Source organism: Pinus tabuliformis, chromosome 5_2 (genome assembly GCF_031772625.1).
Source record: "Pinus tabuliformis cultivar Carrire ecotype Pingquan chromosome 5_2, CPIR1, whole genome shotgun sequence".
NCBI classification, from domain to species: domain Eukaryota; kingdom Viridiplantae; phylum Streptophyta; class Pinopsida; order Pinales; family Pinaceae; genus Pinus; species Pinus tabuliformis.
Window position 1 is genome coordinate 663,066,925 of NC_142306.1, and position 72,089 is coordinate 663,139,013.

Below are 72,089 nucleotides of genomic sequence, written 5' to 3' on the forward strand. Positions count from 1 at the left end.
GAAAGTTGCTCTTGAACATGACACTTCCACTCCGTGTCCGAGTCGGGTTGGGTTGTTTCATTCACCGGTCACATCACCATGGTCACGCCATACCATCCACATTTGGGGTTAATGCTAGCAATCCATCACATCAGTGTCGCCGATATGTTCAAGAGAAGTCATTCAGAGAATTCACCTGTGTCTCACCCACTACCATACATTATACTCCATTCTTTCATGACCGCCACCCTGAACCTTATATCACCAGATCGTTTTCACCTCCATTAAAATCATTTGCTCCGTTCCGTGTCATTGATGTGGGATTAATTAAGGCCCTCCTGTGACAGATCACTTCTTGTCGACATCTGTTCATTATCCAAGAAGTTGATCTAGGAACACCCCATTCAGTACTTTGAAGCTTGCATGCCTCAATGGCAAGTTTCTCACTTCCGGCGACAGGTTTACATCAATGGCCTTCGATCGAAAGATTTTGCGTGGTGTTCGATGCCAAGTCCTTTATTCACACCATGTGAATTGTACTACAGTACCTTGAGGGTCATTATCATTATCGGTGATTTCTCTCGCGCTTGTTAACAGTTTACATCATTGACTGGTAATCAAGCGATGTCTTTCCATGTTCGACTTCAGAACATTTCTCACATGGTTCGACTTGTACTTCGAGTGAAGATCGGACGAGATTGAAGACCCCGGATCTAGTTTCATCCATCCGGGTTGCGATATATATTCAGTGAAATAAAGACATTAAATTTACATCATTGCTACACAGATAATCATCCACTCAAAAGGATGATGGCTCTATCAGAATCATCAGTCTACACTCAGACGATTGTCTGTCCTATGTACATGAAAATGAATTTATAAAGCTGAGCATGGGAATTCCCGCCTCAGCTAGATCATGAAAATAGTATGAAGATAATGTATTGTATTGTATCTTATTACAGGTCTCCTCCCAGCATTGAAAGAACTTCGGATCCTTATAATAAAGCATTTCACCCGACACCAAAAGATTAACGGCCTCATACTTTAGGGGGCAACTGTTATAGACATTTTTGGGCCCTACAACCCCAAGCATGAAATTTCCATAAACCAAGGGCTCCTAAGTCCCTAAAAGTGTTGTTCTAACCCCTAAAGGAACAAGGTCAACAGATTACATCTTCTCCCAGATGTTCTCCATGAGAAATTGCTCAGAATTGGTCAAAACAGGATCATTGCAGCTGCTCCACTGGCTAAGTGCATTGCATCTCACCCAAATACACTGTGAGGGTGCGTTGTATTTCAAAAGTACCTTCTGTGGGGTGCGATGGGCAAGAAATGACAAATGGCAGTGTCATTCTACGAGGTGGAGAGGCAATGGAAGCTTCCAGAATCTTCCCCTGTGACACTTGCCTCACTGAATTCGACCAAGGATGAGTAAGAAGACATCAGTCTCCAAGTGGAAGCAAGAACTATCAGAGAGAAGACACTAATCAAATCACAAGCTAACTCATCCCCCTTACAAATATCTATATATGGATCCCTCATCCCAGAGATCCAGAGGCTGGAATTTTGCATATTGTAAGGAATTGTTGTTGGTTTCTTGAGACAAACATCAGATTGTTGGGTGATCTAAGCTTTGTTTGAGGTGAAGAGGGGCTTCTTTGCTGGGAGGTTGATGCTGGGTAAGAACAACTGGTTATAACTCCTCCTGGCTCTTTTCTTGTTTATCAATAAAAGCTATTTGAGTTTTCCTCCATGCTTTTGTATCATTGATGCTTGTTACATGTGTATGGTCAATTTACATCTGATCCTAGATTGTTTATGCTTATAGATCCATGTCTTTGTATAGTGCTATGCTTCTGTGATCTTACAGGTACTTTGTGAAGCTGGGCATGCAAGGGAGCAGGTAGCTGAGGACTATCAAAGAAGAGAGGGATTGAATCAAGAGATTAGCGCAAGACAGAGGTTTGTCTTTCTGTTCCTCTCTATCTATAATTCATAAAGGAAAAACAAAAGTAGCTTTTCTCTGTTTGTTTCTAAGGCAGCTGTCACACCTTAGTGGGATAGAGCAGTTCTATATAGACACTTTTCCCTGTAACAATGATGCCGCTATGATTTGAGAAATTGGAACTACGAATAGTAGATAAATATGATGGACGTGATGACCCACACATGAACCTCGCCAAATGGACAAGGACTATGGAGAAGAACCTTAGCCTGAATGGGTACACTTATTCTACCATACCCTAGATGTCATACCCATGAATTGGTATACCGAGATGGAACTCCAACATGGTACGGGTGAATGGGATGTCTTGCGCAAGGGTTTTTTTTAACAATCACATTTGAAGACCGATGGTCGGATACTGTTGACGATGCGTTGCAAGCCGTGAAAGCCACCATCTTCAAAATACCACAGGAACCATGGGAAGTAGTTCAACCATCATGGGCAACCTAGTTAAGTCGTGCCCTAGAATGTTATAACGTAGAAGTAGAGGAGGATGATGACGACCCCCAAAATATTAATATTCCAGAAACTGAAGGATGTCGCGAAGTTCGAGGACCATCAATTGAGGACCCCGACATCACTGCACCGCTAAAAACAAAGCAGGTAAACATTGGTACAGATGCGGAGGTGAAGTACACGACGCTTGGGGATTATTGGGACGATGCTACAGTAGATAAGGTCACCGAGTTACTTTGCGAATATCATGATTTGTTCCCGACCAAAATCACGGACTTAAAGGGGATCATTGGCGACTTAGGGATGATGAATATCACTCTGAAACTAGACTTGAAGCCAATTAAGCAGCGACCTTACCATTTGAATCCAAAGTATAAAGAAAGGGTCTGCAAAGAGTTAGACAAAATGCTTGCAGCCGGAATTATTGAAGCATTGGAAGAATCCGACTGGGTGAGTCCTATTTTAGTGCAGGAGAAAATATTAAAGGGAGAAATTAGAATCTGCGTGGACCTCAGAAAGCTTAACGACGCTTGTGTTCACAATCCATTCCCGACACCATTTACAGATGAAGTATTGGAGAATGTTGGCGGACAGGAAGCTTACTCATTCACGGATGGCTTCTCAAGGTACCATCAGATCAAGATCGCACTGGAAGATAGGAGCAAGACAACCTTCACAACCGAATGGGGCTGCTTTCAATACACTGTTATGCCCTTTAGACTCAAGAACGCGCCAACCATATTTTCATGCGAAGTGGTGGCCACATTCAAGGAATACATCCAAAAGTTCTTGGAGGTCTATCTGGATGATTGGACTATATTTGGGTTATTTAAACACCATATAGCGAGCTTACGGTTGATGTTGGATACTTGCCGACGACACCAGATTTCTTTGAATCTTAAAAAGTGCACTTTCCTCATCCCCTTTGGAAATCTACTTGGAAATGTGGTCTGCAAACAGGCCTGATGGTGGACCCTGCCAAGATTGTCGTTATTCTCAATCTGGAAGTGCCACAAAGTGTCAAATAATTACGCGCCATGTTGGGGCACACTGGTTACTATAGAAAGTTTATTAAGAGTTACGCACAAATCACAGCACCAATGGAACAGTTATTGAAAAAGGACGCTACATATTGTTGGAATGATGATTGTAAGAAAAGTTTGGATGTTCTCAAGGAAAAAATGGCATCCGCTCCCATCTTGGTCTTCCCAAAATGGGACATCGAATTTCATGTACATGTTGATGCATCGTGTATTGCGCTCGGTGTTGTACTCACGCGGGAAGGCGCGGAAGGCGTGGATCACCCGATCGCATTTGCTAGTCAGCGGTTGTCCAAAGCAGAAAAGAACTATTCTACTACTGAGCATGAAGGATTAGCAATGGTATACACGCTCCAGAAATACTACCACTATCTACTTGGTGGGCACTTCAAGATGTATATCGATCACTCCATGTTGAAATACCTGGTGAACAAGCCTGTGATGGGGGGGCGCATATGCAAATGGCTGTTACTATTTCAAGAATATGACTTTGAGGTCATCGTGAAGCTAGGACACCTAAATGCAAGACCAGATCACATATCATGAATTGAGACTGGCGAGGAGCCAACAAATTTGGAGGAAGGACTACGTGATGCATAGCTCTTTGCAGTGCGTGTCACAGATGACCACATCGAAGATATAATCCATTTCTTAACCACAGGGACTGTGCCGCAAGGATATTCAGTCCAACAAAAGAAGAAATTAGTGGTACGCACGATGGATTTTTCTGTCATCACGGGGCAGCTCTACAAAATGGGGAACGATGAGATATTGCGAAGATATGTACCTGAATTTGAACGAGGACAAATCCTCATGAAAGAACATGGGGGGGTTGCAAGAGGACACTATGTAGGACAGGTGACAGCATAGAATATTCTTCATGCCGAGCTATGGTGGCCAACCCTACATCAAGATTCGAAAGCATATTGTCGGGCCTGCGACATATGTCAATGGACTGGGAAACCATCACAAAGGGATGGGATGCCACTCAATCCACAAATGACGCTACAACCATTCGAGAAATGGGAAATAGACTTTGTGGGGCCAATCAAAGCTTAGGGGAAGATGGGTGCATGCTACATCATCATCGCGACAGAGTACTTGACTTGATGGGCGGAAGCACAACCGGTTAAGGACTGCACGACTGCCACATGTATGAAATTTTTGTTCGAAAATGTAATTGACATGATCTGGATGCCCGAAAATTTTAATGAGTGATCATGGAACACACTTCCTAAATGAAACTATCATCACACTCACCGAGGAGTTCCAGGTGTATCATCAGCAAAGTATGTCATACCATCCACAAGCTAATGGGATAGTATAAGCATTCAACAAGATTCTGAAGATTGCGCTGAACAAAGTATGTAATGTGCAGCAAAATGACTGGGACTTGCGCATACTTGGTATATTATGGGCATACAGAACCACGTGCAAGAAACTAACTGGTCAGACACCTTTCAGGTTAGTCTATGGCACGAAAGCAGTCATGCCAATGGAATACATCGTACCCAGTTTGCGGATAGCAGTGATGACAGGCATGTAAAACCGTGAAGCCTTGGAAGAGAGGCTCGCGCAATTGGAAGAACTTGAGGAAGAACGGCTTCTCATGGGATTCCATCAACAGGTATAGAAACAACGTGAGAAAGCTTGGCACAACTGCCATATCAAGTTGCACACATTCAAGGTAACGATTTAGTGTTGCTGTATGACAGCAAGTTCAAAAAATTTCCTAGAGAATTCAGAATGCATTGGTTGGGACCATATTTGGTAAAGGAGGTCACAGACAGAGGTGCAGTCTAGTGAGTCAAATTTCATGGAGAGCCCTTCCCGGGAAGAGTAAATGGCAGTTGCCTGAAGCCCTACATGGGTGGGTCAGCTGTCTAACTAACCAATCGAAGCACAGTCTTTGCGACCCGACAAGTTGAACAGAGGTGCGGGACTATAAACACAGGTACTAGAAACTGACATCAAAGTAGAGAATGAAGTCAGCCACAGATGATTCTGAAGTAGAAAGGGAGCAGATCCAGACAACGATAGCATGGAACAATGTAAACTTTGAAACGGGAACTATAAACTCAAAACAGGAACTCTGGCCAAAAAAACCTGAAAAAACATCAAAAACAGTGCTAAAAATGAAAAGTGTGTATACTGGAACGATGATTTTATTTTTTAGGGGTCAATTTTGAACATGTTTTGAAAATGGCAGTGACTACGAAATTTACTACGAAATTTTCGTGCAAAATATTTCTTCAAAATGAAAAAGTGATATACTCGAACGATGATTTCTTTTTTTAGGTTTAATTTTCAAAAATTTTAAAAAATGCTAGTAAAACCAAATTTTTATGTGCCAAACAAAGTTGTTTATGAGGAAAAAAACACATTAATGTTTTTGGTAGAATATCATTTTTCTTTCCTAAGTATAAATTCAACATGTTTTCAACCATTACATGCCATGGTTATTTCACCTAAACATAGATGGACAAATTTATCATATCACATCAAGCACATTTTCCTGATTATCCTTATTTTAATTTTGAGCATGACAAATTCATAGGAGGCCAGGATTTCACCAAAAATAGGATCTGGAGTCAGATTACAGTGAATCTCCTCTAATGAACCTCGCTAAACTGATCACCCTCTCCATAAAATATGTTCACAAAAAGTTCACAAGGAATCCCAGAAGCAAGTTTCATTTTTTCTAAAGCAACTCAGTTACACCTCAAGAACCTTGTTACTCCCTCATAAATGTGTTCCCGAGAAATTAAGGTAGCATAACTTCATTTTCTATCAATAAATCCCAAATCTAGATGCCAGAGGATTTTCTCTCAAGAATGAAATAATTGGAAAAAAACAAGCAAGTTCCTAGAAGATAACTCTAGTGTCAATCACAATCCTAATAATGCATCATCAATGAAATCATACCCCACATGTAGGGAGAATACGATGAGCTACCTACGACCACTTGATTTACTTTGATTAGAATATCTAAGGCCACAATAATAATCTATTTTAATTTCTTTCCAAACCTTTAAAAGAAGGTCACTGTCACTGTCATCTTATGAACCACTATAATAACTTTGATGGCGTTTTAAATATAGTTATATGGTATTTTGTGTTTGTCTTATTTTGTTGCAGGTGACTCATGAGGAGCACATGGACGCTAATACCACAATGGGAAACACAACCAAAATGAGCAAACTAAGTTTGGACCTCCATTAACATCAATTACCACTGAGAAAGGATTACATTTATAAAATTCACTGTGAATATCTTAACAATATCATAAAAACATCTCCCTTGGCAACAATTCTAAAAAGTCAATTAGGTCAAGAATTTACACCCAATATAAGGAGACACCCCTATTAATATGGTTATTCAATGCGTTGCTTCCCTCACTTTTATCAATTAGATGTTACCCATCCTCAATCTAAATAAAAGAAAAGGGAGAAATAAAATAAATGAAAAGCACCCCAATGGGGGAAGTAACAAGGGATATAAAAACCTTTTATGGGGCTATGAACATCTAGTTGGTAGTAAATGCTTATTATTTCATTGTGGTGATTACATTGTAGACATAGAAACTCATTAATGTTGGAAGAATACTTTTAGAAATCCTAGAGTCATATTTAAGGAGTCTATTACCTCGAGATCTATACAAACCCATTGGATCAAAAACCAAACCTAAAGTGAAAGTAACAAAATTTATTTTTTAAAAAGTAAATGACCTTTACGGATAAATTAATATAATAAAGAAGTATTTCTTAATCCTCGATAAAAAGTTTTCAATGTTAAACTAATATATCTAATCTCTTGTGAATTCCTAATAAAATTAACTGAAAATATATTATTGTATCATAACTATAACCTTATTGTTAAAGCATTTCAAATATTTTAGACTCGTCTATTTTCTTTCCATGAATTCACTAGAAATAACACTTGGATTTTGCTTTTAAAAACTACTCCTATTTCCATTCCTTTATGCTTAACATGGTCATTTTAAATGTCTTCTTAATCAAGGTGAAAACCATAATCTCAATCAATTTTCATGTAAATATCTTAGATAAAAATGAATTGACTAGAAAACACACTTGAATGATCTAATGGAAAACGAGTAAGAATGGTCTGTTATTCATAGATGTATTATGTTACGCCGGTCTCTTTAGTCAAACACCATTAGTCAAACAAAGTATTACGTTACAAAGCATTGTAGAGTGAGTTGTTGAGATAGACTTTTAAGTGCGGTTCTTACAAAAATGTAAGAGTAAATATGCATGCATTTAGAAAGTCGTTGACATGGATTCTAAAGTATGTCTATGTCGTAAATACAAGAAATGTATTTGGTTGTCTTCATTAGTCCTGTATTTTCTACAGCACGCAAATATAATCAAACTTTTTTTTTCTTCCATTTTTTACTAAAGATTGTTATTGTAGTTTAGTGAACTACCTCTTTCAAGTTATTTGATTGTCATATAGTGTTAATCGCTCAGTTTGATACATATTTAAGCAGGAAGTCATGTATACCGGTGTGAAATTGGCAGTTGTGGTGAAATTAATTGGCCGTACTAGATCAAGAGGTCATGTTACACAGGTCCGAGTAAAATTTTTGGATGATCAGAATCGACTGATCATGAGGAATGTAAAAGGACCTTTCAGAGAGGGTGATGTCCTTACTTTGCTAGAATCTGAAAGGGAAGCAAGGAGATTGCACTAATTATGTTGTTTAGATTATAACATTGGACTTAAAGTGAGACGGGAATAACTTATATTGTTATGTGTTCTGTTTCTGCATTATTTTGTACTGTAGTGTTTGCTATTGTTTTCGATGCAAAGGGATCAATGAGTGAGGCTATAAATGATCTGTGATATGTAATCTAGAATATTACAATTAAAGTATGAAGCCTGTCATACTTGATGGGGAATCGAAACAGTAACTGTTTATTTTTGCATCTGGAATGAAATTCAAATTACTGTACTCAAGATTTTCTATGAAAAAAACCAGTGAAAATTAGCAATCCAAATCATATACAAATAAAATTCAAATATGTATCCAAACTCACAGCATGAAATTATATTTTCCATCGTGTCAAATTATTCTACGTCTCATTATTGTAATGTACAGAGTGACCTACAAGAAAATTGCTATGCAGAGAAGCTATTTTGCATCGATCTATAAGAAACAACTGATAAAAGCGTGCATGGAGTTGGAAAACAACTTTTCGTGGGAGGAGCTATGAGACAACATCTCAAATTTCATAATCGAGCTATCATCACCATTTCCATTAACGTATTATTGTTTGGGGCTATTTTCATTGATGCTGGGGCGATTTTGAGAATCGCCGGGTCGCAGGGTGATTCTCAGAATCGCCCCACCAATTTTCCTCTAGGTACTATGATAATTCTCACTCTCACACACAAACGGTAAAAGTACTCGCTCTCAACACGCCCGATACACACATCTCCGGCTATTCGGTGGAGTTCGCACAGATATCGGAGCTTTCAACGTGAGCAATCGTCTTCGAGGAAGTCATGGATAATGGTGTGAAATTGGCAGTTGTGGTGAAAGTAATTGGCCGTACTGGATCATGTATCCTCCACCTGGGAGTGAAACACAAAGCTTGGGAATGATGTTGTTATATCCTTTAGATATGGAAGAGTCACGTTTTTTAACGGAGAAGGATGCTGCAGAACTAGACTCATCCACTCATCCTTGTCGATCTTCCCATCATGTTTTGTATCCGCCTCCTCGAATGTCTTATCAATAATACTTTCAACTACATCATCTGAAAGATTCATGCCAGATTCTGCAAGGGTAGCTACGACCATTTGGGGTGATTCTGAGAATCGCCCCGCCACAGCCCCGCCACCACAACTGGTGGCGGGGCAGTGGCGGGGCGATTCTCAGAATCGCCCCAAATGGTCGTAGACACGAGTCTCGTTATTTCTCTCCAAATAACCCAACGGCTATTTCTCCATCGCAAGACGCCTAGTTGACGATTTTGGTCAAAATGACCGCTATTTCTAAATCTAGCAACGGTTCTGAAGCCAGCGTCCGACGATAGGCCAAAAGATAACCCTTGAAATGGGGTCATTGACCTCCCGAGTCAATCCTCACAAAGTGTACCGTTGGTACTTGAGCCCCACTTCCTTCGAACATTGATATATATATAGAAAACGGAATTAATTTTAGAAGGACATTGAATCTTAATATGGAGAGCCCCAGCAAAGAAGAACCTTTGGGGGTGGCTAGCACAGTCTTTCCCGTGATAGAAGAATTTATCTCGCGGAATAGAGATAAAGAATACAAATGAGGAAGAAAAAGAAAGTCTTCTGTAGATTATCCAAATCCAAGTTCCGCCTTCACTCCTGAATGGAGAGAATCTTCCACTCGCTTTGCTGAAAAAATTCCAATGGAGCTTCTCATACAAGAGTTTACTCGCTATTACAATGTTCCGATTTCTGAAGGCACATTTGAGAAAGATTGTAAGGCCATTGTTGAAAAATGAAATGGGAAAGATGGTCAACTCATTCAGCTTCCATCTGAAATAATGGGGAACATTCTTTTCAGAGTCACATTGAGTGATGTGATAACCTCTCGATCTATATGCGACGATTGGGCTTCATTTTATGCTTCCCAACAATTCCAGTCTAGGTATCTACAAAGTGAGAAGTTCCTTTTGGTTAATAATAATAATTTAGCTATATGGGCTTTTAGCATTGCCTCAAGCCGCTGGCTTCTGTTGAAGATCCCTTGTGATTGGAAGAGTTGGGCATGAAGACTCTAGGCACGAAAGCTGCTTGTGACGGTCTAGTTTTGGTAGCCCGGTCAAATTTCAATTTATTTGTAGTCAATCCCCTAACAGTCCAATTCAAAAGTTTGCCAAGAATTTTTCCACATACTGAAGAACGTGATAGATTCCTTGAGTCTTTCATTGTTTATGGAACAACCGATATGGAAGTTTCTCCATTGATAGGTAATTATGTAGTTTATTTGTTTAGTAATTATGATGATGGAGGTGAAAGTTTTGTGTACCTTGCTCGATATTTTTCCACCACAACGCTCTGGACAATACAACAAGTTGGGCTCTATGGTTTTCCTCTCTCCTCCACGAGTTTTCCATCTGCATTACAGAGCTTTCGTCGTGAAAATATTGTTAGTTACGTTTCCTCTATTCCCTCTATATTGCAAATACTTCACTATATATGTGACTACCACCACAATGCCAACCAGAACGCTTGGGTTCATGGAATGTTGCTTTGACTCATGTCTACGACCATTTGGGGCGATTCTGAGAATCACCCCGCCACCGCCCCGCCACTAGTTGGGTTCACGGAATGTTGCTTTGACTCGTGTCTATGACCATTTGGGGCGATTCTGAGAATCGCCCCGCCACTGCCCCGCCACCAGTTGTGGTGGCGGGGCGGTGGCGAGGCGATTCTCAGAATCGCCCCAAATGGTCATAGCTACCCTTGCAAAATCTGGCATGAACCTTTCAGATGATGTAGTTGAAAGTATCATTAATAAGACATTCAAGGAGGCAGATACAAAACATGATTGGAAGATCGACAAGGATGAGTGGAGGAGTCTCGTTCTGCGGCATCCTTCTCTGTTAAAAAACATGACTCTTCCATATCTAAAGGATATCACAACATCGTTCCCAAGCTTTGTGTTTCACTCCCAGGTGGAGGATACATGATTATACTCCAGTGGTCATCTGGTAGCTGTAAATGCACAAAAATGTAGCATGCAGTGGTGTGCAGGGGTGTTCATTATCATTGCATATTTATGGCTAAAGGTGCAAGAAAGTTCTGCAAATTCTCAATAATTGTTCTCAGTTCATCCTTACAGAAGCAACTTGCAGAAAACACGTTGACTTTACATTTTAGCTTTTTCTTGTGTAAAACAGATTGGATGCCCAGTAAGCACTGTTTGGGGCGATTCTGAGAATCACCGGGTGGTGGGGCGATTCTGAGAATCACCCCGCCACCGCCCCGCCACCAGTTGTGGTGGCGGGGCGGTGGTGGGGCGATTCTCAGAATCGCCCCAAATGGTCGTAGCTACCCTTGCAGAATCTAGCATGAACCTTTCAGATGATGTAGTTGAAAGTATCATTGATAAGACATTCGAGGAGGCGGATACAAAACATGATGGGGAGATCGACAAGGATGAGTGGAGGAGTCTTGTTCTCCAGCATCCTTCTTTGTTAAAAAACATGACTCTTCCATATCTAAAGGATATCACAACATCGTTCCCAAGCTTTGTGTTTCACTCCTAGGTGGCGGATACATGATCCAGTACGGCCAATTACTTGCACCACAACTGCCAATTTCACACCATTATCCATGACTTCCTCGAAGACGATTGCTCGCGTTGAAAGCTCTGATATCTGTGCGAACTCCACTGAATAGCCGGAGATGTGTGTATCCGGCATGTTGAGAGCGAGTACTTTTACTGTTTGTGTGTGACAGTGAGAATTATCATAATACCTAGAGGAAAATTGGTGGGGTGATTCTGAGAATTGTCGGGTGGCAGGGAGATTCTCATAATCGCCCATGTGCTCACGCCTACATGTGAGCGTGAGAATTATCATAATACACAGAGGAAAATTGGCAAATTGGTGGGGCGATTCTGAGAATCACCATGCCACTCGGCGATTCTCAGAATCACCCCAGCATGAATGAAAATCGCCCCAAACAATAATATGTTAATGGAAATGGTGATGATAGCTCGATTTGAAATTTGAGATGTTGTCTCATAGCTTCTCCCACGAAAAGTTGTTTTCCAACTCCATGCATGCTTTTATCAGTTGTTTCTTATAGATCGATGCAAAATAACTTCTCTGCATAGCAATTGACTTGGAGGTCACTCTGTACATTACAATAACGAGAGGTAGAATAATATGACACGATGGAAAAGATAATGTCATGCTGTGAGTTTGGATACATATTTTAATTTTATTTGTATATGATTTGGATTACTAATTTTCAATTTTTTTTTTTCACAGAAAATCGTCAGTACAGTAATTTGAATTTCATTCCAGATGCAAAAATAAACAGTTACTGTTTCGATTCCCCATCAAGTATGACAGGCTTCATACTTTAATTGTAAAATTCTGGATTACATATCACAGATCATTTATAGCCTCACTCATTGATCCCTTTGCATCGAAAACAATAGCAAACACTACACTACAAAATAATGCAGAAACAGAACACATAACAATATAAGTTATTCCCATCTCACTTTAAGTCCAATGTTATAATCTAAACAACATAATTAGTGCAATCTCCTTGCTTCCCTTTCAGATTCTAGCAAAGTAAGGACATCACCCTCTCTGACAGGTCCTTTTACATTCCTCATGATCAGTCGATTCTGATCATCCAAAAATTTTACTCGGACCTGTGTAACTTGACCTCTTGATCCAGTACGGCCAATTACTTTCACCACAACTGCCAATTTCACACCGGTATCCATGACTTCCTGCTTAGATATGTATCAAACTGAGCGATTAATGCTATATGACAATCAAAATAACTTGAAAGAGGTAGTTCACTAAACTACAATAACAATCTTCAGTAAAAAATGGAAGAAAAAAAAAGGTTTGATTAAATTTGCGTGCTGTAGAAAATAGGGGACTAATGAAGACAACCAAATACATTTCTTGTATTTACGACATAGACATACTTTAGAATCCATGTCAACGACTTTCTAAATGCATGCATACTTACTCTTACATTTTTGTAACAACCGCACTTAAAAGTATATCTCAACAACTCACTCTACAATGCTTTGTAACGTAATACTTTGTTTGACTAATGGTGTTTGACTAAAGAGACCAGCGTAACATAATACATCTCTGAATAACAAACCATTCTTACTCGTTTTCCATTAGACCATTCAAGTGTGTTTTCTAGTCAATTCATCTTTATCTAAGATATTTACATGAAAATTGATTGAGATTATGGTTTTCACCTTGATTAAGAAGACTTTTAAAATGACCATGTTAAGCATAAACGAATGGAAATAGGAGTAGTTTTTAAAAGCAAAATCCAAGTGTTCTTTCTAGTGAATTCATGGAAAGACAATAGATGAGTCTAAAATATTTGAAATGCTTTAACAACAAGGTTATAGTTATGGTACAATAATATATTTTTAGTTAATTTTATTAGGAATTCACAAGAGATTAGATATATTAGTTTAACATTGAAAGCTTTTTATCGAGGATTAAGAAATACTTCTTTATTATATTAATTTATCCATAAAGGTCGTTTACTTTTTAAAAAATAATTTTTTTTACTTTCACTTTAGGTTTGATTTTTGATCCAATGGGTTTGTATAGATCTCGAGGTAATAGACTCCTTAAATATGACTCTAGGATTTCTAAAAGTATTCTTCCAATATTAATGAGTTTCTATGTCTACAATGTAATCACCACAATGAAATAATAAACATTTACTACCAACTAGATGTTCATAGCCCCATAAAAGGTTTTTATATCCTTCGTTACTTCCCCCATTGGGGTGCTTTTCATTTATTTTATTTCTCCCTTCTCTTTTATTTAGATAAAAAAAAAGAAAAAGAAAAAAGAAAAAAAAAAGAAAAAGAAAAAACAAGAAGTTAAAATTAAAATAAAATACAAGGAAATGTGAAGAAAACGACCACTTAAAAAATGATCAAATTTACAAAATAATTATTTACCTTTTATACATTAGAAAATTTAAAGCCAAAAAATAGGTCTTTAAAAAAACGTGTGATGCAGAATACTCACTTTTTAAAATTAGGATGAAAATCACTACCATTCTAAAACGTAATGTACATAAAACTATCCTTCCCATGACATTCCTTCCAAAAACTATGCTCTAAAAAAAACATGTTCGTTCTACATCACCCCTTTTCAAAATCAGGTCACTTTTTTGCTATCTCTACGAAACGGGTAACAATATCAGTTCCCGTTTCAAAGTTTACATTGTTATGGGGAGTTGTAGACCTTCACGACACACAGGCACAGTTGGATGGACTTCACGCAAGGATCGGCACATTGGCTGAGTGACTTAGAACGAGTCATGATGATTGTGTTAGGGGCCTGTTGGGCAGTGGATCCCCCCATAGCAGGTTTTTGGGGCTTAAAGTTGAGTTTTGTTCAATGTAATGTAAAGATCCTACAAAATGCGAGTGCATAGTGCGAGAGTCTAGGGTTTTCCACCCTAAAACATTGTAATTTAATGTAGAATGTGTCATCCTACCGATGGTTCGCAGACCATGGGAATGTATAAATAGAGTGAGGCTCTAAGTGTACAAGTCAGTTTTAGTCTTGATCTTAAGTCATATATGGGTTTTGAATTAGAATTCGCTCTGAGTCTGTAAGTCCGAGTCTTGGGTTGTATGAATAGGAAGAGGCTCTATAGCTATGTGCTTAGAGGCCTGGTAGAGTCCGCAGCTGTGTGAGCGGATCCTTGCAGCTGAGTGCGCATGGGGGAGTTGGGAGTGTACTCAAATAGAAGATTAATAAATGATAAGTTGATTCTGAAATATTGTGCATATGCTTGTAGATCTGTGTGTTTATGCTTCTATTGTATCTTTGCATCTCTTTACAGTTTATGATTGCGCGCAATTGTTATAAATGTTGAATGATTGATGAGAATATTGGGCCCACATAATTAAGTTAAGATCTATAATAATAACACTGTAAGGATAAAGGATCTAGACAGAGCCTCTTCGCGCTCTTTACAGAGCTGCGCGAAGGTCAGATGGCTACAGGGAGCAGTCCAAGGGCGCAGGATCGCTTCGCGAACTTCCCAGACTTCATCAAGACATCCCTAGGGTGCAGAAACTAGTTCCAGCACCTTCCCATACTACCTCGGGTGAGACTTCAATCCACGCTCCGTGGACTGTTGCTGAAAGGGCCGGTAGTTTCAAGATTTGTTGGGCTAAATCACTTCTGAACCTGAGTCAGGCCCCAACAAGCCAACACTTAGCCAAACATTACTCCATACAAATCCAATTCCATAATTTGCATAAACACCATACTTACTTTATTATTACAATTTGTTCCTACCACTTACATTTCATTTTTATTCTATAATTTATTATTAATATATTTTTGCTTATTTTAGTAACCTGCCAACTACACCAAGCTTCACAGATATTTCATACCATATTGTGGTTTGTACAAAGGGTGTCTATATATCTGTTGTTTCCATTGACTTGAGCATGTATCTAGAGGCTTGTCGTTTGTACAAAGGGTGACTTTATATATGTTGTTTCTGTTAATCGACTAGATATCTATGGGTTTTATATTGTATACTTATGTTTCGATATAAGTTCAACCACGTATCAAAGCATAACAAAGTTCTCCATTTTAAGTTTCATTTTTTTGTGACAACCAGTATTTATTATGCTATTGATCCATTAATGTACGGGGTTGTATATGTCTATCGTTGGATTTAAGCAAGTACATTATTTAGCAGTGGACATATATAGTCTACATTAATGGGTGAGGTAGAGTCCTAATGCAGGAGAGACAGGTGGTATGTTACAAATCAAGGAAACTAAATGAACACGAGGAGAACTATGTGATGCATGATCTTGAGTTGGCAATGATCATTCATGCATTGAATATGTGGAGGCACTATCTTCTTGGCAGGAGGTTTGTATTAATCAGTGATCATAGTGTGTTATAGACATTTTTGTGCCTTACAAATCCAAGCATGAAATGTCCATAAACCAAGGGCTCCTAAGTCCCTAAAAGTGTTGTTCTAACCCCTAAAGGAACAAGGTCAACAGATTACAGCTTCTCCCAGAAGTTCTCCACCAGAAACTGCTCAGAATTGGTCAAAATAGGATCATTTCAGCTGCTCCACTGGCTAAGTGCGTTGCATTGCACCTAAATACACTATGAGGGTGCGTTTCATTTCAAAACTCCCTTCTATAGGGTGTGATGGGTGAGAAATGACAAATGGTAGTGTCATTCCGCGAGGTGGAGAGGCAATGGAAGCTTCCAGAATCTTCTCCTGTGACACTTGCCTCACTAAATTCGACCAAGGATGAGTAAGAGGCCCTCAGTCTCCAAGTGGAAGCAAGAACTGACAGAGAGAAGAAACTAATCAAATCACAAGCTGACTCATCCTCCTTACACATATCTATATATGGATCCCTCATCCCAGAGATCCAGAGGCTGGAGTTTTGCGTATTGTAAGGAATTGTTGTTGGTTTCTAGAGACAAACATCAGATTGTTGGGTGATTTATGCTTTGTTTGAGGTGAAGAGGGGCTTCTTTGCTGGGAGGTTGATGCTGGGTCGGAACCACTGGTTGTAACTCCTCCTGGATCTTTTCTTGTTTATCAATAAAAACTATTTGAGTTTTCCTCCATGCTTTTGTATCATTGATGCTTGTCACATTTGTGTGGTTAACTTAAATCTGATCCTAAGTTATTTATGAATATAGATCCATGTCTTTGTATAGTGCTCTTCTTCTGTGATCTTACAGGTATTCTGTGAAGCTGGGCATGAAAGGGAGCAGGTAGCTGGAGACTATCAAAGAAGAGAGGGATTGGATAAAAGGATTAGCGCAAGACACAGGTTGGTTCTTTCTATTCCTCTCGATCTATAATTCATAAAGGAAATACAAAAGTAATTTTTCTCTGTTTGTTTCTAAGGCAGTTGTCACACCTTAGTGGGATAGAGCAGTTCTAAATAGACACTTTTCCCTGTAACAAAATGGCGACTCCACTCGGGAATGTCTAATTAGTTTGTTTGTGTGTCATTCTTTGTTGTTTGTTTCATAAACTTATAAGTAGCTCTCGAACTGCATTTGCCATAACAAATGCAAAGTAGATAACTGCTGTTTCAATCCATTCACTGGATCTGTTTATGATTTAAACAGCTAATTCACAGACTATCTGATTTCCCTTGTGATAGCTCTTAGATCCTCCTTAGATCTACCCCTAATTTTTGCATTACTGATTGTTTTTTACTCGGCCAAAAACCAAGGACTGAACTGCAAACTGTGACCCAGAACCCAGACAGAGTCTCGTTTCTAGCCCAGCGCAGGTACTGTTCAGAGATCCTGAATTTCAGCGCACTTCCCGAAGGGGCAACCTGCGCTGCATTTCAGATTCTCTGTGTTACAGGTGCGCTGATCAGACTAGCTATGTGCAGCTGTGGTTCCTGTGCTTCATTCTTTCTAGTTCTATCCCTGAATTTTGCTGCCTGTGATCAGTATATGTCTATTTGAAGCCTCTTTTCCTTGCTGTTATTCCGCCTCCTTTGTACAAAATAACTGTAGATGTTTTTGTGTGTTTGTTGAGTCGTTTACAGTTTTCCATTGCAAAAGTAGAATAGTCGTACTATCGTCCTTTGATTTGAATCTGTCGTAAGTATCGATTTCGATCATAGGAGAAAGTTTGATTGCTGTTGATGGTTGATTATACTGTTACTATTGCTTTTGGTCTGAATTTGTGATTTTCTAGTATTAAGAACAAGTGTTCATTTCAAAATCGTAAGGTGTCGTAATCATCTCTGTTTTTTGATCTCGAAAAAGAGCTTGTTTATATTTGTCGCTTGAAAAGAAATTCATATTTGTACATCAACTTTCTTTTTAGCATCAATACTAATAAAGTTGAAAACAAATACATGCATGTGCATTTGCATATAGACAGTCTGTTTGGCTTGATTTAGGAAAGTGCATTTACGGTGTGCTCTTTTCTCTTTGTGAAAAGATTGTGTCTTTCTTTTCCCCTAGTAGCTAGGATTTTCATTGCACAAAAGAGATAAAAGTTTGTTTATCATCTTTAGATTGCATTTTAGGAATTACATCTACATCTCGTGGTGAACCTGAAAGGCAAACTTCATAAACAAGATGAACTTAAAATAAATTCAATGAATCTAACAACGCTTTGGAACTTAATGCACAACATTTAGAGGTCTAGGCTAGAGACGTATTCCGGCGTCGTAAAGCCTGGTAACTATTGTCCTCACTGATGGTTGGGTGATTCCTCCACTTTGAGACGATAAGTGCCAGTATGGACTTGTGCTCCCACGTACCGTCGAGTATATTTTGGGAGACCCCTATAGGCTTAAATCCTTTATCCTTAGGAAGCCGTGTCTGCTGCCCTATTGATCGCAATGCACTGAACACAACATTCGGGAAGAAAGACTGCCGTACCGTAAAAAGTATTCTGTAGTTTTGCGATTGGTTTGGTACTCCCTCTACCTAGATCTCCAGAGTAGTCCCTTTCGTTCCTTTTCAGACTCCTTAACGGAAAAGGTCCATCTGAGCACTTGTCACTTCAGGCTCATTAAAAATCGAAGGCGACTAGAGTCATCTTTTGTTTTTTCTCGACTCTTAAAAACTGAAAAAAAAGTTGTGTCAAAGCATCTAAAAATTTATTTTAAACGGAATATTCATTACCCCTTTCCTACGTTGATCTTGGGTTGAGAAAATGGAGTCCACCAACCAAGGAATTCCCCTTGGAGGAAATCCTAGTCCCTTCTCCTCTTGGGGAGATGTTGGTGCACCCCATATGGCCACATTGTCGCTTCCAGGACTGACAATTGGTTTGCCTATATGGCTCTTCTCAACCTCTGTCGTTCAGAACACCACTATTCCTGAACAATCGAATCGGCAATTATACGAGTCCAGAGTTACCCACCAACCTTCTACTTCCTCTAATTCTTCCTCTCCTCCTTCCTCTTCGCTTGATGGGGCTGGTAAAGCCAAAAGTCAAGTTCCTAAGGAGAAGAAGGAAAAGAAGAAGAAAGAGAAGAAGAAGAAAAGCCAAAAGCGAATGGGGGCAAATGAGTGTCGTCTAACGAAAATCCACACATTGCACTGACCAGGCCTAAATCACCATGTGTCATTTGCAAAGGAGACCATTTTCACAGAGATTGTCCCTGCATCCCTCGGATCTTAAGGGACTGGTCTCCTCATTTGCATAACCCGGTGTTGTCAACCTCTAAAGATCATGTTGAAAACACACCGTCAACTAGTGAAAGTGAAGCCCCAGGACAAAAAGGAAAATATAGATTTCTTTGTAAACTGTGTGAAGGCGATCATGCCGTCCACCGTTTCCCCTTCTTAGACGAAGCTAAAAGAGTTTTGGATGATCGTCTGGTTTCACCGTTACGACTTCCTCCTGGATATAAAAAACTCTTGCCGAGTCCGTCGCTAGTCGAAAATCCGGCTGACCCGCTCAGGTGGTCGGCCGAAGCATCTGTCATTGAAGATGAACCATCTGAATACATACCAGACGAAAGTCAAAAGGTGGAGGCGGCAATTGACCCGGTCTTGCCTTCAGAGGTTCCATCTTCAAATGATACAATCATTGAAGAGAACAAGGATGACACCGTCCAAATTCTTTTCATAAGCACAGACTCCAACAAACATGGGGGAAATTTACCCATTCCTTTACCGCAGGAAGGAAGTTCGTCAGAGTCGTACCCGGCCGTCTATCCGGTCCCACCTCCAAGCAACCTAGTTGTCTCCTTCGACTGGAATCAACTAGGCAGACCCCGTTTACCAGGTAGTGTACCATTCCGAATTTTTGTTCAGATATATAGAATGGTTATGGCTGGTACCATCATAGATGAGGGGGCTTCTGTGAGTATCCTTTCCTCAACTGCTTGGAAAGCGATTGGTTCACCACCGCTTTTGCCTGAGATGAGAAATCTGACAGGCTTTGATAAAGGAACCAGTCGACCGTTAGGGATCCTTCCTGATGTGCCCATAACATTGAGAGGGAAAACTGTTCACATGAATGTAATGGTAGTTCAAGGACCCCTGGATTACAATCTACTCCTTGGACGAGACTATATTTATTGCATGAGAGCCATTGTCTCATCACTCTTTAGAGTGATGTGTTTTCCGCATGAAGGAAGAGTGGTCAAGCTCGTGGACCAGCTTTCATTTCCCGGATCACGCATAGCAAATAGTCATATAACATCCCTGAATGGTCTTTTCACGCAAGAAATGTCTCAATCTCCAGTTCGTCCTCCCGATGAGCGCGAGTGATTCGGAGGGATATGACTGAAACTCAGGGGGCATGCACCCTGGTCTGCTTCGGCAGGAAAACTTCAGATATAGGGTAGGTTTCCGCGGGAGAATATGACTAGTTTGTACCCCCGTCCGTGATTGGAAGAGGGGTTATTCTAGAACAAGATTCTCTTGTCAAAGTTATGTGAGTTGGCGGGCATCGCCGCTCACCTTTGTTTATTTCGGTAGACATCGCCAGAGAAGTGTTTTGTTTACGCTGTGAATAGAGAAATCTTTGGGTAACCTGTAAGAGGTAGGCCTCTCTCGGTAAAAAAAATGTTTTAACGGACTAAGGAAGGGGTAACCTTGAAACTCGTTTTATACCTGGGGGCATGCAAACCTTTTGGAATGCAAGCAAAGAGCGACTATTTATTTTTTTAAAATTTTTAGGACCTCTCCCCCTTTAAACTCGTAGGATTGGTCGTTTCCTAACTTGCATAAAGAAAGGATGTGGGGAAAATCTCTAAAAATAGTCGTTTCTATATGAGACATTCTTATCACAAGACTGGATTAATCGAGCAGTTTTAGCACATAGTTCAAGCTCGTTAAAAAATAAACATAAGACATGAGCAAATGTTTCCACCCGCATTTAAGCTCATTAAAAAATGAACTATTCCCCGTTAAATAACCATCGTGAATGTAGTACTTCAGCGGTTGGTCATGTTTGCACCGTCACCTCCACTTTTCATTGGCCGATCATTCACCTCCATTTGATTGTTTACCCATTTTGAGGAACAGCTGCGAAGAGTGATCTCACTAGCCATCCTTGTGACACTGCCGTGATTGGAAAATTCCAAACCTTACCTGGAATCAGCTGCTACCCGTTTTATCACTTGTTCCTCAAAAGACGAGTCTCCTTTAAGCTCTTTTCAACTGACTCCTAAAATATGAAAACATTGCCGAGCCATTGGCCTCTCTAGCTCATTAAAGGGACAGGAAGTGCTATCCCTCCTCTAGATTTTAATATTTTTGGACCTGAGGGATTTACACAAAAAGATCGAGCGCTTGTTTTGTTCGGCTCGTTAAAACTATCAAAAATTCATCCCTTCTGTATTGTTTTATACTTTTTCGGCCTTAAGGGATTAGATGACGAAAAAGGAATTTTGGAGTTACCTTTACGTTCCTTTTCAGACTCTCTAAAATTGAAAAGGACCGAGTTATCTTTGTCGTTAAACTCGTTAAAAAGATTAATAGCGACAAACTTGTCTTTAGACTTTCACTATCCCTAGGCTCGTTAAAACATAGCGATGGGTTTGCCCGAAGGGCAAATTATAGAACAAGCATATGTTATCCTCCTCAATCTTGACAAAAATAAAGAGGTACTGGTCAGTAATGACTGGAGAAAAATTGGGAAGAAAACTCAAAGAAACTTTGTTGGTAGCAAGTCGCTCTTGAACATGACACTTCCACTCCGTGTCCGAGTCGGGTTGGGTTGTTTCATTCACTGGTCACATCACCATGGTCACGCCATACCATACACATTTGGGGTTAATGCTACCAATCCATCACACAAGTGTCGCCGATATGTTCAAGAGAAGTCATCCAAAGAAGTCACCTGTGTCTCACCCACTACCATACATTATACTCCATTCTTTCATGACCGCCACCCTGAACCTTATATCATCAAATCGTTTTCACCTCCATCAAAATCATTTGCTCCGTTCCGTGTCATTGATGTGGGATTCATTAAGGCCCTCCTGTGACGGGTCACTTCTTGTCGACATCAGCTCATTATCCAAGAAGTTGATCTAGGAACACCCCATTCAGTACTTTGAAGCTTACATGCCTCAATGGCAAGTTTCTCACTTCCGGCGATAGGATTACATCAATGGCCTTCGACCGAAAGATTTTGCGTGGTGTTCGACGCCAAGTCCTTTATTCACACCACGTGAATTGTACTGCAGTACCTTGAGGATCATTATCATTATTGGTGATTCCTCTCGCGCTTGTTAACAGTTTACATCATTGACTGGTAATCAAGCGATGTCTTTCCATGTTCGACTTCAAAACATTTCTCACATGGATCAACTTGTACTTCGAGTGAAGATCGGACAAGATTGAACACCATGGATCTAGTTTCATCCATCCAGGCTGCGATATATATTCAGGGAAATAAAGACATCAAATGTACAGCATTGCAACACAGATAATCATCCTACCAAAAGGATGATGGCTCTATCAGAATCATCAGTCTACACTCAGACGATTGTCTGTCCTATGTACATAAAAATGAATTTATAAAGCTGAGCATGGGAATTCCCGCCTCAGCTAGATCATGAAAATAGTATGAAGATAATGTATTGTATTTTATCTTATTACAGGTCTCCTCCCAGCATTGAAAGAACTTCGGATCCTCATAATAAAGCATTTCACCCGACACCAAAAGGTTAATGGCCTCATACTTTAGGGGGCAACTGTTATAGACAATTTTGTGCCTTACAACTCCAAGCATGAAATGTCCATAAACCAAGGGCTCCTAAGTCCCTAAAAGTGTTGTTCTAACCCCTAAAGGAACAAGGTCAACAGATTACAGCTTCTCCCAGAAGTTCTCCACCAGAAACTGCTCAGAATTGGTCAAAACAGGATCATTTCAGCTGCTCCACTGGCTAAGTGCGTTGCATTGCACCTAAATACACTGTGAGGGTGCGTTGCATTTCAAAACTCCCTTCTGTAGGGTGCGATGGGCGAGAAATGAAAATGGCAGTGTCATTCCGCGAGGTGGAGAGGCAATGGAAGCTTCCAGAATCTTCTCCTGTGACACTTGCCTCACTGAATTCGACCAAGGATGAGTAAGAGGTCCTCAGTCTCCAAGTGGAAGCAAGAACTGACAGAGAGAAGACACTAATCAAATCACAAGCTGACTCATCCTCCTTACACATATCTATATATGGATCCCTCATCCCAGAGATCCAGAGGCTGGAATTTTGCATATTGTAAGAAATTGTTGTTGGTTTCTAGAGACAAACATCAGATTGTTGGGTGATTTATGCTTTGTTTGAGGTGAAGAGGGGCTTCTTTGCTGGGAGGTTGATGCTGGGTCGGAACCACTAGTTGTAACTCCTCCTGGATCTTTTCTTGTTTATCAATAAAAACTATTTTAGTTTTCCTCCATGCTTTTGTATCATTGATGCTTGTCACATTTGTATGGTTAACTTAAATCTGATCCTAAGTTATTTATGAATATAGATCCATGTCTTTGTATAGTGCTCTTCTTCTGTGATCTTACAGGTATTCTGTGAAGCTGGGCATGCAAGGGAGCAGGTAGCTGGAGACTATCAAAGAAGAGAGGGATTGGATAAAAGGATTAGCGCAAGACACAGGTTGGTTCTTTCTATTCCTCTCGGTCTATAATTCATAAAGGAAATACAAAAGTAGTTTTTCTCTATTTGTTTCTAAGGCAGCTGTCACACCTTAGTGGGATAGAGCAGTTCTAAATAGACACTTTTCCCTGTAACATAGTGGATTGAGATACTTATTTGCCAATCAAAGCTGAATGCTAGGCAAGCTAGATGGTTGGCCACAATCAGTGAGTTTGACTTCGACATCAGGTACATTAAAGGAAAGGAAAAATCGAGTTGTAGATACCCTTAGTAGAAGAGTGTAGGCGAATCATATAGAATCTGTGAATTCATATGGGACAGATTTATAGGATCAGATCCTAGAGGCATGACATCAGGATGATAGGTATAGGGAGCTTAGGCACAGGTTACAGTAGTAGAGTGTAGGTGATCACGATCTGGAATGTCATCTCATAGTCAATGGTTTGGTCAGATTTAGGGACTGGATCTATGTGTCAGACAACAGTGAGCTCAATAAGCTTATCTTGAGGGAATTACATGATAAGTCATATTCAGGTCACACAGGCTATCAGAAGACATTGACAGAAACGAGCAAATTCTACTAGTGGTCGAATCTGAAGAAAGAGGTAGCTGTGTTCATCGTTAGATGTTTGGATTGTCAACGGGTAAAAGTAGAGTGCAAGCATCCAGGTGGTTTACTATAGTTGATTCCAATTACATAGTGGAAATGGGAGGTCATTTCTATGTATTTCATCACAGTTTTATCGAGGACATCTAGACAACATGATTATATTATGGTTGTAGTGGACAGGTTGACAAAGGTAGCACACTTCATTCCAATGAAGTGTATGTATTCAGCTATTGATATAACATATGTCTTCATCAAAGATATAGATGATCCAGGTGGATATTTGTGGCCACCTACCAAGTCCACTTGGATCCCCACCATTGTTTCTTTCAGCTTTTTAGTTTCCTTAATTATAGCACAATTTACTATTTTTAGCAGTTTTTTGGGTCCTAAACTCCCAGAGCCATTTTGAGGCCCTAAGAGACTTTTTTGGGAGAACTGGGAGAAACATGGTTCCATGCACCGATGTTTCTCTTCCCAAAGTTTTAGTTCTTGGATATATCTTTCTAACGAGATACTGTGCACGTCAAACAGAGATCGTATGCCAAAGTTACGACCTCGGGAAGTTGATGTACCAATTTATCCAAACGGGGCCCACATTTTGGTGTTTCATCTTCTAGGGTTAGGTTTTTGGATGTTTAGGGTTTTCCATTGTTTCTCGACAATAAATAAGCCTTCGAGCCTCATTGTAACACAATTCAGAGGCATGTAGTCGCCACATCTCTTCTCAGAGATAAGCTACCATCGCCTTATTGTTTATTTCCATTGTTGTTTGTAAGCATATTTCAATATTTTACATTAATGAAATGAAGTATTATTTCCACTGCATCTTTGTGTTTATGGTTATTTCTATAATTTTTTGTGTTCCTGTTTAAGTCTGGATCAGTGGTATCAGAGGGGTTTGCTTTTTCTCTGTTTTTCTTTGCATGTACCCAACGAGGTTGAGATATAAGGAGTTAGGGCTTGAACTAGTCGAACCTTTGCAAGAACAACCTCGCAAATCTCGATGGCCTCTCATGGCGGATGAAAAGAAAGATGAGGGGGAAGGAGATCCTATCAAAATTTTGCTGGAAGAAGCCCTTCAGTGACAAAGGAATGCGATGATGGACAACTTTTCCCAGATCCTTCAGTGGCTACCCAGGGGCGACGCATCGGCTTCCAATAGCTACTCTGGAAACGCCACACCATTTAAGTTACAAGTTAATTTTGAAATCCCCATATTCGAGGGTTAGATAGGTGCATATGCCATCAATAAATGGTTAAATCTGCTAGAGGGTTATTTTTCTTTTCATGATTTTTCCAGTCGGGAAAAGATTATTTTCACTCTTCTCAAAGTAGCCCCTCACATCAAGGACTGGTGAGAAACCTACTGCGAGCAGAAGGATGAAAGTATAGGCTCACTATTTTTATCTGCACCCACTTGGGATTCATTCTGGGATGCCATCAAGTAGCAGTACTACCCTGTCGAAAGCTATGAGGTTCAATACATAAAGTGGACCATACTGCAGCAGGGAAGGGACCAAGACATGCTGAATTTTACCAATGTTTTCCATACCCTTCACACAAAGTTGGTTATCAAGGACTCAGAGTAGCATTTGGTACTTAAATAGCATGGCTGCCTACACAAGTACATCCAGGAAGAAATAGAATTCCTGAACATCCCCTCGCTCGACACGGCATGCCGATATGCCATCAAGGTTGAGCAAAAGTTTAAATAGAAGAAGCAAGACTTTGGATCTATGAATCCAAAGCAAGGAAAAGGTGCCCCCAAACTGCAGAACAGAGGACAAAGCCAAGGTGGGCAACCCAAGACAACTTGCCAAAGCTGCAAGAAAGGAAAATCGTCATGAAGCCAAAAAAGGACACAAGAAAGTGGTGTGAGTTCCATAAGAGCTCCACTCACAACACAAGTGAGTGTCAGGCCAAGCAGTCACTCGTGGTCGAGCTAAAGGTTTTAGAATCAGATGCATGTTCCGACTCTGAGTGAGAACCTAGCAAGGGGAATGACAAAGGGAAGCAGATTATCAATGCAGAGCCCAATGCACCATTGCCACCATGAAGATCCAGAAGGAGGAACCCAAAGATCCAGAGGAGGAGGAGCATCTCTTCCACTCCTAGATGTGGGTAAAGGGATCCCTGCTATAGTTCATTTTTGATAGCGAGAGCCAAAAGAACCTCATTTCAACAAAGGTCATGAAGTGGCTAGGCTTACCGACCACAACACATCCATAACCGTACACCATCGGATGGCTTCACCAAGGACGGGATCTTTGCGTCAGCCAGTAGTGTTGCCTTCCATACAACATCAAGCCCTTCACAGATGAGGTATTGTGTGACATTGCATCCCCTTGAAGTTTGTGATGTATTATTAGGATAACCATAGTTGTGGAAGCGACATGTTGTGTATGAATCAAGGCCCCGTGCTATTATTGTTACTTTGGGAAATAAGTTGTACAGGATACCAGAGGTAGCACCACCTACCGCCATCTCTTTGATTACTACAAAACAATGTAGTAAGCTCATTTTCAAAACCGGGAAATTTGTTTTCCTGATGATATGCCCTCAAGGAAAGAAGAAGATGGTGGCTAAGACCTCTAGACAAGGCACCTCCGCACGACAGCTATAGATGGACAAGGTCGTGGAGGAGTACGAGGACATATTCACCTCCCCCACAGGGATTCCTCTGTGTTGTCAGGTCAAGCACTCCATCGATCTAACCCCAGGTGCGTCGCTACCCAATGGACCAATATATCAGTGCTCCATTCTGGAGAATGATGAAATCAAGAGGCAGATTCAGGAGCTGCTGCAAAAAGGTCACATCCGTCCAAGTTCATTGCCCTGTGGGAGCCTGATTATTTTGGTAAAGAAGTAGGATGGGACTTGGTGACTCTGTATTGACTATCGGGTGCTGAACAAGATCACTATCCATAATAGGTACTCGATCCCATGGATTGTTCACCTCTTGGACCAACTGAAGGGAGAAAAATATTTCAACAAGATTGTTTTGAAGTCAGGATATCACCAGGTACCAATCGAACCCTCCGATGTGTTGAATACTGCCTTCAAAGCCAAGGAGGGTCTTTTCAAATGGTTGGTTATGCCTTTCGGATTGACGAATGCTCCTGCAACCTTCATGAGGTTAATGGATGACATCTTGTGTCCATTCACCAGCTCATTTGTAGTGGTATACTTGGATGACATCTTGATCTTCAGCCAGAGATGGGAAGAGCACCTCCACCACATCCGACAGGTTCTCCAAACACTACGGCAACATAAGTTATGTGCCAATTTGGAGAAATGCACTTTTGGCATGACCCAGGTTTAGTATCTAGGATACATTATTTATGAATAGGGGGTGCATGTGGATCCAAGTCATTTAAGATTGGCCATCTCCAACCACTCTGACAGAGCTCCGCAACTTTCTAGGTCTTGCCAACTTCTACTGTAGGTTTGTGTTGGAATTTTCTCATATCACTTGGCCCTTGAGTCAAGTCACCAAGTGAGGAGCGAAAGCAAAATTCTTTTGGTCTTAATCTCAATAGAAGGCATTCACAGATTTGAAATATCGCCTTTGCATGGCACCAGTTCTCGCATTACTAGACTTGCAACAACCATTTGAGGTCGAGACAGATGCCTCTAACTACGCTATTGGGGCAATCCTTACTCAACATAGGCATCCAGTGGCATATCACAGTGAGACACTTTCAGAAACAGTTTGGAAGTATCCCACTTATGACAAAGAGATGTATTCCATTGTGCAAGCCTGCCAACAATGGAAGAATTACATTTTGGGGAAGGAAACGATCATCCACATAGACCACCAACCCTTGCAATTCATACAGACCCAAGGGAAATTGCAGAATCATCGCCATCAAAAGTGGTCCACATACCTGCAACAGTTCCATTTGAATAACAAGTATAAGAAGGGTAGCACCAATAATGTTGCAGATTTCCTCAGTCAACCACTGATCATGGCGTTAACCATTGTGCTAAACTCTTGTGGGAACGAGACTTTTGATTGGCCACTTCTCTACAAAAGCGACCTAGAATTCAGCCACACATACCAGACACTCTTGGAGGGTCAGCATGTTCTAGATTTTCACCTCCAGGATGTATTTTTATGCTACTTGGGTCACCTTTTTGTTCTTTCAAGAAAGTGTGCCAAGATGATTTTGGAAGCACACTACAGTCAGGTTGCTGGACATTTCGGGGTCGATAAAATGGTGGCAGTACTTCAAAAGTATTTATATTGGCTGAATCTTTGACAGGATGTTGGGAAGTACATCAAATCATGGACTGCCTGTGCCATTGCTAAACCGGCCATCAAGAAGTTAAGGCCTCTATACCCTGCTGCCTACCCCTAGTCAACCTCGGGAATCCCTCTCCATGGATTACATGTCAGGCCTTCCTTCCACTAACCATGGAAACAACTGTGTTTTTGTGGTCATCGACAGGTTCTCGAAGATGGGAATTATGGCTACCTACAAGAAGAATATCACAGCAGAAGCCACTATTAAACTCTTCTTTGAACAAGTGTGGGTACACTTTGGGATCCCACAATCTATCATCTTAGATCAGGATAGCAGGTTCCTCAGTAAATTTTGGTCCAGTCTCTGGTTGATGCTCGACACCAAACTCACAAAGTCCACAGCCTTCCATCCTCAAACTGATGGTTAGACAGAGGTTGTCAACGGGATGATCGTACACATTATGTGCATGTACAACTCAAAGCATCCATGCACATGGGACGAGATCCTCCCCTATGTTTAGCATAGCTACAACTGGGCTCTCCACAGCTTGATTGGACACAGCCCTTTCCAGGTGGGCTTGGGATTCCAATGAGTATGTCCCATTGATGTGTCCATGCCATTTGCAGCTACTCGTGCTGATTCGGCTCATGTCCAATCCGAAACAGATAAGGAAAATAGCTTCATTGAGCACATCCAACATATTCACCAGTAGGTCCATGACATTCTAGAGAAATAAAATGCCAAGTACAAGTAGCAACATGATCAACATCGAGTGTCACATAAGTTTTAGGTGGGTGATAAAGTCTGGCTGCATTTGCAAAAGGGACGCCTTACTGGAGCCTATTGGAAACTCAGACCACTTCGATATGGTCCTTACACCATTACCAAGGTTGTGGGAGACAATGCATTTGAGATCAGCATTCCCCCATTCCTTGGCCCACACCCAGTGTTCAATGTGGACGGCCTTCGGCCATACTGTCCACCATTACTAGACACATCCGACATTGAAAAACAGCTCACACCCACAGAGTTAAATCCAGATTGTATGGAACAAGATGCAACTGATCGGATCATGGACACACAAATCAAGCATAGTCGCTAGCAGAATATCAAATTGTATCGAGTTGTCAAAGTAGGCCAACTCCTTCACCAAGGCAAGTGGCTCACCAGGGACCAAGTTCAGCAAAATTTTCCTCATTTCATGGAGGAACTCAATATAATGGGGACCATTGCTTCCTAAGTGGGGAGGAATGATCCAGGTGGATATTTGTGACCACCTGCCAAGTCCACTTGGATCCCCACCATTTTTTCTTTCAACTTTTCAGTTTCCTTAATTGTAGCACTGTTTTCGAGAAAAGTGTCTATTCAGAATGACCCTATCCCACAGGGTTGTGACAGAGACCTCAGAAACAAACAAGGAAAACTACTCTTGTATTCTTCTTTATGAACTATAAACAAAGATGATTAAGATGAACCGACCTGTGTCTTGCGCTAGTTGTTCGATCCAATCTATCCTCTCTTTGCCAGCTTCCACCGATCTGCTCCCTCACTTGCCCAGTGTCACCAAGTTCCTGCAAGTTCACAGAAGAGAGAAACTACACAAAGACATAGATTTATGTTCATAAAAAGCTTAGGATCAGATTTAAACTAAACATACAAATATAACACACATCAGATATACAAGCATGTAGGAGAAACTCAAGTAGTTTTATTGATAAAACAAGAAGATCCAGGAGGAGTTACAACCGATGAGTCCTCATCCAGCATCAGCCTCCCAGCATAGAATCCCTTCTTCACCTCCAACAAAGCATAAATCACCCAATACTCTGATATCAATTATAAAACCAACAGCAATTCTCTGCAATGTACAAAATTCCAGCCCCCCGGATCTCTTGGTGAGGGATCCATATATAGATGTATGCAAAGAGGATGAGTCAGCTCATGAATTGATTAGTGGCTTCTCTCTGTCAATTCTTGCTTCCACTTGGACACTGAGAACCTCTTACTCATCACTGGTCGAATTCAGTGAGGCAAGTGTCATTGGAGAAGATTCTGGAAGCTTCCATTGTCTCTCCACCTCGTTGAATGACTCTGCCACTTGTCGTTTCCTGCTCAACGCACCCTGGTAGTGCATTCAAGTGCGTTGCAACGCACCTAGCCAGTGTACTTGGGTGCTTTGCAACGCAGCCAGCTATTGGAGCACTTGAAATGATCCTGTTTTGACTAGTTTTGAGCAGTTTCTGGTGGAGAACTTCTAGGAGAAGTTGTAATTTGTTGACCTTGTTTCTTTAGGAGCTGGAACAAAATCCTTAGGGACTTAGGATCCCTTTGTTTATGGACATTTCATGCTTATAGCTGTAAGGCACAAAAATGTCTATAAAGTTGCCCCCTAAAGTATGAGGCCGTTTATCGGGTGAAATGCTTTATTAGGAGGATCTGAAGTTCTTCTAATGCTGGAGAGGAGACCTATAATGAGATACAATACAATACATTATTTTCATACTGTTTTCATAATCTAGCTAAGGTGGGCATTCCCATGCTCAGCTTTATAAATTCATTTTCATGTACATAGGACAGACAATCGTCTGATGGTAGACTGATGATTCTGGTGAAGTCATCATCCTTTTGGTAGGATGATTATCTGTGCCGCAATGCTGTACATTTCAATGTCTTTATTTTTTCCTAAATATATATCGCAGCCCGGATGGATGAAACTAGATCCGGGGTCTTCAATCTTGTCCGATCTTCACTCTAAGTACAAGTCGATCCATGTGAGAAATGTTTTGAAGTCGAACATGGAAAGACATCGCTTGATTACCAGTCAATGATGTAAACTATTAACAAGCGCGAGAGGAATCACCGATAATGATAATGACCCTCAAGATACTGTAGTACAATTCACGTGGTGTGAATAAAGGACTTGGCGTCGAACACCACGCAAAATCTTTCGGTCAAAGGTCATTGATGTATACCTGTCGCCGGAAGTGAGAAACTTGCCATTGAGGCATGCAAGCTTCAAAGTACTGAAGGGGTGTTCCTAGATCAACTTCTTGGATAATGAGCTGATGTTGACAAGAAGCGATCCGCCAAAGGAGGGCCTTAATGAATCCCACATCAATGACACGGAACGGAGCAAATGATTTTGATGGAGGTGAAAACGATCTGGTAACATACGGTTCAGGGTGGCGGTCATGAAAGAGTGAAGTATAATGTATGGTAGTGGATGGGACACGGGTGACTTCTCTGGATGACTTCTCTTAAACATGTCGGCGACACTTATGTGATGGATCGGTAGCATTTACCCCAACTGTGGATGGTATGGCGTGACCATGGTGATGTGACCGGTGAATGAAACAACCCAACCCGACTCTGGCACGGAGTGGAAGTGTCATGTTCAAGAGCGACTTGCTACCAATAAAGTTTCTTTGAGTTTTCTTCCCAATCTTTCCCCAGTCATTTCTGACCAGTACCTCTTTATTTTTGTCAAGCTTGAGGAGGATAACATATGCTTGTTCTATAATTTTCCCTTCGGGCAAACCCATCGCTATGTTTTAACGAGCCTAGTGATAGTGAAACTCGTTCTCGTCTAAAGACAAGTTTGTCGCTATTAATCTTTTTAACGAGCCTAACGACAAAGATAACTCGGTCCTTTTCCTTTTTAGGGAGTCTGAAAAGGTACGTAAAGATAAATCTGGAATTCCTTTTTCGTCATCTAATCCTTAAGTCAAAAAAGTATAAAACAATACAGAAGGGATGAATTTTCGATAGTTTTAACGAGCCGAACAAAACAAGCGCTCGATCTTTTTGTGCAATAATCCCTCAGGTCCAAAAAGATTAAAATCTAGAGGAGGGATAGCACTTCCTGTCACTTTAACGAGCTGGAAGGCCAAAACTCGGCAATCTTTTCATATTTTACGAGTCAGATGAAAAGAGCTTAAAGAAGACTCGTCTTTTGAGGAACGAGTGATAAGACGGGTAGCAGCTGATTCCAGGTAAGGTTTGGAATTTTCCAATCATGGCAGTGTCACAAGGATGGCTAGTGAAATCACTCTTCGCAGCTGTTCCTAAAAATGGGTAAACAATCAAATGGAGGTGAATGATCGGCCAAATGAAAAGTGGAGGTGACGGTGCAAACACGACCAAGGATTTAATGGCTGAAAATGCTTCATTCACGGTGGTTATTTACCGGAGGATAGTTCATTTTTTAACGAGCTTAAACGCGGGTGAAACATTTGCTCGATCTTATGTTTATTTTTTAACGAGCTTGAACTATGCGCTAAAACTGCTCGATTAATCCAGTCATATGATAAGAATGTCTCATATAAAAACGGCAACTTTTAGATTTTTGCCCCACATCCTTTCTTTATGCAAGTTAGGAAACGACTAATCCAAAAAACAGATAAATAATCGCTCTTTGCTTGCACTCCAAAAGGTTTGCATGCCCCCAGGTATAAAACAGAGTTTCAAAGTTACCCCTCAATTTGCAGACAAAACATTTGTTCTATCAGGAGAGGCCTACCTCTTATAGGTTACCCAAAGATTGTTCTATCCGCGGTGCAAACAAAACACTTCTTCGGCGATGCCTACTGAAATAGGCAAAGGTGAGTGGCGAGATCAACCAACTCTCATAACTTTGACAAAAGAATCTTATTCTAGAACAACCCATCTTCCAATCACGGACGGGGTACGGGCTAGTCATATTCTCTCGCGGAAACCTACTCTATACCCGAAGTTTTCCTGCCGAAGCAGGCCAGGACGCATGCCCCCTGGGTTTCAGTCATATCCCTCTGAATTACTCGCGCTCATCGGGAGGACGGACTGGGACTTGTGACATTTCTTGCATGAAGAGACCATTTAGGGATGGTATATGACTATTTGCTATGCGTGATCCGGGAAATGAAAGTTGGTCCACGAGCTTGACCACTCTTCCTTCGTGCGGAAAACACATTACTCTAAAGAGTGAGGAGACGATGGCTCCCATGCAATAAATATAGTCTCGTCCAAGGAGTATGTTATAATCCAAGGGTCCTTGAACGACCATGACGTTCAGGCGAACTGTCTTCCCTCTCAATGTTATGGGCACATCGGGGAGGATCCCTAAAGGTCGACTGGTTCCTTTATCAAAGCCTGTCAGATTTCTCATTTCAGGCAACAGCGATGGTGAACCAAGAGCTTTCCAAGCAATAGAGGAAAGGATACTCACAGACGCCCCTTCATCTATGATGGTGCCAGCCATGATCATTCTGTATATTTGAACGATAATTCGGAATGGTATGCTTGCTGGCAAACGGGATCTGCCTAGTTGATTCCAGTCGAAGGATACAACTAGGTTGCTTGGAGGTGGGACCGAGTAGACGGCCGGGTATGGCTCTGACGAACTTCCTTACTGCGATAAAGGAATGGGTGGATTACCCCCGTGTTCGTCGGAGTCTGTGTTGATGAAGAGAATTTGGACGGTGTCATCCTTATCCTCTTCAGTGACTGTATCATTCGAAGATAAAACCTCTGAAGGCAAGACCGGGTCAACTGCCGCCTCGACCTTTTGACTTTCGTCTAGTATGTATTCAGTTGGTTTATCTTCAATGATAGACGCTTCAGCCGACCACTTGAGCGGGCCAGCTGGGTTCTCAACTAGCGACGGACTTGGCAAGAGTTTTTTGTATCTAGGAGGAAGTCGTAACGGTGAAACCGGACGATCATCCAAAACTCTTTTAGCCTCGTCTAAGAAGGGACAACGGTGGAGGGCATGGCCGCCTTCGCACAGCCTACAGGGAAATCTAGCTTTCCCTTTTTGTCCCGGGGCTTCACTTTCACTAGTTGACGGTGCACTTTCAACATGATCTCCAGAGGTTGATGACACTGGATTATGCAAACGAGGAGACCAGTCCCTTAGTATCCAGGGGATGCAAGGAAAATCTCTGTGAAAGTGGTCTCCTCTACAAATGACACATGGCGATTTAGGCCTGGTCGGTGCTGTGTGTGGATTCTCATTAGATGACTCTTGTTTTCCCTTATTTGCCTTTGGCTCCTTCTTCTTTTTCTCTTTCTTCTTCTTTTCCTTCTTCTCCTTAGGAACTTGGCCTTTAGCTTTACCAGTTCCGTCAAGCGAGAAGGAAGGAGGAGAGGAAGAATTAGAGGAAGTAGAAGGCTGGTGGGAAACTCTGGACTCGTCTAATTGCTGATTCGATTGTTCAGGAATAGTGGTGTTCTGAACGACATTGGTTGAGAAGAGCCAAACTGGCAAGCCAATTGTCAGTCCTGGAAGCGACAATGTGGCCATATGGGGCGCACCAACATCTCCCCAAGAGGAGAAGGGACTAGGATTTCTACCAAGGGGAATTCCTTGGTTGGTAGGCTCCATTTTCTCAACCTAAAGATCAACGCAGGAAAAAGTGTATGAATATTCCGTTTAAAATAAATTTTAACACGCTTTGACACAACTTTGTTTTTTCAGTTTTAAAGAGTCGAGAAAAAACAAAAGATGACTCTAGTCTCCTTAGATTTTTAATGAGCCTGAAGTGACAAGTGCTCAGATGGACCTTTTCCATTAAGGAGTTTGAAAAGGAACGAAAGGGACTGCTCTGGAGGTCTAGGTAGAGGGAGTGCCAAACCAATCGCAAAACCGCAGAATACTTTTTAGGGTATGGGCGGTCAATCTTCCTGAATGTTGTGTTTAGTGCATTGCGATCAGTAGGGCGGCCGACACGGCTTCCTATGGATAAAGGTTTTATGCCTATAGGGGTCTCCCAATATATACTCGACGGTACGTGGGAGCACAAGTCCGTACTTGTTATAGACATTTTTGTGCCTTACAGTATTGAGCATGAAATGTCCATAATCTAAGGGATCCAAAGTCCCTAAACATGTTGTTCCTACCCCTAGAGGAACAAGGCTAAAAAACCACAGCAATTCACAGAAGCTCTCCACCAGAAACTGCTCAAAAACAAGTCAATTCAAGATCAATTCAAGAGCTCCACTAGCTGTCTGCGCTGAAATGCAAACCCTGAACTGGCTACCTGCACTGCAACGCAGGTAGAAGCACTACCAGGGTGTGCTGAGCGGGAATTGACAAATGGCAAGTTCATTCAACAAGGTGTCAAGACCGTGGAAGCTTCCAGAATCTTCCTCAATGACACTTGCCTCAGTGAATTCGACTAGTGATGAGTAAGAGGTTCTAAATCTCCAAGTGGAAGCAAGAACCTCCAAGTGGAAACAAGAACTGACAGAGGGAGAGGACACTAGTCAGACTCAAGCTGACTCATCCTCTCTCCAAACATCTATATATGGATCTCTCCTCCATGAGATCTAGAGGCTGGAATTTTGTTATTGCAAAGAATTGCTATTGGTTTGAGATTGGAATCATTGGGTGCTTAATGCTTTGAAGGAAGGTGAAGATAGGAATTTCATTTGCTGGGAAGGAGATGCTGGATTGGAGCCTTCTTGGTTGTATCTCTTCCTGAACCTTGTTATTCATCAATAAAGCTATCCTGGTTTCTCCTATATACTGATGTATCTTTGATGTATGATTGCATTAGTATGTTTAGTTTATTTCTAATCCTGAACTAGTTATGAATATGAATCTATGTCTTTGTGTAGTGTTCTCTTCTTGTGATCTTGCAGGGACCTGTTGAAGCTGGGCGAGCGAGAAGGCAAGTAGTTGAGAACTCTCAAAGAGAAGAGAAACCGGATCGAGGGACAAATGGAAGACATCGGTTAGTCCATCCATCTCTCTTCATTCTTAATTCATAAAGGAAGAATACTAGAATAGTTGTTTCTATTTGTTGCTAAGGCACTGTCACACCTTAGGTGGATAGGATCGTCCTGCATAGGCATTTTTCCCCACAACAAATTGGCGACTCCACTGGGCAAAATCTGTTTAGTCATTTTATTTGTGTCTCTATCATTGTTTGTTTCATAGACTCAACAGCAACAATCGAACTGCATCTGCTTTTCTCAGATGCAAAGTAGACAGCTGCTGCTTTGATCCAATCACTAGATTTGTCTATGATCTGAACAATGGACTCACAAATGATTTGATGATCCTTTGTGATAGATCTTAGCCCTCCCTCAAAGCATCCCTTTGATTGTACCTTGCTTGTTGCTTTTATTTGGCCTGAAATCGTAGATTAATCAGCAAACTGTGACCCAGAACCCAGTGAGAAACTCTCGTTTCTCCTTCAGCGCAGACCCTGTGAAGAGGTTCTGCATTTCAACGCAGGTCCCGTGAAGGCCACCTGCGCTGAATGTCAAAACCCCTGTGTTGAGGTTGCGCTAATCCAGTTAGGCCTTGTGCAGCTGGGGTTCTCTGCTCTGTTTTGCCTTGTTTTGATCTCTGATTTTTGCAGCCTGTAACCAGCATAGGTACCAGTCTGATAACTCCTTTTCTTTGCTTAAATTCCGCCTCCTTTTGTACAAAAAGACTGTGAGTGTTTTTATGTGTTTGTGGCGTCATTTGTAGTTTTCCTTTGCAAGAGTGAAATAATCATCCTGTAGCCCTTGATTCAGATCTGTTGATTGTGATCTTAGGAGAGAGTTCATTGGTTGTTTAACAGTTGATTATACATTTACTTTTGCTTTTGGTTTGAGTTTGTCTCTTTTAAGTGTCGAAACAAGTGTTCATTTCGAAAGTCATAAAGTGTTGTATTCTCTTCTACCCTTGTTGATTTCGAAAAAGTAAACTTGTTTGTATTTGTCATTTAAAAGCGAATTCAAAGTTGTACAAAAAGCTTTCTTTTTAGGCATCAATATTAAGAAAGCGGAAAACAAACACCTGCATTGTGCATTTGCATCTTGATAGTTTGCATGTTTGATTTAGGAAAAGTGCATTAGAGTGTGCTGATTGCTCTTTGAGAAAAGATGGTGTCTTTCTTTTCCCTTTGTAGCTAGGATTTTCATAAGTTGAAAAGATATAAAGCTTGCTTATCATCTTTAGACTACATTTAGGAATTGTATCATACATCTCGTGGTGATCCAGAAAGGCAAACTTCTAAAAAGATCAACCTAAAATAAATCGAATGAACTTAACAACGCTTTGCAACATAACGCACAACATAGAGGTCTAGGCTAGAGACGTGTTCCGGCGTCGTAAAGCCTAGTGACTATCGATCTCGTTGATGGTGGGTGATTCCTCCTAAGGGACGATAGCGCCAGTACGGATTGTGCTCCCACGTACCGTCGCGTATATATTGGGAGACCCCTATAGGAATATAACCTTTATCCATAGGAAGCCGTGTCGGCCGCCCTACTGATTGCAATGCACTGAACACAGCATTCAGGAAGATCGACCGCCTGTACCCTAAAAAGTATTCTCCGGTTTTGCGAAAAGTTTGGCACACCCTCTGCCTAGAACTCCAGAGCAGTTCCTTTTGGCCTTTTTCGAACTCTATAACGGAAAAAGTCCATCCGAGCATTTGTCACTTCGGGCTCGTTAAAACATCGAAGGAGACTAGAGTCATCTTTAGCTTTTTCTCGACTCTTTAAAAGTGAAAAAGCAAGTTGTGTCTAAAGCGTCTAAAAAATTCATTCAATTCGGAAACACACTTCCCCTTTTGTATTTTGGTTGATCGAGTAATCCGCAATCGTGGAAGAAAGTCAATTGAAACCCCGTCGTTCACGGAGACTTACGATTCAACCTTCTTTGTCTCCAGAATCGAAAACAGTATGGACAAAGCGAACTCGTTTAACCGGTTCGAAATCTCCTATCAAAGTTAGAACAAGTGTTCCAACAACATCTGAGATTCCGGTTACTCCAAACATTTCTGGAAACCCTGCTTTTATAGAAGAAGTTCAACAGCCATAGAGGGACAGTGACACTGATCCTAGTCTGAGAGCAAGTACTTGCATTACTGAACCAGTTCCGTCTGCGACCGGTTCAGAGAGTCTTGCTCCTCAAACAACTGTCACTGTCGAATCAACCCCTTCTTCGGCACCAGAAATATTTTACGGACCTAACGGTCTTCCTCTTCCACCTAGTTTGATTGCGATAGAGGAAATTGTAGAAGATCCGCAAGCAAGTACTCCAACACATTTTGGAGTCGGGGTCACTCTATTTCCTTCTACATCAGAAGTTAGTCTATCACCAGTGGAAGTTCCTCTAGAATCGCTAGGCAATCTATTGGATAGACTCAAAATGTCTGAACAATCGTCAACATTTAGGACTGTGTCGAATGACACAGCGACAGCAGAACTTCCTGCCGTCACTCCGACAATGTTTGCCGGCATACCATCTGTCCCAACTAGCTCACAACCGCTAGAAGGAGTCCACCCAGGGACTATTTCGACAGTGTGGTCAGTTCCAGTTTGTTCCTCCGGAATAATATCCGGCAACTCTTATGTTGAGACTCGACAGATTGATCCATTTGGATGTCAATTTGGGCCATCCAGTCCCCAAGGGCAATCAATCCCCTTGAGTTCCAGATTGCCACCGTATGGGGGGCAGTATGCCCTTTCATTACCCCCTCCGGGAGGATATCCATACGGGAGTTCTCAACAGTATTCAGGTTATACTGGAGTTACGACAAGTGGTTGGGTACCTATGCTACCCCAACAACCAAGAGTTGTGTATTCTATGCAACAATGTGTACCTATGTCGAATATCCCGACAACACCAGCTATTGTAACAATGTCGCAAGTTCAAACGATGCCTGTTGTATGTCAGCCTCAGATTTCTCAGGTTATAATGCAACAGCCCCTTGACCCTGTGACTCAACCACAATCGCCAACTGATGGAGCGACACAGGTCCAAATGGGTACAATTACCCCACATCTTGGTCCGGCGGTTAGTATAGCACAATAGAACATGGCTTCACAACCATGGCTGGTGCAATACCAACAACCACAATTCCAGCAAGTGTACCAAGGTTCTGAGCAGCAGATCTTTGCAAACAGTGGACAACCGTACTTTCAAAACGGTCAAAATCAACCACTTAACAGTGGTCAAGTCCACCAACCGTATCAGTCATACCAGCATCAATTACATTATGCTGGTATGCAAAGGCCAACTGCTCAGGTAATTCCATCGTACCCTGGGTATGCTTCACCTAACCTGAATCAACAGTTACCATTCGTGGCAACTTTAGAGTTACCCGATTTACACCGGTTAACAAACGATCCAATTGTTTATGCCCCTTGGTGGCCAGCGATTCCTCACAAACTTCCATCGGACATTCCTAAATTTAATGGAAATCCAGGCGAAGACCCATCGAATCACGTGATGACATTTCATCTGTGGTGTTCATCAAACACCCTAAATGATGATTCGATAAGGCTTCGCCTTTTTCAGAGGACGTTAACGGGTCCAGCGGCAAAATGGTATATTGAATTACCTAGAGCCTCATTCGACAATTTCAGCTCCCTAGCCACGACTTTCTTAACCCATTTTCAATTACCGATAAGGTATGAAACGGGAACGGAAATCTTAACCAACTTCAAACAGACGACGGCCACTCATATATCCGATCATATACATGAGTGGCGTCGTCATCGTAGGATGGTAAAAACGTACGTTCCCGATCAACTATTAGCTGAATGGTTCATCAAGTCGTTACTTCCTGCCATAACGGAAGATGTGGCCAAGGGGGCAGTCGTAACGGAGGAGCAAGTTATTGCTCGTGCACAATATCTAGACTTAGTCTACACTCAGTCTGGCACGCTCTACGACAAAATACCTGATGCCCCTAGACCGGAATTCTCAATTCCTCCTCCTCCTAAATCAAATAGTGACTCTCATGCCGGCGATGGTGTGATTGGCACGACAAACGCGAAATCGACAAGGGCTTCGTCTAAGAAAGCCCGTAAGACTTCAGATCAAAATGCAAAAGATGAAATTCTTGCTTCGGAAGTAAATGCTGTATCAACAGATAAAGGCAAAGAAACCAATCAACCAGGAAGCAAGAAGAAGCAAAACAAAGGGAAGAAGAAGAAACAGGGTGAGTCATCTCCTGAAAAAACCTCTTCAAACCCTCCTGGGAAAGGGAAACCAAAAAATCCATGGTTTATATGTGATGAGGATCATTGGACAGCCAATTGTCCATACAGAGCTGAGCTTAAAAGGTTCTTCAAAAGTTCGCAAACCTCAGCTGTGTTGACTGATCTATTCCCAAATCCAGGTACAAATCTGGTTGATAGTGGAAATGCTTCCCCGTCGCAAGTGCTAATGTTGTCGATCTCCAAGCAACAAAATGATGCTTTGATTTCGACAAGGAACAAAGATTACGGGAATCCGCAGCTGTCGAACGACAAAGGTAAAGATCAACCAAGTAGTTCGACAACAACTTCGACAGAAGTTGTACCACCCATCATTCCTGAATTAACAATAAAACCGCCAAAGGGAGTAGTACACAAGTCGACATTTAATCCTCGCGCCAGAGTGGCGTAGCATTATAACATAGTGGAAGATTTGGCCCAATCGCCATCCGCTATGTCAACTCTTGAAGTACTACAGAATTGTCCGTCCCAAAGGCAGGCTTTGTTATCGGCCATTGGTGGGGTTGATCCTAAGGATTCCAATCTTGTATCCTTTGACCACAAAGGATACGATCCTCAGTTACCAGCTCAACTAGCTTTCCTTATTCAAGTGAAATCCCTCAACAAAACTGTTCACCGAATGATTATTGATGAGGGGGCATCCACATGTATTATGTCGATGAGTTGCTGGAAAACTTTAGGATCTCCAACCTTGTCGCGATCTTCGACGACATTGAAAGCATTCGACGGAAGGACTTATACCCCGTACGGTATCCTAAATAACTTGAAGTTGAACTAGAGGGAAAAACCGTAGAAATAGATGTTGAAGTCATCGATGGGAATCTTGATTACAACATCCTACTGGGAAGACCGTGGATATATGCCATGGCAGCTATAGTGTCGACCTATTTTAGAAAGATCGCATTCCCTTTTCAAGGAGGGATTACGATCGTCGACCAACAAAACTTCCTCCCTAATGGTTCACAAGTTACAGGAAGCATTCCCATGATCCATGGAAGCAACCATTCGCTTCAAAATATCAGAGTAGGCCTACTGAAAGACCCCACATTAATGGGAACTTTCGCACTTCCACCTCCAATCTATGTAGGAGAAATAGCGTTGGTAGGAGCCTGCAACATGATATCTTCCACAAAGATCTCAGAAGACGATATCAACATGGATCATGCAATGGTTTTGCCCCTAAGCCCAATAGAAATATTGTAGCAATCAATGTTTCAGGCATGGGAGGCGAACCCAAATCAACGCTCATCAAGCGTTTGGGTAGATAGGTCTAGAGAATATGGTACCCCATTAGATCCTTGGTTGAGAGTGCATGGAACCGCCGAAGGAATCCTACAATCAATGTTGATTGAGGGGGCACCATGGAATGATTGCCACCATCGTTCCCTTCTTCCAGATTATGAAGAAGATACTCAACATGACCTTTATCACCCTTCAATTTTTGAATTCCTATCAAATACTGTAAATACGGTAGATTCCGAGCGAAACTTATCCAATATTGAAGAGACTATAGCCATAAATATCTCGACTAAAACAAATGTTGTAGAGAATATTTATGTCGGCAAAGGTTGTTCTCCTTCAGAACTGGAAATATATAACGCTCTTTTTCGCGAGTTCAGAGATGTCTTTGCTTGGTCATATGATGAAATGCCAGGCATTGACTCGAGTATCGTTGAACACGAAATTAAGATGTATCCTGATGTCAAACCAGTAAGACAACGGCTTCGGCAGGTGCACCCCAAGAAAGCCGCTGCCATTAAGACAGAAGTTGAAAAACTTCTCCATGCTGGTTTCATCTACCCGGTTCCTCTAACCGATTGGGTATCGAATATTGTCCCTGTTATGAAGAAACAAGGGACAATTAGAGTGTGTGTCGATTATAGGGATGTAAACCAAGCTTGTCCGAAAGACAACTACCCTACACCCTTCATCGACCAGATAATTGATGAATGCGCCGGATGTGAAATCTTTTCATTTATGGATGGATTCTCCGGGTATAATCAAATAAATATCCGCCCACAGGACCAGTCAAAGACTGCATTCATTTGTCCGTGGGGCACATTCGCTTATCGAAAATTACCCTTTGGTTTAAAGAACGCAGGGGCGACGTTTCAGAGGGCAATGAATTATGCCTTCCATGACATCAAGAACATCGTTCAACCATACCTCGACGACCTTCCGGCTCATTCGCGAAAGCGGACTGATCATCCGCAGCATTTAAGAGCGATATTTCTACGTTGCCGACACTACAAGATAAGACTCAATCCGCACAAATGTGTGTTTTGCATCAGTTCTGGTCGTTTACTTGGCTTTGTAGTCTCCAAGGATGGGATTCGTCTCGACCCTTGCAAGGTTCAGGCAATCATTAATTTGCCTCCACCTTCAAATTTGCTTCAGATTCAGAAACTCCAAGGGAAAGCAAACTTTCTGAGGAGGTTCATTCCAAATTACGCAGAACTTGCTAAAGGTTATACTCGTCTTTTGAAAAAGGATGTACCTTTTGTCTGGGATCAGGTGGCGCAAGCTTCCTTTGATGCTCTGAAAGATTCTCTAGTAAAAGCATCATTAATGTATGCCCCGGACTATCAAAGAGATTTTAACTTGTATCTGGCTGGAGCAGATACGACCATTGCGATGGTTTTAGTTCAAGAAGTCGATGGAATTGAACATCCTATATATTATTTAAGTAAAAACTTAAACGATACAGAAAGTAAATATTCTTATGTTGAAAAACTAGCGCTTGCAGCTATTCAAGCGATTCAAAGATTTCGACATTATGTCCTCTTTCGGAAAACTACCATTTTATCAGATTGCAACCCCATGACTTATATATTGTCGCGACAGTTGCTGGGGGGAAAATATTCAAAATGGATAGCGATTCTTGAAGAGTTTGATCTGGAATTTGTAAAATCCAAATCAAAGAAAGCTCTAGTTTTCGCAGAATTATTGTGCGATCTCCCATCGTCGTCCAACGATGAAACATCAGAAGAATCAATCGTGGATGAGAATTTGTTTCTGATATCTACAAGCAATGAGTGGTATGGAGATATAATAATTTATCTCCAAACCCAAAAATTTAGGCCTAACACCTCTCACTCTGAACAGAAACGTATACGATACCAAGCAAAAGACTACATGATCGTCGGTGATACGTTTTACCGTCGTGGTATCGATACAGTGCTGAGAAGGTGTCTCACCCATGAGGAGGCCGAAAAAGCCCTGAATGAGTGTCATTCAGGCGTGTGTGGGGGGCATCAATCTGGATATGCAACAGCACAAAAAATATTACGAGCATGATACTTCTGGCCAACCATGTTCAAAGATTGCATAACCGCAGTCAGAAGTTGCCATGCTTGTCAAATTTTTGATAGAAAAACCAGAAGACCACCCGCACCTTTATAGCCAATAGTTGCTGTTGGGCCTTTCACCAAATGGGGCATCGATTTCATGACATGTAACCCCACCTCGACCGGGGGACATGGGTATATTATAGTCGCCGTTGACTATTTTACCAAATGGGCCGAGGCGATGCCTACATTAGATAACACTGGTGAAACAACTGCCCTTTTCTTTTTCAATCATGTAGTCGCCAGGTTCGGCGTACCACAGGCTATAGTTACAGATCATGGATCGCATTTTCCCAATCACATGATGGTTGAATTAGCTGCCAAGCTAGGGCTATCTCACGACAGCTCTACCCCGTATTATCCGCAAGCCAACGGACAAGTTGAAGCAATCAACAAGGTCCTGAAGCGTATTTTGCAAAGGATGATCGGAGTTCACAAAAGAAGGTGGCACCTGATCCTGTACTCAGCCTTGTGGGCTTACCGAACATCAGTAAGAAATGCGACCGGGTTCACACCTTTCCAACTGGTATATGGCCTGGAAGCAGTCTTACCAGTCCAGTGCGAAATTTCATCTCTTAAACTCGCAATCGATCTCCTCCCCGGAACTTCAGAAGAAGAGGCCTGTTTCTTGGAATTAATCCAATTGGATGAAACCCGTCGTGATGCCGCTTTGGCTAACGAAGCCCATAAGAAATGAGTCAAGGCGCAGTTCGACAAAAATGTCAAACCCCGTGTCTTCTCAGAAGGTGACTTGGTCTTGCTTTACGACCAAGAATCTGATAAGTTGGGAGCAGGTAAATTAAATTCTTTATGGATGGGCCCCTATATTGTTAAATGGGTGTTAGCAAAAGGAGCCTATGAGTTGATGGATTATGACGGAATTCCACTGGCGCAACCTCGCAATGGGTTGTACCTTAAGCGTTACTATGCTTAAATAGTAACCAATGTGCTTTTGTTGTATTTTGTTTTCGCTAAAGTGGTTGTTTTGGTCGAGTAATCCTTCTTTTTACATTTATTGCAGATGTCGAACCTTTTGGAGACATGTGTTGGATATGCTGACGGAGCGAGTCGTAGTTCGCGGAACCTGTCCTCCACAGCCTGGGCCATTTTTGATCCAAGCGGCGAGTTAGTAAGTTTCAGAGGTGTATGTATTGGGCAATCAACGAATAACATCGCTGAGTATAGCACGTTGATAGAACTACTCTCTGATGCCATCATCCATGGTATATGCCGACTAATCCTCAGGCTAGACTCACAACTCGTAATACTACAACTCAATGGTATATATTCCGTCCGCAATCCAGCTATTTATCGTATGTTTCTAAGGGTTAAGACTTTGGAAAGACAGTTTGATTTAATTCAATACCAGCATATTTCCAGAAACTTAAACACATTAACCGACTCATTAGCAAACTATGTGTTAGATAGACATTTGCGACATTTATAAAAAGAGATGCATCATCAATGTTGTACAAGTGGACCATATAACTCAACTAGAATAAACCCCGAAAATCATATATATATATATATATATATATATATATATATATATATATATATATAAGTTGTTTATCGTTTACATATAATGTTCTGTAACCAAGACAAAATTGGTCGCATGACCCAAAAACTCAAAAATGCTAGGGGGCACCCTAGCCTAGTGATGCTCATGATAGCACGTCATGGCCTGTGCAATCATGCGTAAGAGACGAGTCCATCGTCTAGGCACACCAGTAGTATGTTGCTGCAACTGTAGAGGTAACTCGTCGATCCTCACATCCGGAATGCCGAGAGTAAGGCTCTCAACCTGCTCCTGCACAGCTGTAAGGGTCTTGGCCACGTCAAGGTCGCGAAGAATAACCCTCCCAGCAGTCTCCCCTGCTGGGGCAGCGACTGGCGCTCTCGGGCGAACTGCTGGACGAACAGGACCAACATCTGCATGCACACATGAGTTTGATTAAAGTCTTGATAGAATAAAGCACAAGGACATTATAAATAAAAACAGTAAACAGTGATATGGTCGAAGATTTTACCAATAGCGCCCCACTGTTCGCCATCCGGCAGTACCAAATCCGGATCGCCTCGGAAATCCATGCCAACATATGGATACTCGGAGTAGACCATCTCCTAACGCTCGAACCACCTGAAGAAGGTATCAGTGAAAGAAATCTGAGATTGACCAGCATGCCTAGACATGTGATCAACCCATCTCTGCATGCGTGGCTCGGGAGGAGAAGGCAAGTCGAGTGCAATGTACTGAGGCTGCATCAGTGGTATCTTCTCCAAAGCAAAGGCGGTCAAAATAGAACCAAACCCAAAGTTCTTCAGCTTTCCGTCCTTTACCTTGGTTAACTAACTTTTCATCTGAAGAAGTACTGCATCACACCAGTTGAATATTTTCGGTTGGAGACACTCCAAGGCGTGCTGCACATAGGATCTGTTGGCAACGTGAAGAGATGCACTACTGGCCATCCTACCAATAGTATACAGAATGGACCTGAGAGACCTGTCAGCAATCTCACGGATAACGATCTTGCCATCTCTGCTCGGCTGAGATCCTTCCCTGCAATACTGGCGGACATAATCTCTCACGGAGTCATTCCCTCGGGTCGAACCTAACAAAGAAATGGGGGCACCCCGCCTTGACAACCCAGTCAAGAAGTAAATGTCTACTATGGTCAAGGGGATGGATTTGCCCCTAATCTGGAATACTTGGTTGATAGGATCCCAAGCATCGAGCAAATACTGCAGTAGGGAGATCTGCGCTCTCATACTAGAGATACAGAAGAACTTCAGCAGACCACAGTTCCGCAGCGCGTTCACCGTGACAGGATCATGTAAAGCAATCATGTCCTCTTCTTCATGTTCTCGTTCTCGCCATGTAAGGGTCATTTTGCTCCAATATCTCTGAAAAACAAACATGAGATGAGTTAGATCCTGGATTTGATGAGAAACTGGCAAAATTTTCATCAAAAACTGTGCAACAAAACTGTTTTTCTAAGCCCAGCGCAACTAGCCAGTGTTCCACCTGCGTTGAAGGTCAAACTGCCTTCATGCAGCTTGACATTCAGCACAGGTTTCGAGTGAACCAGCTGCGCTGATGGCAGAGCGACCCAACAAAACCCCAAGGGCTCAGGAGAACAGGAAAACAAGCACAGAATGCAGAAAAGAAACCATGAAATGAAAGAGCTCAAGTTTAGCTCCTACCTGGTCCAGACGGCGCCGAAAATCGTCCGCAGAATCTCCCGGAATCAGCTGATGAAAATCAAGGGGGAAGAGGCACCTCCAAAGCTCCAACAAACCAAGTTCAAATGAAATGGTAAAATGAGAGGTAAAAACACTTTTTAATTGCTTTTTACATAGTTCAAAGCGAAATATTAGGGTTTTAATCTCATTTTCAAGCAAATGTTATTCATTTCTAACTAGTTTGATGCAGCAATTAAGGATACAGTACTTTCTTTGAAAAGGGCAAAGCTAGTTATGGTAAAAAATCAAAATTTGACCATATATTCGAGCAGTTTTAGCACACAGTTCATGCTCATTAAAAAATAAACGCAAGATCCGAGCAGTTTTAGCACATAGTTCATGCTCGTTAAAAAATAAACATAAGATCAAGCAAATGTTTCAATCCGCATTTAAGCTCGTTAAAAAATGAACTACCTGGTAAATAACCACTGTGAATGTAACATTATCAGCCATTAAAGCCTTGGTCGTGTTTGCACCATCACCTCCACTTTTCATTTGGCCGATCATTCACCTCCATTTGATTGTTTACCCATTTTGAGGAACAGCTGCGAAGAGTGATTACACTAGCCATCCGTGTGACACTGCTGTGATTGGAAAATTCCAACCTGTACCTGGAATCAGCTGCTAACCCGTTTTATCACTCGTTCCTCAAAAGACGAGTCTTCTTTAAGCTCTTTTCATCTGACTCGTAAAATATGAAAAGATTGCCGAGTTTTGGCCTTCCAACTCGTTAAAGCGACCGGAAGTGCTATCCCTCCTCTAGATTTTAATCTTTTTGGACCTGAGGGATTATTGCACAAAACGATCGAGCGCTTGTTTTGTTTGGCTCGTTAAAGCTATCGAAAACTCATCCCTTCTGTATTGTTTTATACTTTTTCGGACTTAAGGGATTAGATGACGAAAAAGGAACTTTGGAGTTATCTTTACGTACCTTTTCAGACTCTCTAAAAATGAAAAGGACCGAGTTATCTTTGTCGTTAGACTCGTTAAAAGCGTTAAATAGCGACAAACTTGTCTTTAGACGAGAATGAGTTTCACTATCGCTAGGCTCGTTAAAACATAGCGATGGGCTTGCCCGAAGGGCGAGTTATAGAACAAGCATATGTTATCCTCCTCAAGCTTGACAAAAATAAAGAGGTACTGGTCAGCAATGACTGGGGAAAATTGGGAGAAACTCAAGAAAACTTTGATGGTAGCAAGTCGCTCTTGAACATGACACTTTTCCTCCGTACCACAATCGGGTTGGGTTGTTTCATTCACCGGTCACATCACCATGGTCTCGCCATACCATCCATATTTGGGGTAATGCTACCGATCCATCGCATAAGTGTCGCCATATGTTCAAGAGAAGTCGTTCAGAGAAGTCAACCGTGTCCCATCCACTGCCGTACATTATCCTTCATCCTTTCATGACCACCACCCTGAATCATATGTCATCAGATCGTTTTCACCTCCATCAAAATCATTAGCTCCGTTCCGTGTCATTGATGTGGGATTCATCAAGGCCCTCCTTTGACGGATCGCTTCTTGTCGACATCAGCTCATTATCCAAGAAGTTGATCTAGGAACAACCCCTTCAGTACTTTGAAGCTTGCATGCCTCAATGGCAAGTTTCTCACTTCCGGCGACAGGTATACATCAATGACCTTCGACCGAAAGATTTTGCGTGGTGTTCGACGCCAAGTCCTTTATTCACACCACGTGAATTGTACTGTAGTACCTTGAGGGTCATTATCATTATCGGTGATTCCTCTCGCGCTTGTTAACGGTTTACCTCATTGACCGGTAATCAAGCGATGTCTTTCCATGTTCGACTTTAGAACATTTCTCACATGGATCGACTTGTACTTAGAGTGAAGATCGAACGAGTTTGAAGACCCCGGATCTAGTTTCATCCATCCGGGCTGCGATATATATTCAGGAAAGCTAAAGACATTGACATGTACATCATTGCAGCAGATAATCATCCTACCCAAAGGATGATAATTTCATCAAAATTATCGGTCTACCATCAGACGATTGTCTGTTCTATGTACAGAAAAATGAATTTATAAAGCTGAGCATGGGAATGCCCACCTCAGCTAGATCATGAAAGCAGCATGAAAAATAATGTATTGTATTGTATCTTATTACAGGTCTCCTCCCAGCATTGGATGAACTTCGGATCCTCCTGATAAAGCATTTCACCCGATAAACGGCCTCATACTTTAGGGGGCAATTGTTATAGACATTTTTGTGCCTTACAGTATTGAGCATGAAATGTCCATAATCTAAGGGATCCAAATTCCCTAAACATGTTGTTCCTACCCCTAGAGGAACAAGGCTAACAAACCACAGCAATTCACAGAAGTTATCCACCAGAAACTGCTCAAAAACAAGTCAATTCAAGATCAATTCAAGAGCTCCACTAGCTGTCTGCGCTGAAATGCAAACCCTAAACTGGCTACCTGCACTGCAACGCAGGTAGAAGCACTACCAAGGTGCGCTGAGCGGGAATTGACAAATGGCAAGTTCATTCAACAAGGTGTCAAGACCCTGGAAGCTTCCAGAATCTTCCTCAATGACACTTGCCTCAGTGAATTCGACTAGTGATGAGTAAGAGGTTCTAAATCTCCAAGTGGAAGCAAGAACCTCCAAGTGGAAACAAGAACTGACAGAGGGAGAGGACACTAGTCAGACTCAAGCTGACTCATCCTCTCTCCAAACATCTATATATGGATCTCTCCTCCATGAGATCTGGAGGCTGGAATTTTGTTATTGCAAAGAATTGCTGTTGGTTTGAGATTGGAATCATTGGGTGCTTAATTCTTTGAAGGAAGGTGAAGATAGGAATTTCATTTGCTGGGAAGGAGATGCTGGATTGGAGCCTTCTTGGTTGTATCTCTTCCTGAACCTTGTTATTCATCAATAAATCTATCTTGGTTTCTCCTATATACTGATGTATCTTTGATGTATGATTGCATTAGTATGTTTAGTTTATTTCTAATCCTGAACTAGTTATGAATATGAATCTATGTCTTTGTGTAGTGTTCTCTTCTTGTGATCTTGCAGGGACCTATTGAAGTTGGGCGAGCGAGAAGGCAAGTAGCTGAGAACTCTCAAAGAGAAGAGAAACCAGATCGAGGGACAAATGGAAGACACCAGTTAGAGCATCCATCTCTCTTCATTCTTAATTCATAAAGGAAGAATACTAGAATAGTTGTTTCTGTTTGTTGCTAAGGCACTGTCACACCTTAGGTGGATAGGATCGTCCTGCATAGGCATTTTTCCCCACAACAGTACTGGCACTTATCGTCTCAAAGTGGAGGAATCACCCAACCAACAGTGAGGACAACAGTTACCAGGCTTTACGACGTCGGAATACGTCTCTAGCCTAGACCTCTAGATGTTGTGCGTTAAGTTACAAAGCGTTGTTAAGTTCATTGAATTTATTTTAGGTTGATCTTTCTTATGAAGTTTGCCTTTTGGGTTCACCACGAGATGTAGATGTAATTCCTAAAATGCAGTCTAAAGATGATAAGCAAGCTTTTATCTCTTTCCAGCAATGAAAATCCTAGCTACAAGGGCAAAACAAAGACACAATCTTTTCTCAAAGAGCAAAGAGCACACTGTAAATGCACTTTCCCTAAATCAAGCCATACAAACTGTCAATATGCAAATGCACTTGTGCATGTATTTGTTTTTCACTTTCTTAATATTGATGCCTAAAAAGAAAGTTGTTGTACAAATTTGAACTCGATTTCAAGTGAAAAACACAAACAAGCTTCTTTTCGAAATCAAAAAGTAAAGACGATTACGACACTTTATGATTTTGAAGTAAACACTTGTTTCGACACTAGAAATTCACAAATTCAAGCCAAAGACAAAAGTAAAAGCGTAATCAACTGTCAACAGCAAACAAACTTTCTCCTAAGATCAAAACGACACTTACGACAGATCTAGATCTAAGGGCGACAGTATGACCAGTTTACTTTTGCAATGCGAAACTGTAAATGATGTAACAAATACACAAAAACAAATACAGTTTCTTTTATACAACTGAGGCGGAATTAAGGCAAAGAAAAGGGGCTTTTAAACACACAAACACACTGATCAAAGGCTGCAAAAATCAGAGGCAAAACTGGAAAAAGTGAGCAAAGAACCTCAGCTAGGCAGGGCTAGGCTGATCAACGCACCTGCTACACAGAGAAATTGAATTGCAACGCAGGTAGCCCTCTCGGGAATTGCGCTGAAATGCAGAGTCTCTTCACCGAGCCTGCGCTGAAGCAGAAACGAGAATTTTCTCTGGGTTCTGGGTCACGGTTTGCAGTTTAATCTATGGTTTTTTGGCCGGATAAAAGCAATCAAATGTGTACAATCAGAGGGTTGATTTACAAGAAGTTTGAGAGCTATCACAAAGGGTAATCAGATCATTTGTGAGTCAATTGTTCAGATCATAAACAGGTCCAGTGAATGGACTAGAGTAGCAGATCTCTACTTTGCATTTGTAAATGGCAAATGCAGTTCGATTCGCCATTCTTAAGTTTATGAGATGAACAACAATAGAAACACAAATAAACTAACTAGATACGATCCCCAGTGGAGTCGCCATTTTGTTTTCGGGAAAAGTGTCTATTCAGAACGACCCTATCCCACAGGGTTGTGACAGAGACCTCAGAAACAAACAAGGAAAACTACTCTTGTATTCTTCTTTATGAACTATAAACGAAGATGATTAAGATGAACCGACCTGTGTCTTGCGCTAGTTGTTCGATCCAATCTATCCTCTCTTTGCCAACTTCCACCGATCTGCTCCCTCACTTGCCCAGTGTCACCAAGTTCCTGCAAGTTCACAGAAGAGAGAAACTACACAAATACATAGATTTATGTTCATAAAAAGCATAGGATCAGATTTAAGCTAAACATACAAATATAACACACATCAGATATACAAGCATGTAGGAGAAACTCAAGTAGTTTTATTGATAAAACAAGAAGATCCAGGAGGAGTTACAACCGATGAGTCCTCATCCAGCATCAGCCTCCCAGCATAGAATCCCTTCTTCACCTCCAACAAAGCATAAATCACCCAATACTCTGATATCAATTATAAAACCAACAACAATTCTCTGCAATGTACAAAATTCTAGCCCCCCGGATCTCTTGGTGAGGGATCCATATATAGATGTATGCAAATAGGATGAGTCAGCTCATGAATTGATTAGTGGCTTCTCTCTGTCAGTTCTTGCTTCCACTTGGAGACTGAGAGCCTCTTACTCATCACTGGTCGAATTCAGTGAGGCAAGTGTCATTGGAGAAGATTCTGGAAGCTTCCATTGTCTCTCCACCTCGTTGAATGACTCTGCCACTTGTCATTTCCCACTCAACGCACCCTGGTAGTGCATTCAAGTGCATTGCAACGCACCTAGCCAGTGTATTTGGGTGCTTTGCAACGCAGCCAGCTAGTGGAGCACTTGAAATGATCCTGTTTTGACTAGTTTTGAGCAGTTTCTGGTGGAGAACTTCTGGGAGAAGCTGTAATTTGTTGACCTTGTTTCTTTAGGAGCTGGAACAACATCTTTAGGGACTTAGGATCCCTTGGTTTATGGACATTTCATGCTTATAGCCGTAAGGCACAAAAATGTCTATAACATGCATAGTTTACTATTTTTAGAAGTTTTTCAGGTCCTGAACTTCTGAAGCCATTTTGAGACCCTAAACGACGTTTTTTGGGAAAAATAAGAGCACCATGCGTCCATGGACCGATGCTGCTATACCCAAAGTTGTAGTTCTCAGATAGATCTTTCTAACGAGATATTGTGCGCGTCAAACGGAGATCGTATGCCAAAGTTATGACCCCGGGAAGTTGATGTACCAATTTACCCAAACGGGGCCCACAGTTTGGCGTTTCATCTTCTAGGGTTATGTTTTTGGATGTTTAGGGTTTTCCATTGTTTCTCAACAATAAATATGCCTTCGAGTTCATTGTAACACGGTTCAGAGGCATGTAGCCATTACATCTCTTCTCAGAGATAAGCTACCATCGCCCTAGCTGGTTTATTTCCATTGCATTTTGTAAGCATATTTCAGTATTTTACATTAATGAAATGAGGTATTATTTCTATTGCATCTCTGTGTTTATGGTTATCTCTGTAATTTATTGTGTTCCTGTTTAAATCTGGATCAATATTGAGGTTGCATGGTGTTCTGAAGAAGATTATATTAGATAGGTATGTTAAGTTCACTTCCAGGTTCTGGAAGGAGTTATTTGCAGGTTTGCATATAGAGTTGGCCTTCAATATAGCTTATCATCTACAGAGAAATGGACAGACAAAGAGCATCAACAGAATTTTGGAGGACATGTTTAGAAGGTATGTTATGCATCAACAATGAAAGTGGGAAGAGTATTTACCTTTGGTTGTGTTTTCTTACAATAATGGGTGTCAAGAGTCACTGAGGATGAGTCTATTTGAGGCACTGTATAGGTGGAATTGTAATACTCCCATCAGTTGGAGTGATTTGGTGAATAGGGTATTGATAGGGCCAGACATGTTGGTAGACATGGAACAAGAAATGCAGGTTATCAAGAAGAATTAAAAGGTGGCACATGACATGCAGAAGAGTTATGCATATTAGCACAGGGTGTTTAACGAGTTTCAAGTTGGGGAACATGTTTATTTTTGCATCAAGCCCAAGAATATCTCCCTGAGGATTGGATCATGTGTGAAGTCGGTACCTCGGTATTGCAGGCCTTTCGAGATCCTTAAGAGGATTGGACCCGTGGCCTACATACTTGCACTACCTCCGACAGTGAAAGTCTATGATGTTTTCCCTGTTTCATTGCTTGAAAGATATGTCAAGGATGTTGATCATGTTATTGATTGGTCTATATTATAGGTGGATCTAGAAGGGTAATTCCAAATGGAACCTTAGTGCATTCTGTAGAGAAAGATGGTCATTCTCTGGAACTGAGCAATCGAGCAGGTTAAAGTGTAGTGGAAGCACTTTGGGCGCAATGAAGTTACATGGGAGATGGTTGATCAGATGCGGGCTATGTATCCTTCATTATTTTTCAATTGGGGAAAATCATTTTCGATATATGTATATGTATATATGGATGTAAATACCACAATGAGCTATGTTATAAAGCTCCAATAAGTGGCATGGGTGTCATGCCATTATGATTGTCATGTTTTTATGTTTGTCATGTTGGTTTATTTTTCAGCAGGTTTATCACTGTAAATAATGCATTGAGCTAAGTTATAATGCATTGTAGATGTCATTGAACACCGAGGATGTTGTTCCCCTAAGGGGGGAGGGTTCCTAACATCCCCAGGTCAAAAAATCCATGTAATAAAGCTAATAAAGGAAAAATAACACCAAGGTCACGGGACATGTATTCCAAGTTGAATGTTAGGAAAAACATCCTATTGGGTGTTAATTGGGTTTATTATGGCTAAGGGGTAAAATGGAAAAGAAAATGGCAAAAGCTTTAAATAGGCAAGAGGCATTAATTGTCATTTTATTTATGAAAATACTGGAAATTATGAGAAAAGGAAGGTGAAAGGTCACAGGTTTCATGTGAGGAGGAAAATGAAGGAAAAATAATGGAAATTGAAGAAAATAGAGGCCTCATTAATAAAGAAATCTTCTGAGGATCAGTTCACCAGCTTTTGTCAGATCAGTTTTGGAGATCTCTCTTTATTCTCTCTACTCTCTCATACTCTTGCACACTTAGAGAATCCTTGTAGCACATTAGCATTGTAGAAAGGAAGGCAAAGGAAGGAAAAGAAAGCAAAGGGAAGTAAAGATCAAACAAGGAATAGATGGAGAAAGCGACTACAATGGGATTACTTACAGGTATCGAGTTTCATGTATTATTTCCTTGCTAGTTTCGGCATGGATGATAAATGCATGTGTGTATTTGATTCTCTTACCATCATTGGCATGGGTTTTTCCAAATGTGGCAATCGTTTCATCCTTGCCTTGCCATTTTTGGATAGCTATGGTGTGATGGAGTTCTTTCATTTGGTTGAGTTGGATTGTTAGATGGTCTCGAAACTAAGTGAGGTGGTCTCAAGAAAAATCACAAGGCCTAGGAATCCTTGGACTAGTAAAGGTGGGATTACGGTAAAATTGGATTATGTATACCCTCACTAGGCCTAGGAATAATCATCCGCTAAATGACGGGATATATGGTCAAGCCTAGAGGGTGGATATGGACAAATTCCCCATGGTTTAGGTGGAGAGATCTGGAGGTATCCATGCTTGTATAGGCCTAGTGATCCTTGACTGGTATATGGTGGGATTGCGCAAAGCGTGGTAGTTTATGTTTCTTTTTTGCGCCTAGGAATCCCTTAGCGGGATATATGGTAAAGCCTGGTGGTATTGGTGCTTGATTTGGGCATAGAAATCCTTGACTAGTCTTGTCAGGATATGCAGCAAATCTTGATAAGCATGGTTGGTTTTGTTGTGATTCCCACATCCATGCTTGGAATATGGCATGGGGATAATTGATTAAAAGAAATATTTGGTTCCAATATATGGTCGAGTGGTATGTGGAAGTCCTTGACTTGGTTTTCTTTTTCATATGTTAATAAGAGCTATTTTCCTCTTCTATTTTATGAGTAAATATGCTTGTTATTATGAAATTTTAATGGTTGTTCTATCATTGATGTCTCTCTGGTTATACACTGGTTACAAGCATGGTTTACAATATACTTGACTTATGGCTCTCATCACGTTTTGATTAGTAAATGAAATGTTACTGAATGAATGAAATTATAGATGATATTGTAGCTATGGTAAGAAGGTATCAGACTTTGTTGACAATTCTCAAATAAGTATAAGGCCCCTATGTTCAAATGTGTGTTTATGACCTGTACATTACATGTCCATGATGTGTTTGATGAAATGTATTTCATGGTTAGGATGAGTCAGGTCAGGTCCTTTTTCAAGTTTTGCATTAGAGGTATTGTCTTCTTGTTACTTATCATTTATGATATTTTCATCAAGTTCTGGGCAAAAGCCTGAGTCCTAACCCTCAAAAAGTGGCTCAAATTTCTAGGTCGCTGGCATAAAACTGCCTGAGAAGGAATGTAATCGCATGGAGGCTTTGTTGTGGGAGTTACTGGATGGTTTCAGTTGCATTGAGGGCTTCTCATGGTGCGACTAGGGGTCTAATTCATTTAAAAGGAAAGTTAACTTAAGGTTGGGAACTTGGAGTGGTTAGTTATCCTCTCGGGTTCCTGTAGTTCCTGAGGAAGGTTGTCTTGGTTTTGGTTTGTCGACTCCACTTCCTTGACTATACTTGGGGAGTTGAATCACAACATAGTCACTCTTCGTCTCATGTTTACCTCAGTGGATCAGTTAGCTTGGGTAAATGTGGGAGGAGGGTGTTACAGGAAATATCAATTTAAGTCCAAGCCAATAAGTCCCACATCTTCTAAAGCACTCTGCATACTAAAAAACCCTAGAGAGTGCCTAGTTAAAATTCAGAAAAGAATACAGGTCCTCATCTCTTAACTCCTTCCTGCAAGTGTCACATCTAAGTCTACTCCCATCCAATTCATCTTGTCTCATCCCTTTGATGATTCTAAGACAACATTCCAAAACCTTATTTCTGAACTCCATTAACATCTTCCTAGTGTTTAGATACTACCATATCCTACTATATAGCCTCAAGACTCTTTCATCAAACCCTAGTTCATTTTGAGTTAGAAATTTCACCCTTTCTTCATTAGTTGTTACAATATCATGTGTAACATTCCAACTAACATGATTTTTCATAAAAGACACAAAGGCTCTCAACTAAACATCTCCAACTTATGGTGTGAGTTTAAGATATATATCACCTAGAAAAACATATTCATGCAAACATAGTTCACAAAATAGACGTTGTTTTGGAAAAGTGACATTTTGGAGAGTTTTTAGAAAGTATCGAGCCTCCCGTACCTCATATGGTCATTTCTCCTTGAGGGTTGTCAATCAAAAAAGGAAAAAAATTTCTTACAGAAATAAGGGATAGGATGGAGAAGGAGGTATGCAGATTAATATATTGTGAACAAGTTCATATATAGACTCATTTTCATGTTTTAACATTTGTACTTCCTTTTGAAATTCTTCCACTTGAAACAATGTATGCTTCCTTTCTTTTAGAATCCTCACCAAGTCTTAAATGTTTAATTTTTCAGCCCATGTCCTCTTCAAATTATCAACAAATCGCTTATGTTGTTTCAGAGGAATAACTTCAAATTTTAGCGAGATTTCTAATTTCCTCCACTTCTCCAATTCCTCAATCAAAAAATTTGAATTCAATGGCTCTACAAGTTTTAACTAAGTTGTTTTTGTTACTATTACAACGAAATTTTTAGTAGTTTCCTTAAGCATCTCTTCATTCCCTTTCTCCATCGCCTACACTATCTTAGCCTCTCATTCTTGTTGGAAAAAAAACATCGTTGATACGTTCTTGTGGAGCAGTGACCAATTTTATTTCAATTTTCTCTATTTTAGTTACTGGTTCTTGTGTATCAGTAGCATCATAAATAGGTTCTTGTGGAATAACATAATGTTTTTCTCCATCCTGGTCTACTTCAATTGTTGGTTCTTGTGTGACAACAACATCTTCAATGGGTTCTTGTGGAACAACGGTTTGGAATTCTTCAACTTGCTCTCCAACTTAAATTTCAAAAGACATAGTGGTTGAGCTTTCACAATCTGCTTCCTTTGATGCTTGCTTACATCCATTACATAATCTAAGTGACATTACTTCTTCCACTTCTGCTAGGGTTTCTAATCCATTTTGTTTTCTAAACTAAATCCTCCCTTCAACCATGGTAAGTTGTTTCCTTAAATTTTCATTTTCCTCCTTCAATTTATGAATTTGTTGAATAAGGAGGCCAGTTTTAGACTTACCGAGTAAAGAAACATCTTCTTGTTCCTTTTTGAGCTCTTCCTCTTTCTGATGTTCCTCATGTTCCTTTGATTCAAGTGGAACAACATGAACTTCAGGTGTTAGGGTATGTTCTTTTACAAATTCTTCTTCTTTCTCTGCATTTTGTTGTCTCTTAGACTCCTTTGTCTTATCGTATCAGTGCATTCCTCAGATATTGGGGTAACTGGTATTGTAACAGCTACCCACACTCTCTTCTTGGGATTCTTTCCACCCAATGGATTCTTCAATTTCCTCTTTTTAACTACAATTTATATAGGAGTATATTTTTCATATACTTCCTTAAATTCCCTAAGCATTTCTATTTCAAGAACGCTTGATTTAGCTAATGGTATTCTAGGTGACCCTATTTCAGTAGACTCTACCTCAGGCCCTTCTTCCTCAATAGGGAATCCATAATAACTACCCTCAGATTTTCCACTAGATATATCCACATGTTCATTAGTGCATTCTCTTTTTCCTTGAATGAATGTACCAACAGACATTCTTATGGAACTCCATCTCTCTGGGTTTTTGTGATGAGGTTGAGGAGGTGTAACTACTCTTATTTGTCTAGGAAGTGAAGTTTCTCTACTTTTTCTGGGAGGTGTAACCACTCTATCTTCTAGTTTTGTTTTAACACTTACCTCTTATTCTTCATTTTCACTTTCCTCTACTTCAGTGGTTTGCGCATGTGACTTTGCTAATAAACTAGTCCATGTGCTTCTTTGTTATTGTAGTGAATGAATTATCATAAAATTGATGAGTGCATAGTTGGTTAATAAAGTCTTTGGATGTTTTTCCATATGCATTGCCTCTCCCATATGTTGTAAACTTTTTAGCAGATAATAGGGAAATTTTGACAGTTGTCAGTAATGAGGATGTGTCAATAACTGAAAATGATAACTGAATATTGTCCCAAGTCATCCCTAACAAGTAATGAACTTATGAATAAAGAAATCCACACCATCCTAAGGGTGGGGAAGGGATGTTCTATAAATGTAGAAATTCTCACTGTAGATTAAACTGATTATGCAATGTACTAAAGAAAAATACTTAATCTACTTTTACAATCAAACTCATGGAAGCTTAATCGATTTTGAGAAACATAAAATAGAACACATATAACAGAGAAGAATATTCAATCACACATGAAACATAGAAGAATACTCTAGGGAAAGCCTCAGCTAAAAACCCCGCTATTTGTATTATCATACAAGTGGAAATATCTCAGGATTACACAAATCTTTAGCTCTCAAGCTATCCATCTCTCAGTACAATCCCTCTCTGCTGATCATAGATAGAATAGACAATACATATGCCTTCTCCTCTGCCCTCCAAGCCTCTTATTTCCTTGTGTTGTTCCTCTAGGATGATTCACCTTCAACCAAGTGGAACACTGCTCTTACACACTGTAAAACTGCACAATCCTCAAGGAATGAATTCCTTATGCATGCAAGAGATTTTCTCATAGGAAAATTCTTGCAACTGATAGTACATTGGCCCTGCCTTTAATCTCAACTGGGTCTTTGTCTGAACTGACATGCATGAGTTATTTATGAGAGAATATTTAGTTATCTGGAGTACACTAGTTGCATGCATGCATGCAATAACTAACTGAACTCACGATTAATTCCACAAACTGTTTGAAACTAATTTAACTGGACTTAACTCAGTTAACGAGCTAACTAATTACAACTCAAATACAACTCATCCTTATCTCCTTAAGTAAGGGATAACTTCCTCAATCAAAGGGATAATTGTTGCATGACTTCAAAAAGACTTCATGTTTGAATTTTTCCAACTAATTAACTCAAGATGAATTAATAAATTATTTTTGAAACAACTAGTGAGACTAAATTCAAATTTTAATTTGAGGACAAATTAAAATTGGAATATATCCTGAAATGCTATCTATATCAATGCTATTTTTATCATTTCTTGTTTCTATTTTCAACACTCCCTCTCAACAAGAAAGGGATTATCTGCCACTCGATCCTGTCTCTATGGAACTCGAATTTACACTTTGACAATGCCTTAGTCAAAATGTCAATATCTTGCCCCTCGGTCGAAATATACTGCAACAACATGATCCTCCTCGCCACACAGTCTCTGAGATGATGATACCGAATGTCGATATGCTTGGACCTGTTATGAAATACTAGATTCTCAGAGAGTTTGATACAACTATAGTTATCAAAATAGATCATAGTTGGATCCATCCTCTTATCAAACAAACCAACTAGAATTTTCCGCATCGAAATGGCCTCACATGTTGTCTGACTTCCAGCCATGTATTCAACCTTTTCTAAGCTAAGTGCAACTATTCTCTGTTTCATGTTGTACCAAGAAACTGCAGCTGAACCAAGGTTGAAAATTCTTCCTGATGTGCTCTTCCAATCTGATGGACTCCCTACCCAATCTGCATCTGTGAAGCCCTGTAACTTCACTCCCTCTGATCGTTTGTACCATAATCCATACTGATATGTGCCTTTGAGGTATCTCAAAGCATGCTTCACTACCTTCCAAAACAGCTTGGTAGGCTGAACCATATCTTGACTCAGATGGTTCAATGCATAGCACAAATTTGGTCGTGTGTTCACTAAGTACATCAGTGAACCCACAAGTTGCCTATACACAGTAGCTTCTACTACTTCTTCTGAAGTAGCATCCTCCTTCCTCCAGTTACTTGCTAGAGGAGTCTTCATGGGCTTGCACTTCTCCATGTGGAATCTCCTGAGTATCTCATTAGCATACTTTCCTTGAGACAAAAACACTTCCCCATCCTTCTACCACACTTCCATGCCTAGAAAGTAGTGAATGAGACCCATGTCTTTCATCTTGAACTCTCTTGCAAGGTCCTCCTTGTAAGACATGATCAATTGATCATCACCTCTCAATATGAGATCATCAACATAAAGAACAATGATTAACTTCTTACATTCCACCATGATGTGGTACAAGCTCGCATCTGCCTCACTCTTTGTGAAGCCCAACCTAGTGAAGTAGTTGTCAATCCTGGTGTACCAAGCACAAGGTGCTTACTTCAGCCCGTACAAAGCTCTCTTGAGTCGGCACACATGTGACTCATGATTGAAGGTCTCAAATATTTACGGCTGCTCTATGTACACCTCTTCCTCAATCTTGCCATTGAGGAATGCAGTCTTCACATCCATCTGATGGATCTTCCAACCCATATGTGCTGATAGTGCCAACACTGATCTTATAGATGAGTACCTTGCTACAGGAGAAAAAGTCTTATCATAGTCGATCCCCTCGACCTGTGAGAAACCACAGGAAACAAACCTTTCCTTATGTTTCTCCACACTACGATCAGTAGCTTGCTTTACCTTGTAAAGCCAACAGGAACTCATAATTGACTTGTTCTCCGGTCTTGGAACCACATCCCAAACACTATTCTGAACTATGGAGTCATACTCCTCCACCATAGCATCAACCCAAATCGCCTACTGCACTGCTTCCTCAAAGGAAGATGACTCAGTCTCAACACATTCCCCAACAAGGGCCATGTATCCAGTGTACTTATCAAGTGACTTCCTCTATCTGCGCTGAGAAGATGGTTCTCCCACATTCTCTCTCGCATCTGAAAACAATCTGTTAGCTTCTCTCGTGTGCTTCTGCCCATCTCTGGAAGACTTTGCTTGAGTGGATATCTACATTCCTAGAACCTCTGCATGAGGCCGCTCCACATCAGTTTGAGGCTCCTCCTCCTTAGGAACCAAAAGTTCCTCCATAGCCTATAGTTGGAGCTCCCTCTCATGGGAAACTTGCATGGCCTTCTGCTCATCAAACTTAAGATCTTTGCAAACCACTGTCTTCCGACTGGTAGGCAAATACACCTGATAGTTGTGAGGTGTATTAGTGTACCACACAAGTATCCCCAACTTAGTTGTCGACTCAAGTTTCTTTCGAGCATCCTTGGTCACATGGAAATATACCGATGAGCCAAAGATCCTGAAGTGACCCATATCAGGTCTCTTCTCGTAGAAATCTTCCTCTGGTGTCTTCATCCCAAGAATGCGATGCAGGCTTCTATTCTGAAAATAGACCGTTTTTCTGCATGCCTCAACCCACAAATGAAGTGGTAGGCCTTGGTCATGCAGCATCGCCTGAGCTGCCCCCAAAATCATTCTGTTCTTCCTCTCAGCCACCCCATTCTACTATGGGTGATGAGGTGTCGTCAACTCCTGTTTAATTCCTTCTGTTGCACAGAAGTCCTTAAACTCTTGAGAGACATACTCTCCACCATTGTCGCTTCTCAAGGACTTGATCTTCTTCCCTGATTCTTTCTCAACCAATGCTTTGAACTCACAAAAAATTGAGAAGGTTTGATCCTTCTTCTGCATGAAATAGACCCAACATTTACGAGAAAAATCATCAATTAAAATCACATAATACATTTGTTTAGTGGTGGAGGCTATCGAGAATGTTCCACACACATCTATATGAACTCGCTCCAAGATTTCTTTAGCTCGACTGTCTCGATCATGAAAGGAAGATTTGGTGTACTTTCCCAAGGTGAAACCTTTGCATGTTTCCACTTGCTCAAGTTTTCCTTTGGGAAGTCCGGTAGAAATCTGTTGCATTATCTTCAAGGCCCCATGATGCAAGTGACCCAACTGCCTATGCCATAACACGCCAATATCTTGGCTTTGCACCAATTGTGCTTTGGAACTCAATGCAGCACAGTCATCTACCTCCAGCTTGTAGAGATTCTTCACTCGAATCCCAATCCTCTTGGTCTGACCTGTGGCTATGTGTCTCGGGAATGCCTTTCCTTTACTGAAGACTACATCATAGCCTTTGTCTTCCAACATCATGACCAATACCAAGTTCTTCTCCAATCTAGGCACATACTTTACATCATTCAGGGTGAGAGGAGCTCCATGCTCCCTCTGAAAAACAACCGTACCTTCACCTGTAAAACAGTACTTTCCATTATCACCCATCTCTATGTGCATCTTTAGGTCTTCCTCCTCCAAGGTACTGAATAAACTCTTATCGTCGGTCATGTGGAATGAGGCTCCACTGTCCAGGTACCAAACACAACCCACCATCGATGAAACCATGCATGCAATGAGGGTAAAATCCCATTCGAACTGAGAGGTCAGTGCCTCACCTTCTAATCCCTTCGAGGATCACTTCATGGATTTCTTCAATGGACAATTAGTTGCATAATGGCCCACCTCATGACAATTAAAGCATCTCACTTTAGATTTGTCAATCTTCTTCCCACCATGGGAAGAACTCGATTTGGAATGGGAAGCCTTCCCCTTCCCTTTCCTCGCCTTACTTGCTAAGGCTAGATTTTCGTCATCATCATGCTTAGATGAAGAACCATCTCTGGTGCTTCTCCTGATCTTCTCCTGCATCAGATCTGACCATAGTCGTTCTCAATTCGGCAATTTCTCTCTTCCATTCACTGAGTCCTCATAGCTATGCCAGCTCTTAGGAAGATTGAGGAGAGCAAGACTCACCATATCATCATCGGTTGTCGTTATTCCTACACTTCCAAGCTCATCGATGCAGGTGGTGAGCTTGTTCAGATATGTAGAAATTGTGCTTCCCTTTTCACGCTTGATTTTCTGAAGCTTTTCCTTCAGCACTAGTTTCCTCTGGTCACTGTTGTTCTAATATAGGTCCTTCAATGTCTTCCACATTGAAAACGGAGTCTCCTTCCCATGAAGACTCGAGACAATATGGTCTCGAACTCCCTCCAGAAGAATCCTCCTCACCTTCGCCACACACTTCTTCCATTCTGCCAAATCTTAGGCATTAGCTACTACTGGATTGGGGATTTCTTGATCAATGAAATCCTTCAAACCATTGTCTTCTAATACCGCTTCCATGCGATCCTTCCATGCTATGTAATTCGAGCTGCCATCTAGGGCATACTCAAGTCTCAAGCCATTGAATGCCATTGGTGAACTTTGAGGTGTGATAAGAAATCAATTTTGCACCTGCAATCAAGAACTTCAAACTTCGAACTTTTCCCTTCTCAGTTATGCTATTCACAGCTTTGATCACCTTTGCTCTGATACCATGTATAAATTCTCACTATAGATTAAACTGATTATGCAATGTACTAAAGCAAAATACTTAATCTACTTCTACAATCAAACTCGTGGAAGCTTAATCGATTTTGAGCAAGATAAAATAGAACACATATAACAGAGAAGAAGATTCAATCACACATGAAACACAGAAGAATACTTTGGGGAAAGCCTCAGCTAAAAACCCCGCTATTTGTATTATCATACAAGTGGAAATATCTCAAGATTACACAAATCTTTAGCTCTCAAGCTATCCAGCTCTCAGTACAATCCCTCTCTGTTGCTCATAGACAGAATAGACAATACATACGCCTTCTCCTCTATCCTCCAAGCCTCTTATTTCCTTGTGTTGTTCCTCTAGGATGATTCACCTTCAACCAAGTGGAACACTGCTCTTACACACTGTAAAATTGCGCAATCCTAAAGGAAAGAATTCCTTCTGCATGCAAGAGATTTTCTCATAGGAAAATTCTTGCAACTAATAGTACACTGTCCCTGCCTTTAGTCTCAACTGGTCTGAACTGACATGCATGAGTTATTTATGAGATAATATTTAGTTATCTGGAGTACACTAGTTGCATGTATGCATACAATAACTAACTGAACTCACAATTAGTTCCACAAACTGTTTGGAACTAATTTAACTGGACTTAACTCAGTTAACTAAGCTAACTAATTACAACTCAAATACAACTCATCCTTATCTCCTTAATTAAGGGAAAATTTCCTCAATCAAAGGGATAACTATTGCATGACTTCACAAATACTTCATGTTTGAATTTCTCCAACTAATTAACTCAATATGGATTAATTAATTATTTTTCAAACAGCTGGTGAGTCTAAATTCGAATTTTAATTCAAGGACAAATTAAAATTGGAATATATCTTGAAATGTTATCTATAACAATGCCATTTTTAGCATTTCTGCTTTTAGCATTTCTTGTTGCTATTTTCAACAATAAATACCTCTCCTCTTGCTCCTTACTTCCTCTCCTAGCTGTAAAAATGTTGCCCTAACTATTGGAATTGTTATTTTCCTAGAAAACCAGTGAGCCCATGTCTAAGGTAAACTTGTCACCCTAGCAATTATGTCCTCTATAATAGAAATTCTAAATCCTATAATCTCTAAATGATGTTTTTGTAGAAAATATGTGAATTCCATAGCAATTTGTTCATTGAAACTCTGCAACTTCTCGTAGTAGACTAACCACCCTTCATTCCTAAATATTTCTAGGGCTTCTCTATGGTGTAACAACACATCAATGGAGTGTGGTTCATGAAATACTGCCACTCCTCCCATAACAGTTCCAACATCTGTTACTGCTCAGAACTACTCAAAGACTGTTACAGGGCCACATTTGGTAAATGCAAACACTTTCTAGGGTAGAGAATATCAATTGAATGAAATTTGGAAATGGATAGGAAATAATTAAGGTTACCCTTCTATTGAATTAATGTTTTTCATCATAAATCACAATTACCAAGAATGATTTCCAAGTAGTCACATTGATTTTCAGAAATGACAATAGGAGTAACAATGACAATGACTAATTATTGAATTAGGATAAGTCTATTGTGCACCAGCTATATGGTAATTAGCGAATTGGGGTACAATTAGTGTTTCGTATGATAGATATGATACACTCATTCCCCAACTTAATTACAAAAGTCGTCCTCGGCACGTGTAACAGAAAAAGTCATATCATCCCTTAAATCCAAACCCTACAAGTAAATGGCAATCAAACATACCTACCTTGGCTTACTATTATGATTATGTAAGGTTGTACAAGAAAAGTGATTGGATCAATGCTATACAATATTTCCTGCATGGCTAAAAAGGAAGCTAAAGTGGAAGCTAAACACAATGCCATAATGAGGAACAAAATAGGATGCTACATAGGAATCTAAAACATAAGCCAAAATGAAGCTAAAAAGCTAAAGTGGACATTAAAAACAATGTCATAACGAGGAGAAAAATAGGACGTTACACATAAAGCTATTCATGAAACAACAAAAGGAACTAAATAAGAGGTTAAATTAGGTGTTTAGGGCGACACCAAAGTCAGAGCAAGCAATATAACGCTGACAGGTTGTGATCGGTGAAAAAATGCCAAAATTAGTGCCATCGTTGGTTTTTTCAAAAATGTGGAGAAAAATACATTAAAATGGTTAGTGAAAGCAAAAAATGGAGTTGAAGGTGAAGCTAACCGTAAATGATTGTTGTAGTGTTTTATGTAAGTTTATCCAAATTAAAAAGAAAAATAGGGAAATAAAATGAAATAGAATCCTATAATCTTGTGTTGGCAACAACTAATATATTGAGATTTGAAGTGGATTTGCATAAACTTTTGCGGGTAGTAACTACTAGTAAGTTTACACATTTATACTTTTACTTTTACATAAGTGTTAAGGAAAACATAAATAATGGTGGGAAGTAATTAATGGTAAATATGTTATTTACATAAGTATGAGCCATTTTCAAGGATTTTATTTTTGGATGGTTTTTTGGCAAAGCTTAAGAATAAAAAAACCCTACACAAATATTTAAAATATTTGAGGTAGTTATCGAGATGACATTATACTGTACAAAAGCTACAATAAAATCTTTAAATTATGGTGCAATTAAATGTTTAAAAATTAGTTTTTAATAATATTGAAAATTAAATATTTATTTTATAATGTTAAACATTATAACTCGTATTAACCAATGCTAAATTAGTAGTGGTTAATTGTTAAGTTTTACCTCAGCAATAACCATCTAAAATATTAAATAGTAATTATATATTTAATGTTATCATTATCCTACATACCATAATCACTAATTTAATGAACATCAGTGGTCAATATTATTTTCATATTTATATAAACTAACGTTTTAAATTTATTATTTTTTAATTAATAATAGTTATAAATTACATATTTTAAATTTTATTATTGCTCCATCCATCCATATATAAAATTATTAGCGGTTAGATAAGGATCTGTAATTACTGTTCCAAATTTTCGCTGCAGTGAGTCCTTAATATGTCATATGATATGATGATTCGGATTAGACGTTATTTTCTTCTTCTATGAACATCGCATATGCACCGGTTTTCATATTAATATGAAAAATCTGTGTTTTTTTTTAGAGATTTTTAATTGAAGAGTTAAAGACATTTATAAGAGTTTATGACATGTCATTTTCATTCTTGTAGTGTTATCAAAGAAATATTTGTTGTGATTTTGCATTGCTCTAACGCATTGCCCTTGTCATTACTATAGCATTCATCCCACCATTGTCACTGAATTCATCGCCATCTGGCACTAGTAGTACGCGCTTTGGAAAGCCACCCGTCAGTGACAGAGCCACTCAGAGGCTAATTATTGTGTTACGCGTGCAAGAAAAGCGAAAAGTGACACTTATTTCAAATCAAAATCGTGTTCAAACACAGTAAACATGTGGCATATGAAAATTGTCTTCAAACAGAGTAAATATATGACATGAAAATTGTGTTTGAATACTCTCTATTAATATGAACATTATTAATATTCACATTAAATAATGTTATATATAAATACATGGGTTTAAAATAAATACTTTTTAGGTTAAAAAAATTATATTTATTTTACCTCAAAATTTTATTTGAGTATAGAGAAAATATAAGATATTAAATTGATTTGATTACTTTTTATTAATATTATATTAGTTTAGATTTCTTTTAAATGTCTAGAGATCAAATATTTAGAGGTATATTTTTTTATTTTTTTTAATAAAGTAATTTAGTACAATGTTGAATACAAAGTTAGCATGTCCAGTGATGAAAAATGTAAATAATAAGTTAACTAGAAAATAGTTTACTTTTCTTGTAGTCATACTTGTTAATTTTTCCATCTTTGAAAATCAATTATATTAAAAAAACAAAAATAAATTCTTTATATTAGTTAAAAATATAATATATTAATTTAAAAAATAAATAAATTATTATTATTATTTTCAAATCTAACTAACTATAAATCCTTTCTATTAAACAATTTTTATAAATAAATTTTATAATCTTATATGGAATAATTAATCTAAACATTCTTAATAAACTCTTTTTATAAGATAAATTTTAATATAATTACACCTAAACTAAGTACTAGAAATGATATAATCCACTACTCTCTTTATCTATAATTACCATATTCTATGATATAATCCACTATGCTCTTTATCTACCAGCCTATATCCATCTTAACTCTGGATCTATCAAGCCTTGAGAGGGACCAAATCTCTCAAAGGTGAAAACCTCCTTTTTTAGAGCAAATCTTGAAGAAAGGTTTGCACCTCGAGATATTTGATCCCTTTCAGTGCTTAATAGCTCTGGGGTTAAGATGGATCTACGTTGGGGTTAAGATGGATCTACGTTGGCTTCAGTCGTGTGTGGTCATACAAAATTTGTTGAACATCTAATTATTTTAATCATTTTAAATATGCTAAATATGTCTGAGGTTAATTTGGTTAAGATGGATCTAGGTTAGTGATGGATCTAGGTTGGTTTCAGTTGTGTGTGGTCATACAAAATTTGTTGAACATCTAATTATTTTGACCATTTTAAATATGCTAAATATATCTAAGATTAATTTAGTCAATTTAATTTTAAATTTGCTTAGTTACTTCAGTTTGTTGAGATGAGAGAGACTGTTAGTAACTTGAATGACAAAAAATGATGAAATAAAAATTTTGATTGCAAAGTGACATTGTAATAAATATATAGATAGATGGATAGATATGGAGAGAGCGTGTGTATGTTTGGGGAGTAGGATATATAGATAAAGAAGGAGAGACAATGGGAGATAGAGATCTAGATGAAGGGGGCAGAGATGTGCTTACACTAAAATCAATGCACAATGTTAATCAAATTACTTTGAAATTAATGTACATCATACATCTTATTGCATCAAATCAGAAATCAACATCTACAGTGAAATCAATGCATCTAGTGCAAACAATCAAATAGGATTAGAAATCAGCATCTACACTGAAATCAATGCATCTAGTGCAAGAAATCAAATGGGACTAAAATTCAATATCTACAATGAAACCAATGCATCCAGTGCAAGCAATCAAATAGGAGTAGAAATCAACATCTACACTGAAATCAATGCATATATCATAAGTCATTAAATACGATTAGAAATTGACATCTACACTAAAACAAATGCATCTAATGCAAGCGATCAAAGGATTAGAAAACAATATCTACATTGAAACCAATGCATCTAGTGCAAGCAATTAAGTAGGAGTAGAAATAACATCTACACTAAAACCAATGCATCTAGTGCAAACAATCAAGTAGGAGTAGAAATTAACATCTATACTGAAATCAATGCATCTAGTGTAAGGCATTATATAGGATTAGAAATCAACATATACGCTGAATTCAATGCATCTAATGCAAGCAATCAAATATGATTAGAAATAAACAACCACACAGAAATCAATACATCTATTTTAGTGAAAAACCAAAATATTCATGACTTTCTAGATCTAATTCCTATGTTTGTCTTTGTCTTTGTGTGTCTCTTTCTTCTTCCCTCTCTCTCCACCTTTCATTATGTGTTTGTCTCCCTTTTTCGCTCCTTCACTCTCTCTCTCTCTCTTCTCTCTCTCTCTCTCTCTCTCTCTCTCTCTCTCTCTCTCTCTCTCTCTCTGCGTCTCCCTCTCTTTCTCTATCTTTCTTTTCTTCCCTCTCCCCCCTGCCATCTGTATCTATACCTCCCTCCATCTCTTCTTATTTGTCTCTCTATCTCAACCCCCTAAACACATCTCTCTCTCTCTCTCTCTCCCCATATATATCTCTCTTCCTCCGTCCTCTCTTTATCTCTCACTTCTTCCCTCTCACCCCCTCCATCTATATCTATATCTCCCTCTGTCTCTCCTTATTTATATCTCCATATCAACCCACAAACATACATACACACACTCTCTCTCCATATCTATCTATCTATATATCTCTTCATCTTCCTCTCCCTCTCTATCTCTCCCCGCCCCCCACCTCTCTCTCTGCCCCCTCCATCTATATCTCTATTTCCCATTGTCTCTCTATCTCAACCCCCAAACATACTCTCTCTCTCTCTCTCTCTCTCTCCATACATATATCTCTTCCTCCCTCCCTATCTTTTCCTCTCTCTTTTGCCCTCTCTCCCCCCTCCATCTATATCTCTATCTCCCCTTGTCTCTCCTTATCACGTTGAAAATGTACACACTCTATCGCCATATTTATCTATCTCTCTCTCCCTCCCTATTCCTCTCCCTCTCTCCCCTCCCCATCTCTCTCTCTCTTCCCATTGTCTCCTCTCTCTCTCTCTCTCTCTCTCTCTCTCTCTCTCTCTCTCTCTCTTTCCTCTCTCCCTCACCGTCTCTCCATCTCTCCCTTGTCACTCCCTCTCCCTCTCCACCTTTCTCTCTCTATGTCATTCTTCCCCTTCCAAATCCATCACTCTCTCCCCCTCCCTTTCTCCTCTGTCTCAAGTGCTCTCTCTCTTCTTCCTCTATCTCCCTTTCTCTCCCACTGTCTTCCCCCCCGCCACACACTCTCTCTCCACCCTCCAACTCTATCACTATCTCCCTCCCTCTCTCTCACTCTCCCCCTCTCTCTCCCTATCTTTCTCTTCCCCTTCTTTCCCTATCTCTATCCTATCCATATCACTCCCTCCCCCTCTCCACCTCTATCTCTCAATGTCCTTTTTCTTCCCTCCCTTTCTTTCCCCCTCCAAATCCATCTCTATCCCCCTCCCTCTCTCCTCCTCTTTCCCCCTCCTCTCTCTCTTCCTTCCTCTCTCTCTCTATCTCTCCCACTTGTATGTCTCTCTCCCCCACTCTATTCCCCCGTCCATCTCACTCTCTCTCTCTCTCTTAAATATGATCCCATTATATTGTATTTTAGAAAGGATTTAAATGAAAAAAAAATATGGTTGTAAAATATTAAACCTATATTATGGATCAATGAAAATACAATAATATAAAGCTCAAAAGAATCATGCACTATCTTTCTTCTATCATTATTAGTCACTTTGATTTCTCTCTTTGCTTGGATCCTTGGTTAAGATGCATCTATACTGGTTCTTTATAATATTATTTATATTATATAAATTTGACATATATATATATGAAATTATTCTCATTTTTAATTTATTAAAACCTCGATTTAATCTCCGTGGGAATATTTTTAGGAGTTGTGAGGATGGATAGTTTAGATATATCTCAAAAGTAATTCTAACCTTTTTTTCTTTTAGATTCAATTAAAAAATGTTATAAAATTAAATTAAAATAAAGTATTTGTAAAGTATTTTGATTTTCAAATAAGTGTTGGTTTTTGGGCACATGGTATTAATGATCCATGGTATTGGCCCACAGTATTGTAACAAAACAATTAAAAGTCTAGATCCATAACATAATAATCAAAAGCTTAGATGATCCACGGTATTGATAAAACCATGATATTAGCCCATGGTATTATGATTGTATTCCCTCCCTCTCTCTATCTTTCTCTTCTGGGTATTGGCCCATGGTATTGTAAAAAAACCTATTTAAAAGTTAATGATATCCAAGGTAAATAATCATTATTAAAAACCTCCTTATATTGTAAATATTAAATTTTTATCCATTTATTAATTAAATTTAAAGATGGTTATGGAATAATTATTTTAATTTCTATGGTAAAATGGATGTTAATTTACAAGTACTATTTATATGTGATATGTAAATTCTATTTTCTTTTATCTAAAAAATTGTTCATAATTTTTTTATTAATAAAAAACAAAATTATAATATAAAAAAATTGAATTTAAAAAATATCTAACATCTCACACCTACACAT

The 72,089-nt window shown here is 40.1% G+C and overlaps 1 pseudogene; it reads right to left on the bottom strand.

Moving 5' to 3' along the window:
• Positions 1-12,508: 12,508 nt before the first annotated feature.
• On the bottom strand, positions 12,509-12,957 carry LOC149160820 (small ribosomal subunit protein eS28 pseudogene; annotated as a pseudogene).
• Positions 12,958-72,089: the final 59,132 nt, after the last annotated feature.